This window comes from Bidens hawaiensis, unplaced genomic scaffold (assembly GCF_021521415.1).
Source record: "Bidens hawaiensis isolate Kalapana, Puna unplaced genomic scaffold, B.hawaiensis_p1.1 tig00037140_1, whole genome shotgun sequence".
Lineage (NCBI taxonomy): Eukaryota > Viridiplantae > Streptophyta > Magnoliopsida > Asterales > Asteraceae > Bidens > Bidens hawaiensis.
Window position 1 is genome coordinate 44,941 of NW_027505456.1, and position 72,089 is coordinate 117,029.

At 40.1% G+C, this 72,089-nt stretch overlaps 4 protein-coding genes and 1 pseudogene across 4 annotated transcripts; 1 reads left to right on the top strand and 4 right to left on the bottom strand.

Annotated features, from left to right (window-relative positions):
- The first annotated feature begins 10,060 nt into the window (after positions 1-10,060).
- Positions 10,061-10,447, top strand: LOC143613285 (uncharacterized). Its single transcript, XM_077087036.1, has one exon. It carries the CDS (start codon positions 10,061-10,063, stop codon positions 10,445-10,447), a length of 387 nt encoding a protein of 128 aa, XP_076943151.1.
- Positions 10,448-22,846: 12,399 nt separating this feature from the next.
- On the bottom strand, positions 22,847-24,256 carry LOC143613289 (protein NODULATION SIGNALING PATHWAY 2-like). Its single transcript, XM_077087040.1, has one exon. The coding sequence runs from the start codon at positions 24,254-24,256 to the stop codon at positions 22,847-22,849; it is 1,410 nt and encodes a 469-aa protein (XP_076943155.1).
- Positions 24,257-31,735: 7,479 nt separating this feature from the next.
- Positions 31,736-32,299, bottom strand: LOC143613286 (uncharacterized). The gene is made up of 2 exons (XM_077087037.1): positions 32,215-32,299; positions 31,736-32,166 (listed from the first exon to the last, which is right to left on the bottom strand). Exons 1-2 carry the CDS (start codon positions 32,297-32,299, stop codon positions 31,736-31,738), a joined length of 516 nt encoding a protein of 171 aa, XP_076943152.1.
- Positions 32,300-32,755: 456 nt separating this feature from the next.
- LOC143613287 (uncharacterized) lies at positions 32,756-36,265 on the bottom strand (annotated as a pseudogene).
- A 17,158-nt stretch (positions 36,266-53,423) lies between these two features.
- Positions 53,424-54,912, bottom strand: LOC143613288 (uncharacterized). The gene is made up of 3 exons (XM_077087039.1): positions 54,462-54,912; positions 54,083-54,263; positions 53,424-54,030 (listed from the first exon to the last, which is right to left on the bottom strand). The coding sequence occupies exons 1-3, from the start codon at positions 54,910-54,912 to the stop codon at positions 53,424-53,426; spliced, it is 1,239 nt and encodes a 412-aa protein (XP_076943154.1).
- Positions 54,913-72,089: the final 17,177 nt, after the last annotated feature.

Below are 72,089 nucleotides of genomic sequence, written 5' to 3' on the forward strand. Positions count from 1 at the left end.
ATACGCAAACCCTACACCTGAAGTGGTCACTAGTGGTTTAGCCTTGCCTCTTCATCATGATTAGCTCGATTATGGATTGGAAGGATGAAACCATGGATGATTATGGTGATTGATAGGTGTTAGAATGGTGAAGAATGGCCCCAAAATCACCCAAAAATGTTAGGGTATGAAGCATAGTCGTCCTAGGGTTGACCGGGCTTAAATATGGAAGAAAAAACCTAAAAATCGTGTTTTTCCTCCCAGGCCACCCTAGCCTACGGTCTCCCCACCGTAGGCTACGGTGGGAACGTAGCCTACGGTCATCAGCCACTGCTTTACGGTGACAGCCCCCTCACACTGTTTTGCCCATAACTTCTTCGTTATAGCTCTGTTTTATGCACCGTTTTCAGCCACGTCTTCGTCTTCAAATTCCCTATCATTCCATGCAATAAAATCTTCATTTACACTCCATCTCGTATTCTCAAATTTAGCTCCTTTAAGCTCCGTTCACCTGTGAACATAAAACTACTCAAAGTAATCGTGTTCCCGGTATATAAACACACAAAACACACGAGATAACTCACTTAACACACAATATTTCACCCACACAACACATTCCCACACTTATCCTTTTTCGTCCCAAAAAAGATGTACAATGAAATCAAAACCGGAAACTGTTTTAACTAAATACTCAATTTATTTTTATTATTAATAGATAACACAAAAACCGCGATTGTCGATATTGATATCCACATAAACCCATGCCCTAGTACTTACCGGGACAACTAAGGTGTGACAAATTCATTAGTTCATATGATTAAGTGGAACCCACACATCAATGCCCTAAAGCCGCTTTACCATGCTTCGTTATGGTTTTACCGAGCCAAACCACCCCAAATTGACTTAAACCTTAAAGTTAGATGATCAAAACTATGCATAACCAAGTGTACGATTTTAAGCCCATATTTAATAGCTAAAACCATCAAGGATATTATCGTCCAACCTAAACTTATGCATCAAAGTCTACCAGAATGGCCATTAGATACTATTAAGGTACAGTTAGGCATCTATCTAGCAAATAGCCCCCACTACATGGTATACCCCCGTTATCAAGCAACACACTAAAGCCCATCTCCATAGGTGAGTATGCACGAATTCATCTATAGGGCTTACATATGACGTGTCCCGTGTGGTCCGTTTCTTTATGGCAATGAGACGCGAGCTCGGGGACCCCATTTGACTAACAGCGTGGATGATCAAGTCAGTAATGTAACTGTACTTTAAAAGCACGTAATGATCATGTTTAATGACTTATATTTGGCAGATAAACTATGGGTTTGCTCTTTGAGCTCTTTTACTGTTAAAAATTGAGTGTAGTACAAGAGAACTTAGAAATTTTAACAACCAACGTAAAGGAAAGAGACACATGCACCTGATTCGTATCTCTCTTGTCAAACAGGTCCTACTAATAAGTACTGTTGCAAACTTGACCCGAACTCCTTGAACTTTGATTTTACACTATATGCTCCACCGAATCTTGACTAGACCACCATGAACTTCCCCACACTTAGGGTTTATTATGACTGCAAAACACAAGCAAAAAGTAACACGCAAAAAGAAAAACAAAACAAAATAAAATAAAAGGTCGGGTTGCCTCCCGGTCAAAGCTATAATTTTGTTATGGTCTTCAGCTAGACCATTACCTCATTTGACGTTTATGGTGGCCGAACGAAACATTTGCCTACCGAATTTCCCACGTATGCTCGATAGTTAAGGTGCTAATTCTCTGCTTCCTCCTTCATGACCAGCATGTCTAAGAACCAATATGGGCCAGTGTGAATGCACGTTTACCTTCAGAGTTTCCCACATATGCCCGGTATTTAACACATTGAGCCCACACATTCTTTCTTATTTTCGAAACTTCAAATGTTGATCGGGGGAGAACCGAGCATTTTCCTACCGAGTTTCCCATGTATGCTCAGTAGTTGAGGTGTCGTGTCCACACCTTCTTTCTTGTGGTTGATACGTCTGTAAAACCAATACAGACCCATTTCTTAATACCGTGCCCACTATCCTTCAACTCTACCTTCCTCTTCTTTGAGTTCAAACCAACATACCCATCTTTATCCGTTTGAGGAATATGCAACTGGGGATAATTTGAATAGCTAGGGACTATTTCGATGTCTGATATCTTGAAAGTTACTTTGTCTTCAACTGGGTCCACACATTCAACATTGTCATCCGTAACCATAACCAAGGCATTCATTGCTCTTTAGTAACTAGAGGAATTTGCGTGGTATTATTCTCCACAACCACCTCCTCAAATTCATTCTTCGAAAGATCAAAAGCCTCTCCTTCCGGTTCATCTTCTTTATCACCGGCCACCATTTCACGATCTCGTTTAATTTGGGCCAAATCATCAATGAGTTGGCTCATCAATTCATCTTGAGCAGCATTAACCTTTTCATTAACTTCCATCCTCAGACTGAGGTCCTTAAGCAGTGCCAACACCTCAGAATCTTGATTATTATATTGAGGAATTTCTTCGTACGTTGGCTGAAGGTGCTCATCAGAATAGTAGTCATACTCCTCCTCTTGATAACTTACAAACGTTGGTGTCTCGCACCCATCACTATCATACTCATCTGACTCGTAATATTCCTGATAATTAGGTGGAGGCGGTGAATAATTTTGGTATTGCCTGCTGCAAGTTCCCTTGGTTATAACTATATGACTCGTAATAGCTTTGAGGGGTTTGGTGAAGGTCGTTCATGATGAATATGGATAGTCCAAATCACCATCCTCCACGACCTTTTATCCTTTATGTGGGTCATAGACCCAAATCCCTGTCATTGTGAGTTACCAACACACATGAAACACAAGAATACCCCGCATAATATAAAACAAATAAAAATAAAAACAAAAGAACAAACTGAACTGAGGCAAAAATAACAAAAACTAAAATTAGCACTTTGCGCGTTGATTCCCCAGCAACGACGCCATTTTTATCGATGTCGAAAGGTTAATCAAAAACATTTATAAAAATTACCTTTACTAGCTATGGCAAGTAAGGTGTCGAATCCACAAGGAATCAGCGAAAAGTGCTAATCAAGTTTAAGTCTTTGTTATTAATTATACTAGGGTGGACAAATGATGTCAAGCGGTTTGAATATTGATTTGTTTGTAAAGCAGTTACAGAAGTGAGACACTTCAGGTTCAGGTAATGCAATGAACTGATTGACGATAAATTATAACAATGGGAAATCACATAGACATGATTCGTTTATTAGAATAGATAAATGATTACTAGACACAATAGTTTGGTTATGACGATTCACAAAACTTAATCCGAAAAATTGACACAACTGAACACGGTCTATCTAATTACCAGTTCATTAATACAAAACTAAGCATCCATCAATGATTAATGTAAATGGTTCAATGACGATAAGAACTTAATCCTAAATGTTGATGAACACAAACCAGATAATTGATGATAAACGAAAGTCTCAAAAACAAAACTGTTTAATCAGTTCCAATAAACATAGATTCAAATAACCAAAAGATTAATCAAAACTAAATCCCAATACATGTAACGTTCATAAAAATAATCAGTTCATATGCAAACCCTACACCTAAAGTGGTCGCCAGTGGTTTAGCCTTGCCTCTTCATCATGATTAGCTCGATTATGGATTGGAAGGATGAAACCATGGATGATTAAGATGATTGGTAGGTGTTAGAATGGTGAAGAATGGCCCCAAAATCGCCCAAAAATGTTAGGGTATGAAGCATAGCCGTTCTAGGGTTGTACCGGGCTTAAATATGGAAGAAAAAACCTAAAAATCGTGTTTTTCCGCCTAGGCCCCCGTAGCCTACGGTCGTCAGCCACTGCTTTACGGTGACAGCCCCCTCGCACTATTTTGCCCATAACTTCTTCGTTATAGCTCTGTTTTACGCCGTTTTCGGCCACGTCTTCGTCTTCAAATTCTCTATCATTCCATGCAATAAAATCTTCATTTACACTCCATCTCATATGCTCAAATTTAGCTCCTTTAAGCTCCGTCCACCTGTGAACATAAATCACTCAAAGTAATCGTGTTCCCGGTATATAAACACACAAAACACACGATATAACTCACTTAACACAAAATATTTCACCCACACATCACATTCCCACACTTACCCTTTTTTGTCCCGAAAAAAATGTACCATGAAATCAGAACCGGAAACTGTTTTTACTAAATATTCAATTTATTTTTATTATTATAAGATAACACAAAAACCGCGATTGTCGATATTGCTATCTACTTAAACCCATGCCCTAGTACTTACCAGGACAACTAAGGTGTGACAAATTCATTAGTTCATATGATTAAGTGGAACCCACACATCAATGCCCTAAAGCCGTGTTACCATGCTTCGTTATGGTTTTACCGAGCCAAACCACCCCAAATTGACTTAAACCTTAAAGTTAGATGATCAAAACTATGCACAATCAAGTGTACGATTTTAAGCCCATATTTAATAGCTAAAACAATCAAGGATATTATCGTCCAACCTAAACTTAAGCATCAAAGTTTACCAGAATGGCCATTAGATACTATTAAGGTACAGTTAGGCATCTATCTAGCAAATAGCCCCCACTACATGGTATACCCCCTTATCAAGCAACACACTAAAGTCCATCTCCATAGGTGACTATGCACGAATTCATCTGTAGGGCTTACATATGACGTTTCCCGTGTGGTCCGTTTCTTAATGGTAATGAGACGCGAGCACGGGGACCCCATATGACTAACAGCGTGGATGATCAAGTCAGTAGTGTAATTGTACTTTAAAAGCACGTAATGATCATCTTTAATGACTTATATTTGGCAGATAAATTGCGGGTTTGCTCTTTGAGCTCTTTTAATATTCATAAATCCGCTTAGGAGATATGAATACCTAGATAATATACCGCATAAAAACCCATGGTCGCCGAACCCTAGAGCATTCAATACAGGATTTATGGTTATAAAACCATACATCTATGAAGCGTTAACCACTTAAACTAGAAGCATTTTCGTTATGTTTATATCACAAGCCATCTAGCATACTCTAACGTTAAGCTTATCCAAGCATCGTTCGATAATCTATTCATATTTTAAAATTTTCTTTTGGTGATCAAATCTAACAAAAGGCTTGAGTATGGCCCGGCCTTTCATCCCATTCCTTACACAGACTTAGCTAAACAAACAAAACCCGAAGATGTTTCCCACTAAAATCAAGCAATTAAAAGTTCAATTAAGTCAACAACCAACCCGTCCTTTCTTTCTTAAAGGCTGAGCCTACCGACACATCCCAAATTAAGTGTGTTACGTTATTATTATTATTATTATTTATTTATTTTTATTTTATTTATTTATATAAATCTTTAAACAGTTTCAGTTTTTCTATCATTTTCCATTGTTTTTGCAAAAATTTTAAATTTGGGACATTTTTAACAGTTTCCATCTTTTTAACTTCAATCCCGCATCCCCCACACTTAAACTTTACATTGTCCCCAATGTAATTTACTGTTAAAAATTGAGTGTAGTACACGAGAACTTAAAAATTTTAACAACCAACGTAAAGAAAAGAGACACATGCACCTGATTCGAATCTCTCTTGTTAGGCGGGTCCTGTGGATAAGTACTGTTGCAAACTTGACCCGAACTCATTGAACTTTGATGTTACACCAGATGCTCCACCGAATCTTGACTAGACTACCATGAATTTCCTCACACTTAGGGTTTATTATGACTACAAAACACAAGCAAAAAGAAAAACAAAATTAAAGAAAAACAAAACAAAATAAAATAAAAGGTCGGGTTGCCTCCTGGTCAGCGCTAAGTTTTTGTTATGGTCTTCAGCCAGACCATTACCTCATTTGACGTTTATAGTGGTCGAATGGAACATTTGCCTACCGAATTTCCCACGTAAGCTCGATAGTTAAGGTGCCAATTCTCTGCTTCCTCCTTTATGACCAGCATGTCTAATGAACCAATATGGGCCAGTATGAAGACACCAGTCGCCCACGACCGTCGGTAAATCACACTGACTACTACAGTGACGCAGAGGAGGATTTTACCAAGCCGTACCGACCAGCCGCGTTCGCGGAAAAATCAAAGTTCATTCTGCGGATAGCCACTGCTCCTTTCCCAACAAATATCAAAATTTCAAGTAATCTGGGAAAATACAACGGAAGACAGATCCGAGTGATCATTTGCTGAATTTCACAGCAGTTGGCGGGATAGGCGGATGGACGCTCCCCTATTGGTGTCAAATGTTCGTATTGACACTAACATGGGTAGCAAGGGATTGGTTCGAAAAGCTTCCGGACGGTCAAATCAAAAATTGGGATGATTTAGTTGCCAAGTTCTCACAGCGCTTTAGCCAACAGCGCAAGCATACGCGCGATCCCTTAGAAATCTTGAGCGTTGTTCGCTAGGACAACGAGTCGTTAGAAAATTTTGTCACCATATTCAACAATAAGAGCTTGAATATTGGTGGAATCAACGAGGATATGCTGAGAGGGGCATTCAGGGTAAACACAAAGAGTCCAGAGATGGTTCGCTGTTTAACTGGAAGAGACGGTATGCCTCAGACTTGGGATGGAATCATGTCCGCGGCCAAGGTCTTTGCAGCCACAGAAAAACTATTGGGCGAGAGAAATCAAAACAAAATATGAATTCTGAACCAAGGAACGCCCAACCCAAAAAAAAGAGAAGGGTTCGATCTGGTCCAGAATCCAGCCCCCGGAAAGTTCTTGCAAACAGTTTGATGCCAGGTTGATCGGGCAAAAGCAGAAAGATAGAAAGACGGGTAAGTTTGATCAGCAACACTGGACTCCCCTGAAGAAAACTCCGTCGAAAATCTTAACAGCAGAAAACATAGAGTTCAGGAAACCTCAGCCACTTACTAGGCGGGTGAATCTGAACCCGAACAAACACTGCATGTTTCATGAGGACATCGGGCATGACATAAACAAATGTGTAAGCCTGAAGAACGAAATCAAATCCGCCATCAAATCCGGAAAGCTTGAGCATTTACTCAAAAATGTGCAGCAAGGCCCACGAAAGAACATAACTCTCACAGATAAAGGTCCCCCAAAGAAGCAGATAAAAGACTTAAACGTTCATATGATTCAAGGGGGGCCTACTCGGAAATACAAGCGGATGGAGGCGAAGGAAGATGAATGGAAAAGTGAACCTGTCGTTTTCCCAAGAGTAAAAGAAGGCCCATGTATGAAGCAACCTTTGATCGTCACAGCACTGTTCGGACACTATCGATCCCAATATGTCTTCTTTGACACTGGGAGTACATCCGATATAATGTACGAACTATGCTTTGAGCAGCTGGAGGACGAAGACAATGCGAAATTGAAACCTGTGCACGCCCCAGTTTCCGGGTTTTGATATGAAGTTATGCACCCTAAAGGGGTCATAACAGAAGGATCGAAGCCTGCGAAGGTCCCCAAGAAGGCACTGCGAACAGAACCAGAAAAATGTGTTGTTAACCCAAAGTACCCGGAACAAACTGTCACTATCGGGGCAACCATTTCAGAAACAGTGCGGGTATTTTCGAAAAAATTGCTAGTTAAAAACGCCGATATTTTTGCTTGGACACCGTCAGACATGACAGGGGTTCCAAGGGAAATTTCGGAGCATCAGTTCCGGGTCAACTCAACTTATACGCCGATTGTACAAAAGAAAAGGAAGATGGGACCCGAACAAACCGTAGCCATGAATGAGCAAGTACAAGACTTACTTCATGCGGGGATCATCCGTGAAATTCAATACCAGACTTGGGTTGCTAACCCAGTGATGGTCCCCCAAAGCAATGGCTCGTGGCATATGTGTATCGATTTCAAAGACTTGAACAAGGCTTGCCCCAGAGATTGTTACCCACTTCCGGAAATTGACCTGAAAGTTGACGCGGTAGCACCCTTCAAGTTCAGGTGTCTTTTGGACGCATACAAAGGGTACCACCAGATACGAATGGCCGCCCGCGATGAAAATAAAACAGCTTTCCGTACTGACCAAGGCACATTTTGCTACAAAATGATGCCATTTAGCCTGAAGAAAGCGGGTGCCATGTATCAGCGTCTGATGGACAATACGTTCTGTGACCAAATTGGGAAGAACCTTGAAGTTTACATGGATGACATGGTCATCAAGAGCATTGAGGAAGATCAAATGTTAAGAGACATCGAAGACGTCTTTTCCACATTACGAAAGATCAATATGAAATTGAATCCTTCAAAATGTTCTTTTGGTATGGAAGAGGGCAAGTTCCTTGGTGTAATCGTGACAGGGGAGGGATTCAAGGCGAATCCGGACAAAAAGGAGAACCCCTCACGCAAGTTCCTTGAGGTAAAGAAGTGTCTTATATAGCTTCCAACACTAACTACACCACAAGAAGGAGAACCCTCACGCTGTATCTATCCGCGTCCGATATCGCGGTGGGGGCAGTTCTTTTAACAGATAGGAAAACCCTACAAATGCCAATATATTACGTCAGCAGAACTTTGGCGGATGCCAAAACCAGGTACTCAATGCTAGAAAATCTAGTACTGGCATTAGTATATGCAGCAAAAATGTTGAAACGGTACTTCCAAGGCCATCCCATCAGTGTGCTGACGGATTAGAAGCTAAAAAGCGTGTTGGCAAAGCCTGAATTATCCGGGAGACTGGCTAAGTGGGTAATCAAACTGGCGGAACACTCGATAGAGTATAAAACCAGACCCACGATCAAGGGACAGGTCTTGGCAGATTTTGTTACGGAAATACCGACCGACAAAATCCAGGAATGCCTGTACGAACAACAACCCCCAACCCCGACAGAATAAAGCCAGAAATGGACCATATTCAGGCGCAGGCCTAAAGTTAACCAATCCAGACGGCCAAGAGTTTACTTATGCCATCAAGCTAAACTTCAAGAGTACAAACAACAAAGCAGAGTATGAGGCATTCTTAGCCGGTCTGCGGATCACAAAGAAACTCGGTGTTAAGTTCTTGGAGGCCCGGGTAGATTCTATGCTCATAGCGGGCCAAGTCTCAAGAACGTATGAGGCAAAAAACGACACAATGGCCTCGTATATATCCCAAGCTAAAGACCTCATGCAACAATTCACCTTCTGCAAGGTTGTTCACATAAAGAGAAGCGAGAATCGGCCCGCGGATGCATTGAGCAAGCTAGCATCCACAAGCTTTGAACACAATGATGACACCCATCATTAGTTACTTATCTTCCGGCACTTTACGGGAAGACAAGGCTGAAGCACGGAAAATCCGCCACAAGGCACTGTGGTATCAAGTCCATGATGGCGTGTTATTCTGAAAATCATTCCTTCGCCCATTACTCAGATGTGTGGACGCGGAAGATTCCAACTATGTGATCCGAGAAATCCATGAGGGCATGTGCGGGTTACACGCAGGGCCAAGGATAGTGGTAGCAAAGATAATGAACACTGGATATTATTGGCCAGGCATGCATATGGATGCAGTCAAGGAAATCCGAAAATGCGATGCTTATCAGAGGCATGCGCCACAAACGCTGCGACCTCAAAACAACCTCGTCCTAGTAACCTCAGCATGGCCTTTCCAGAAATGGGCCATTGATATCATGGGACCGTTTCCGGAAGCACCTGGGAGGGTAAAATTCTTGCTTGTGGCAATAGATTATTTTACAAAATGGGTGGAAGCCAAACCATTGGCCCACATCACGGCAGCAAATGTCAAGAAGTTTTTGTGGGAGTATATTATATGCCGTTTCGGTCTTCCCCAAACACTGGTCAGTGACAATGGCACCCAGTTTGCCGATAAAAGTCTCCAAGAATGGCTGTCTGAGTTACACATTAACTAAGTGTTCACATCGGTGGCTCACCCGCAGGCCAATGGGCAAGTGGAAAGGGCCAACCGAAGCATTAAAGAGGGGATCAAAGCTCGATTGGGAACCAAACGAACAGGATAGGTGGACGAATTGCCTCACGTATTATGGGCGCAAAGAACTACCAAGAAAACCAACAACTCTTAAACCCCGTTCAGCCTAACATACGACATGGAAGCAATGATTCCTGCTGAAATCGGTATCCCATCCGCGAGGATACTCCTGGTTGATGATAATGAGAAAAAACTCCGGTTGAACTTAGATCTCTTGGAGGAAAGAAGAAAGTTGGCAGTTATACACGAAAGCAAATACAAAAACCAACTCCAAAAGTACTACGACGCGCAGGTCAAAATTTGTGAGTACAACAAGGGAGACTACGTTTTCCGAAATAATGAGGCATCAAACACCGAGTTACCGGGGAAATTAGCTCCCACATGGGAAGGCCCCAATGAAATTGACAAAGTATTGGGAAAAGGTGCTTATAAGTTAAAGAAGTTAGACGGCACTTCGATCCCCAGGACTTGGAACGTCGCGCAACTTATGCGATGTTATATTTAAAACGTAATTTTGTAGGCCTGCGTGCCTCTCTGTTGGCCTGTATGCCTCGAATTTTGGTATGCGTACCAAAGTGTTTTTCTTGTATTATAGATCAACGTTAATAAAAAATTAGTTAACGCGTCGTTGATTCCAATTTTTCATTTTGTTTCTATACGGACAAGCCTGCGTGCCAACATTTGTCCTAATCCTATATTTTGGATACATGGCGGATTCAGTTTACACACATTTATATTATAGAAAACAAGACAAAATGTAAAATCCATGTCATATATACAGTCAAAAAAGGGATTACAGAAACAAAGGAAAAAATATATATACAACAAATTATTCCTCCTCGCGAAGATAGTTGCGTAGACGCTGGACACCATCCGCTCTCTTAGCAAAGTCCTGGATAGGAAAGTGCAAGTCGTCAAAAGCATCCATTTGAGCATCATACTTCCCATCCACGTCCACAGCATGCAGCTCAAAATCTTCTAAGGAACGACCTTCCTGAACAAAGGTTACCCCTCGAGGAACACGGCCTTGCGCCCAGAATCACTTGATGCGCGAAGGTCGGCAAGACAGTTTCCTAGTGCGTCACCTTCATGTACGCGGGAGATAACCTGCGCCAACAAATGATCAATCAAAATACGATCCATAGAGAAAGAAGAAAAAGAAAACATGTACCTTCTGAAGGCCTTCTTCCATCAGCCACGACCGGTCAGAAGAAGCTTGTTCGGCACTTAGCTTCAGTGCGCCCTGCTCACCGATGTAACGAGTGTTCTCCTTGATCAAATCTTCAATCAGCCGATCCCTTTCAGTAGAGGTAGCACGAAGATTGCTGACTTCTTCTTCTCGAGCGGTAAGGCGGGCTTCAAGAGCCTGCTTCGCCTCTTCCGCATTGGCAAGTTCAGCCTCGCGGGTACGAGCATGAGCGCGTGCGGCTTCAACAGTAGCATTTTGTCGCCAGCACGCCTCTTCCCAATCTTTGGCAGTGAAAGCCTGACGCGCCTTCTCCTGCTCCAGAGCCCATTCAGAATCTCTCAGCGCCCACCTTGCAGTGTTAGCCTCGAGATGATATTTCTCTTTTTCGGCCCGGAGCTCTTCGAGGAGATTATCCTGCATACCCCAGTTCCGGCCCATGAAGTTCCAGTCCCGATATATCTCTTGGGTCGTTGAGACTAGATTGGCCAAATGATACACATGAATTCCCAAGAGATACCCGGGCACATTTTTTCTGGAACTCACGTTCCGCAAGAGGCACGCCCTCGTGAAGGAAGTCAAAACACACCTCCCCCTCAGAAAATTGGGAAGAGGGGGTTAAGATCCAGTCCGAGACATGACGGGTAGCGCCCCCTGCACGGAACGAGCCTCTTCCCTCCGTGCCAAGGAACGAGAATGGGGCGGGGGTCCGGACACTGGCTCCGCTTGTTCTCCGCCCTCCTGCAAGATTGGCGATGACAAAGGCAGAGACTCGGGTATGTATGGCTCCCGATCAACAGACTGGGGCACATCCACCTGTGTCTTCTCCTTGTCAGCAGAAGATAACCTGCTGGGGCCACCCTTGGTAAGAGGCGTGTCCAAAAGTATGACTTTATCTACAACACAATAATAGCAGGAACAAGTCAATCAAAATCCATAAAGCACACCCAAGGGTCTAGAAAAATACCTAGCGAGCCTTGTGTACGGGATACAACCCGATCACGAAGGCGGGTCCTCACTGCCCTCGGGGGAGAGACAGGAGGAGATGGATCCAGATCTTGTCCACTACTCACCACCACAGGGGTGGCGGAGGAAGAAGCCTCAATCCCCTTGCGACCGAACGCTGCGCAAGCAGCATTTGTAAGTACGCGGGTTGCATACAAAGAATCTTAAGAAAACGTTACCTGTCGCGTATAAACCCTCAGACACAAGGGGCTCTTGGCGGGTCCTTTGGGACAACAAGAAGTGATCTTTGGTTTTGTCAAGAACAGGAAGATCCTTCTTGTCTCGAGCAACCAGTTACATCGACCCGAGAACAGCATCGATCAAAATGGATAGAAGTGTGCCCTCCGCTGCACAAAATTAATATAAGATGCCTAGACAAAACACTTAGAACATATCAAGAATACTTACATCCATTTGGCTTCCGAAAATATGGCACTTCATCCGCAAAAGGCCACAAGCGACTCATTCCTGCCCTCACAAGAGCAACACCGAGGATCAGGCGGAGGCGCGTCCAAAGCAACGGCCTTTCTATTGGTGGGTAGGCAAAGGTAGCGTCCACCTTTGCAATGCATACGGTAGAAAACCGCAAACTACTCAATTGTGGGCACAATGCTATGCGCTCTGCAGCAAAATTCGAAATGGCGTATGCACATAATGGCTGAAGCATGAAGCTAGGAAATATGAAGCATGTTCCCAGTAATGATCTTACCCAGAAACCGGGTAATCGGAAATCGAAGATTACCAGAACTAAAAAACTCGGCATATGCGGCCATCTTCCCCACCAGAAGACGATTGGCCGTTGAACCGGCAGCCGGAAATTCTGGATCCCATTCAGAAGCAATGCCATAAGCATTAACTACGGCCTGAAATTCTCTTTCATTCCAGTCAATGATCACACGATCGACAGTCTAGAGAACCGGCCTCGTCGACATCATATAATCTACTACAAATCGATTACAACGAGCTATGGTTACGGGTAGAAGATTGGTAACAGACGAAAAATAAGAAAGGAGTAGCAGCAATCTCAGAAATCCGGTGAACGTGAAATAACTTGCTCAAAACTGATAAAGAAGAAAGTGGAGAGCCAATGGGTATTTATACTAATTGCATTCAATGAGGTGAATAGTGCAAAATAACTATCGGTCAATTAGGTTATGACACGTCAGGCGGGAGATCAAGGGTCCAAAATTCAAAATCCCAAATGTATAGCTGTCACCAACTGTTAGACCTATCACATCCTACTTTCGTGTAGAGCAGGCCTGTCATGTCAGCCACCAAAAATAACCGACGTATTCCTAGTTACACAGTAACGAGACAAACTAAATGTTTAACTGAAATGCCAGACATTATTAAGGTTCGAGTTACAAAAAAGAACAAGGAAAAGACAAATCTTAGAAAGGAAACCACCCACGATTACTAAGCGCGGATGTTTGCATAAGAATAAGCGGATGAATAAGTTAAAAGATACATTTCAACAAGATAAAACTTGAGAAGATAATTTCCATGTCATTGATAACATGATTACAAGTACAAGAAAGATAGAAATATTTACAAAATATTCCTAAGTCTAATCCTCCTTGGACGCATCCGCCTGCGCGATCAAATCATTAACATGAAGCCTTGTAACACCGTGAAAATACCCCATCTAGTTTTGGTCCAAAAATGTCAAGATTAGAAGTTAAAGGGCTAAAAATGCCATATATGAAAGAAGGACTAAAATGAAATTTCTGAAACTTATACATCTTCGCGTATTGCGAAGATGCAAAGAAGGACATCTTCGCGTATCGCGAAGATGCTGGCACACATTTCAACGTTATCCAGTGACGTGGTGACACGTGGCAGCCTGGGGTTGACATGCAGAATTGCGGCGCCGACTTAAGCAACTTCGCGTATCGCGAAGATGCTCACGCAAACATCTTCGCGTATCGCGAAGATGCACAAAAACGGCTATAAATAGGGCAGCCACGAACACAGCCCATTCATCCCATTTTCACCTTCATTTCACACGCTTAACCTGGGTAATCGTGCCAAGGGTGTTCTAGGGTGTCGAGGGTTATTTTCGTGAAGAACCGGGGTGTCGTTACGCTGTTTAACGAACTGTTGATCTCGTAATCAAGATACGAGCTGAACTGCTGCTGAATTTTTCATCTTTTGTTCTCGCCTAGCCGGATAAGGTAGGATTAGGGTTAAGTAAGCCTATTATATATAGTTATTAATACCTGGTTATGGTTATAGTCGTTAAACTATAATTATTTTTCAAGTAATGTTTTATAAAGCAAAGACGTTGCTTCCACTTGAAGCAATGTTATTAAACCTATTATTTTGACGAGCATGTAATAACTGGAAGGGGGTATCAATAGTAGACTCTTCTTGCCTAAGGAAAGCAATTCGTACAAATCCCAATCAACCGCGGGACCCGTTTGCTTACCTGGAGAAGTTTGCCAACGTGATATCCTTTATTAGGCCAAAGCGTGCTATTCCAAACGTCATATGTAAATCCAAAGTATTTTCATAAAACGACTATTGCTATACTAAGGTTAGGTCAGACATTAAGTCTGCTGAACTGAATCAGACATTAAGTCTGCTGATCAGACCTCGAGTCTGCTGAAATGAATCAGACATTAAGTCTGCTCATCAGACATTAAGTCTAGTCTGCTGAACTGAATCAGACTTCAAGTCTGCTAATCAGACCTCGAGTCTGCTGAAACTGTAACAGACTTAAAGTCTGCTGAATTATACCAACTAGGTACTTATGCATACCTATTATGAATATAGGTTAATAGCATGCTGAAGTCAAGGAGGTTGATATTTACTACTGATATACGAGGTGAACACGTTAACCTTTTACTGTCTGAACTGATTTTACTCTTGTAATAAACAGGTTGTTTATTACAAAGAGTCTGATAAATGTTTGCATGAGATATAATCTCTAAAATCGTTATAACACAAAATAGATAATAAAAAGCAACTCAAACCGAATACACATGTGTCTGGATCCAAACATAACTGATAATTGGCAAACAAAACCAAGTCAGTCATAACCGGTTCTCCAACAGGGTCATATAGCCTAGGAAAAGGTTGTCTCCGAACAGGGGCTATATACTCGGGGAACCTTTGAATTGTGTGTGTAGGGCACTGGTACAAATCCCGAGAATGGACAGGCGTTCCTGCTGAGTTTGTGAAACAGAAAACTATGTTTGTATTTAACGACTGTTATAAATGTTTTATCGAGTCAACGTTTCACCAGCATATAGCTGACGTGTTTTTCCCACCTATGCAGGTAACTAGATGACTATAGATGATATACAAGGATGGGAGTCATTAGAAGATCACTACAGATGGCTCGTTTTTGATAAATATAAATCCTTGTATAATTAATATTATGATTTTGTAAAACAGAAACTCGGGTGTTTAATTCCCAAGTAATTTTGATAATGTAAATTAATATTTTAATATTTAAAGTCTTCCGCTAAAATGAACCCGCTACTCTGATATATTTACAAAACAGGTACCAACTTATGGTCACACAACTAGGCCCTGGATCGGGGTGTGACAAGCCTCAACTCGCCGACACAGGTAGGGTCGTGACGATGTTCTTCAATATATTTCAAGATGTCAAAGGAGAGACCTTCAAAAGAGTCCAGATCGGCATCATACTCCTTTTGACAATCTTGAATGAAGCGCAAACTCGATGGGCGGGCGTCCCTCGCGAGCCATGGAATAACCTTCCTCAAAACCAGCTGGACGGCCCGCCCGCGAGGAGCTAACCAGAAGGTTAGCAAGGCATTCCCCAAGTTCAGGCCCTTCCTTAATGAGCCTGACAATCTGAAAACAAGGGAAAGATCAGCATGAAATGCCAAACAAAGGTTGAATCTGAAAGTATTTACCTTGGGGATGCCAAATTTCAGAAGCCAACGCCTCTCATCTGTGGCTCGGTGAGGGTCTTTTGCAGACCCTCATTTTCCTCAGATAAGTAAGCAAGGTGATCGTCCTTCTCTTCACCTCGGCCACGAGCCTTCGGACTTCCTCGTCCCGGGCAGAGATAAACTTGAGTTGCGCAGCTACTTGCTCTTCTAGACGTTTATTCTTATCGTGGACAGTCTGGAATGCAGCAGCCTTCTCCTTAGCCTCTACCCAGGCGGCATCCCTAGCTTCTTCAGCCTCTTCCATGCGGCTAACAGCCCGCACCAAGTCAGTTTCCCCAGCAACCCAACCCTCGAATACCTCGGGGCTGGTTAACAACACATTAGCCAAATGATAGCTAAGTATCTGTGCCAAACTAGCCTGGGTCTGGCAATGCTCAAAAAACTCTTGGACATACGCGGATCTGTGAAGAGCGCGTCCGGACCAAGGTTCCAAGAGGGACGGAAAGTAGAATCCCCCTGAACTTGTGATGATTAAGGTTGGGAGGGTTCCCCTTTCCCGCCCGTGGAAACAGGAGGGTCTTCATGTGTATCTTTGGGAGGCACAACCTCCATTTCCACCACCACCTCTGGGGGTTGCATGCTCGTATCCTCACTACCCTCAGTTTGCAAAACTACTTAAGGTGGGATGGTTGGCGAGGAGCAATGACTGTTGTTGTTCCAAGAACAAAGGAAAGTTAGCAATGATCGCAAAGAAAAGAAAACAAAAAGGATGGAATAATAGAAACTAAGTACATATAGGCTCTAGGGTAGTAGTCTTCTTCTTAACTCGATCCTTAAGCCGAGTTAGTTTTAGTTTATTGGGAGGAGGTTCCTCCCTTCCAACCTTCGACGCCTCCCCACCAGCGGGATCATAGGCTGTCTTAGCTGCCTCCCCGCCAGCAGGATCATCAGCATTCTTGGTACCTCCCCACCAGCGGGATCCTCGGCATCTTCGGTTTCCTCCCCACCAGCGGGATCATCGGCATCAGAATCTCTGATATGGCCGGATACGCCAAAAGTATCCGCCTTCCTATTGTTGCGGCGCACAAGATCTGCAATAGCACGCAATACGCCAGCATGAAAACTTTCTAGGGTACCGGACGGTGATTCCTCACTAGTTGAATCCTCACTAGAAGATTCTTCAATAGAAGAAAGGACAATCGCCCCATCCAGCCGCATAACGGTAAGAGGTTTAGGGTTCAAGATGTACACACCTTGGGCCACCGCAGAATCATTGACTACCGGCTCGGTGCGACCGCGAGTCGGGAAGAGGAAATTCCCCTTGGTATAATCAAGGATAGGCTCCTGATCAATCTCCAGGGCATCCAGAACATGTTCCCATCAACTGTAGGAACGAGAACTTCAAAAAGTGAGTTCCCCCTGAAACAAAGACAAGTTAAAGAAAAATAATATATTTATCTAAGAAGAAAGAGGAAAACAAACACAAAGTGGTGCAAGATTGAAAAACTTACTCCCATCGTCTCGGGAAAAGTATGGATGCTCGGTCGGATACAGCCACAAACGGCTCATCCCCACCTGCACCAACGCAGACTCTGGAATAAGACCCATAGGGGTAGGAATCTGCGTTAGCAAGGCATACCACTTCTGACCTTCCGCATCAGCGGCCGGAAGGTGGGAGAATATCTCGGTAAGCGAACGGCGAGTCATCGCCTTTAGAATCACGTCCGCATTAATCCATAAAAACTTGTTCTTCCACTCGTGAGCGCTCCGTGGAGGCTCAGTTCCTATCGCCTTCCCTTGCACGGCAAAACTGAACCAGCTCCCGCAGACCTAGATCTTGTAGATTGCGAGAAAGCGATCCACAGTAGGCTCCACCCCCAGAGCTCTGCAACATAACTCAAAGTGACGGAGCCTCATGACCCCGAAGGGGTGCATCTGGGATATATAAATCCCAAAAGCGTCAAGGAAATCACCCAAGAACTTTGTAATGGGCAACCGGAAGTTGCCTGTGGTGAAGAACTCACCATACAGAGCAATCTTCCCAGTCGGCGGCTTGTCGGCCGGCGATCCAGGAGAAGGAAGCTCTGGCCCCCACTCTGGTGCCAACCCATATAGGTTGACGATTTCCTGGAAGTCTGTCACCTTCCAGTTGATGCAAATGTTCTCCACTAAACCCTTCGAAGCATCCTTCTTACCTTCTTTACCCTTACCTCCTCCTTTCTTGCCACCAGCCACGGATAATCGGAAAACAGTAGAAGAATATATGCAGAAGATAGATGAAAAACGAGGAGAAGATGAATAGATTTGGAGAAAATTTTTGCAAGTAAAAGGGAAAGAAAAACGTTTTCCTCTATTTATACACATAGCAATTAATGCGAAGGACAAGGGTACAGCTCACATTTCTCAATTATCCAATCAGGATAAGACACGTTAGGAGGGAACTGACAAAACAAATTGATTTTGAATCAGCCGCCTAAAACTTTGTGCAACCACCTTGAGCACCACTCCTGACATGACTCAGATAGGAGACGTCACGTCTGAAACAACAAAACAGTACCTCCAGTTCAAAAGCAACAGAAATTCTTAGGACCAACAAATGCAACCCGCAACAAAGGGCAAGAGCAGAGTCCATAATTCCAGCCGTGACATCGCATCGCGAAAGCAATAATGGACTGGGGACTTATAGAGGTAGGGTAGCAAAGCTACCCGCGGATCCCTACTCTGATCCGCGGATCGTCAAGTGACATCCGCATGAGGAACACATGGACCGACAAAGTCATCCACGGTTCATAAAGGCACGCTTCGCGGGTGTCCATCGTAACTCGCGGATTACCAAATGAGCAACCTTGGAAGGAACCTGCAAGCAACGCAAGGGACTCATCACACGTATGATCCCCACGTGATATAGGAGAGCAGTTGTAATAAATTACTTCTAGAAGATTCCTCCATAATCACCTGATAGCGACATCGACCAATGGAAAGATGACAGCTGGACACGTAATGGACGTCCCACGACGTGCACGGATAACAAACGGGTCCAGGCTGTAACATCCAATAATGACTCGACACGTGTCTATTCAGTTGAGAAAGGAATATGGTTTAAATATGGATCTTTCCAAGCGGTTGATCTTAATCTTTCTTATAAATGCACGACACACGAATACTAGATGAATCTTGAATGTTCCTCTTTGTTTCTATATCCGGCTTTAGACGGAGGATGGAGTGTGTGTGTGTGTGTTTGTGTGTAGACTAGGGGTGAGCTCGGTACCGTACAGGTACCGAAAATTGGAAATTTTTGGTACCGATACCGAAATGTTCGGTTCGGTACCGGTATTTAAGTTAAAATTCGGAAAATACTTGTACCGTACCGTTCCGGTACCATACTGATCCCGAAAACTCAAAACCTTGGTACCAATTCGGTACCGATACCGATTTTGCTCATCCCTAGTGTAGACAAAAGATGAAATGATGAGTTTGTAGGGTTTTAGGGTTTAAGGTGCTTTATAGGCAAAACCCATGGGCCTAAGCCCATAATCACTCCTAAGTTCATGTATTTATCTCTAAGCCCATGACTACTTATTATTTATTTAAACTAAATAAATAATAACACATAGTAATAAAACTCTTTTATTATAATTTTCTAGGAAGATGGATGTTACAATACAACGGTGTGTATTGTACATGTGCAATAGTGTTATATTACATAAAAAATAAAAATTAAATAAATAAAAGTTGATATAGTATATATGTGCAATGGTGGTATATTACATATTTGTAATAGTGTGTATTGCCTATGTGCAATAGTGTTGTATTATATGCAATACACCACTATTGCATATCTGTGATACATATTATTGCACATATGCATTACATAGAGTTTTTTTATATCAATATATAAGAAGGATGAAAGAAAACAAAATTATAAAAAAGATTAAAAAATAATGTTGTATTACTTTTCGAGCTCTCTATTTTGAGTTTTCACTTGAGTACACACACATATTTAAAATATATGTTATACGAGTTGATTGAAATACGTAAAACCCTATTTTGCATGCTTATAATTTTCATATCGTTTTATGACAACTCTAGAGCTAATAACTAGTGTGGCTGGCTCTTTAGGTTAGCAGATATTGCACGATTGGTCTTTAAACGTAACTACTTACAAAATCGATAATAATAGTTGGTAACTTATTACTAAGGTGGTCCAGAGGTGTGAATTTTATAACTATGATGGTAGTTGCCAGCTAACAACGTTAAAATTTTCAGTTAAATGCGTGTAAATGACCAAACTACCATTGATAATAATAATAATAATAATAATAATATAATTTTTCAGCTAAACCCAGCGCTAACCTGCCACAAACATTGGTGACCTTGAATTTCTTCATCCACCACCGTCCGCTGTTCACCACCGCTACCAAAAACCCCGTCACAAACGCCACCTCCTCCTCAACCTCAATGGGCCACCGCCATTACAAACATCCGCCACACCGGAAAGCCCCACTGTTCAGATCTGAAACAACCACCCTCACCACAGCTATTAAGTTCTGACACAACCGCTATCAACCACCTTTGCCACGCTCCCCTGACTCCATGTATCCTGTTTTTGTGGCATTCCAAACTGCCGCACTTGGATTTGATTGAAGGCAAACATTCACAATCAAAGCCCTAGACAAACTTCGATTTGATTAGAGCCGGTGTTGAATAGACTTCAATTTGAGTATCGGTGGAGGCGCTGATAGATGACGATCGTAGCCGGAGAAGTGGTGGCGATGGTGTATGTATATTGAGGTGCTGTTTGTTTTTGCAGACATAAACTGTCTGCAAGCTGATTTCATCTGTTTTCATGTCTGCAACTGAAGATGTGGTCTGAAGATCTGCAAGCTGAAAATATAAGACTGTTTGTTTTTATAAGCTGATACTGTCTGCATAACTGTCAAACTTATCTCACAAGATAGAAGTCATTTATTCAAGTTACATAGAAAATATAATAATAAAATTGTGGCGGCGTACGGTGGGTAGTGGCGATGGATGGTGGTGGTGGACAGTGGGTGGTGGTAATGGACGGTTTTGGTGGGTGGTGGACGGTGGTAGTTGACGGTGATGGCGTCCGACAGTGGGTGGTGGTGGTGATGAACGGTTGTGGTGGGTGGTGGATGGTGGTGATTGGTGGTGGCTGTGATGGATGGTGGTGGTGGTGGTGGTGGCGGACGATGGGTAGTGGTGGTGGATGCTGGTAGTGGCGGCGGACGGTGGGTAGTGGCGGTGGATGGTGGTGGACGGTGGTAGTGGGGGATGGTGGTGGTGGCGTACGGTGGGTGGTGGTGGCGGACGGTGGTGGGAGGAGTGGATGAGAGGGTGGCTTCAAAGGGATAAGAGTATGATTTTTTTGCGAAGATGTTTTAAGCAAGATTTCTTTGCTTTTCTTTTAAGATGAAAGAAGATAACTTAAGATCTGTTTTAAGAAAAAAAACAAACAGTCTTCAAGGGTAATGTCTGCGCGCGTGCAGACATTAGCTCCCTTGAAGATGTTTGAAGAAAAAACAAACACCCCCTGAATGATAAATATTACTTTACACAAGGAATATTATCTCATTGTTCAAGTTTGAAACCAGACCTTACTCTATAAAAATAATATATACTTAACTTTATACAATTAATATTACCGTCAAATATTTATTAAAACAAGTTTATTTTACACATGAAGTTACTAAAATAAATATTTACGAGAAAAAAAGGAGAGAAAATACTCAAGGATATGTTGTTAAGTTGAATAAATATATGGCCGTCGTACATCTTATATATTTTTTATCATTTACAAACTCGCTTTTATTACTTGGGTATATTTGACAAAACTAGCTGAAAGCGGGTAGCTGTTAGCTGTAGTTTTTTAGATATATTTAGTTGTTTGGCAGAGTAGCTGGAGCTTTTTAGATATATTTAGGTATTTGGCAGAGTAGCTGGAGCTTTTAATAAAACTAATTGGGTGTCAGCGCGGTGCGGCAGAGTGCGCGCGTAACCTGAGATCAACCGCATAATCAATGTCGGTACGTGATTCACTTGATATTAGTGCACGCATAACCTGAATGCAGATGTGTACTTCGTTCAAAGGCAACAAGCGTGTAATCGTGGCGAAAATGAAAAAACAAAGCTAAAATATAAAGTAATTTCAAATAGATAGTTTTTTAAACCAACCTCTTCTGATTTGAAACCCTTTTCCGACCCGACACCGTTTTAATCTGAAACATGTTCTGACCTGTCCCCTTTCGACCCAAAACCGTACCGACACGAACCGAACTAAATTAACCCTTTTTTATCGACTCGTTCCAACCCTAATTTGGTCTTACACATAACCCGAGCTCGTCTGACTCGAATCATAACCGGTAAATAAGTATATCAATATCATACTCAAATTAAAGAGAATAAAATGCTCCTTTTTATGATGTAATGTGTTTAAAAAAATATTAACGTGTGAAAAAGTTATGGACTTTTAAAGAGTCATGGGAGTAGTTAGCTTAGAATAAGGGTAAAATATGTAACTATTATATAAATTAACAAAAGTTGATGAAAGTTCAAGTACCAAAATTGTAAATTCAACTGCAAAAGATTGTAGCTTTTTCTCAAACGCTAGTAGTAGTAGCGTTTAGAAAAAGTGTTTTTTCTCCTAATATAAAAGCTTCAAGCCCATTGAACCAAACAAGACTTTTTGTTAGATATGAGTTTTTTCTTAAAAACTTGAAGCTTGGAGCCTTTACAAGCTCCTTGCCAAACATACCCTTATCTTTTTACGACACCTTTTTCATCTTGGATTTTGATATTTCATGTATTTCTACCACCCCTAGCCTGCCTATTCCGAATATGCCCAAATTGAAGCAGAGAGCAAGGGGCGGGATTTCCAAGTCAAAACAAGCTTATTGCTCGCAGCTTCATCCGCCCTGTACCCATCATCATTATCAAACAACCCCAACAACAGTTTGGCCTGACAATGATTCGAGATGCTCATGCTGACCGGCCGGAACCCTGATTCAGACTTCAACCACTCACCCCACGCACCCTCTCCCCGAAACACTCTAGCCATCGAACCCACAATCCGTGGACCCAACAACACCCGTTCCACCAACACTCGAGCCCGACCCTGCATCGGAAACCCGGCTTCCAACGAGTCGTACACGGCCGAATAATGCTGCAAGGTGTCCATGAACCGTCCTGCGAACCCACCTTCAACTTTCGCTCCTTCTTCCTCCATAAGTGTTACCAGTTTCGGGTTTAAGCTCTTCGATCCTGTGAGAAATGATGCCACCGAAGTCGGTGTTCGATGGCTAAAATGGGGAAGGTGCAACATACAGTTGATAATAATAGCTTCCCCTCGTACTAGCTTCAACGGTGATGGGTTGAATGTTTCGTGGGAATCTTGGTTGCATTGATGGAAAGAAAAGGGTTGGCCAATTGAAGCAGCAAAAACGGTTAACCGGTGGCCGGTTTCTTGGACGGTGGAGATGTGTTTCCGGCCTCTTCCGGGCCATGAGAGGGCTGTGATACGGAGGTGGGGGGTGTCTTTCCGGGAGACTAAAGCTTGCATTAGTGAGGCCCATTGGATCCCTTCCACAATATCGTAATCGATGACGTGAACTCGTCGTTCATGAGTCACTGCGTCGATTATGGCTTGATTGGCAGTGAAATGGCCGAACTTTACATACGGAGACATGTCTTGGAAGAGCTGGAATGCCGCCAAGACGCCGGTCCGCTGCTGTTTATAATTATAATGAAACCCTCCAACTCTAGTGCCACGACCCATACCCCTGACGCCTTCAACCAAATTAAGTAAGGCGTCAGTGAAATAGGCTGCGAGTCTTTCCATAGTAGTCCCCTCGTTTGGGGACACTAAATCTTTGAGCCGAACCAGTATCACTCCAGCCAGATCATGGCTTTTATTGCCACTAGATATCGCCTCAGCGACTGCCATCAATAAGTGGACCAGTCTCAGCCCTTTCAAGTCCTCTGAGACATCCGCTTCCGAAGAAGCAAGATTCTCATCTTTGGAGTAGGAAACCGTCCTATCTGTTTCTTCTTCCATTTCATATTCGAATAGGCCTCCAAAGTTCTCTTCAGGATGATCGGAAAGTGCATCCCAATCCACCACCGTGGACCAACCACCCCAGTTATGACAATTATCATCTTCAGGGGTGGTTGTGCTGGTGGTGGGTGTAGTAGTGAAATCGGAAAAATCAATTTTCGGCAGCTGGATAGCCATATTCATCCAACTGATAGATATAATAATATTGGTTTGGTTTGGTTTGGTTTGGTTTGGTTTGGTTGAGCGTAGATTGCAAAGCACTAATTAAGATTGTTAGCATGTACTTCGGTTTATCATCGGTTATATAGAGGATAGGAATCTTTACATATTTAAAAAAATGTGAATTAAAATATTTCAGTAGCAACTACAAAATAAATATTATGAGGTAATTAACTAATAAGTTGTTTTTACTTTTAGCTAATATTTAAAACTAGTTGCACATGTTCCCAGCCATATAATAATTAATGAATATATTTTGAAATTCAACTTTTAATTGTTCATGCTATTGTGGCTTTAAAACCAGACAGAATCCAACTACAAAGTAATCATGTAAAATTCTATTTAGGCTCTGCTTAAATCTTGATTGTTAGTTAGTTTCTACCTCACCGATTAGCTGTTGATTAATTGTTATTCATTTGGTTAAACTCAGTCAAAATTGAAATATATTTGTATATTTTAAAATCTATGTATAAATTCCAATCCGACTAATCCCTACCAGTCCCGATTAATTGCTAATCCCTACCACACCACACAATTAGCGTCTATCAAGTTTTAACACTGCATGTATTGGTATTATAACGTTTTCTTTTTAACAGCCATTTAAATCACTGACAAACAATTGCCCACCCGACCGTTTGCAAGTATATATTAGTATTATAGCGTTTAACCGGTGTTTAAATTCATACATGACTGTAAGGCTTTTAAAAAATGGCATGTTTATTTTATTTTGGTTATAAATAGTATCATTAAGAGGCTTCGTGAACTATTAAAACGAGTTTCTTTTACAAAACAAACACACTTTACACCTGATTGATTTAGAGACAACCTGTTACTAGAATCAGTAAGGCTACCAAGCACCCTCAAAAATGACTTCCATGTGCGTGATTTTACCATGTTACCCCTTGATTACGCAAGAGGAGAATAATTATTTGTTAAATGAACAATTCAGCGCTACTGTGATACTGAATTATTACTTTGGCAACAACTAACAAAAGGTATCTAACAACATTAAATAAAGTTTGTGGATGATTCACGAAAACAAAGCAATTAAGTAGCAATCATAGCCGTACTTATTTAGTTATTTTTATAACCTAGTCATTAGAACTAATTATTAATATTTAAATTCAGATGTATTAACTTTATATGTCCATCTTTTTCATATTGTTAAAGAAGAAAAAGCAAATCTTATGCTTCGTGCCGGTTGCATAGAGGAAGTATGAAACGGTCACAATGACGCGAGGCTTGAATAAAAAAATAATAAAAATAAATAAATAAAAGAAAACTAGTCACAGCAAAGAACTTTATGAGGATGTTAGTGGTGTTTACGGGCAAGTAACGGGCTTTTACCAACATGTATTTATTCCTTTTGTTTTTAACACTTTTGGTTTTCTCGTGCCTGAAACTATGGAGTTACTTATCCGTGTTCAACGGGTCATGCATAGTAATGTTATGACTCCAAGATCAGCAAATGTAGTTTTTAAAATATTGGGTTTTGCAATTCAAAAAGGGGTAGCGGCGCAGCTTGTTGCCCGCTTGCCTTCTGTTTCGATGTAATCTAAACATTTAATACACGTTGGTCATCTCTGGTTAATAGTTTAAAAGTGAAACTATGTAGGCTACTAAGCATATTGAGGTAGTATTTGGAATGCAACAATCACCGGTGGAATAGATATATAGATCGTTGTGAAGGAAGGAAAATAAAGATGTTTTTGGCTTGAAATAAAATCGATATTTTACAAGTAATTTCATGTCCCTTAAATACACCAAATCATTCATTCGCTTCCCTCTTTCTTCTTCTTTTTTTATTCTCTATTTTTTTTCATTCAATTCTTCATCACAACCACCGGCCACCATCGCCACCGTCAACCATCATCAGCACATCTGTATTCCATTTCTTCGTCTTATCCGGGTTACTAAATAATACAAAATGAAAATTCATTGTATTCGCATTAAGTAACCAAATTAGCTAATGAAATAATAATAATCCATTACATTCCTTTTCTATTTCGTCCGGTCCTCCATTACATTACCCGGTACCAACACAAACCCTAAATCTATATTATTATCCAGTCAAAATGAAAAATCCGATTCATAAAAAACCAGCTTAAGACAAACTTTTAAATACCAAAAGCAATTGCGAAAACTTATAAAGATACTTGCAATCATGCACTCCTTATTTAAGATCGCTAACCCAAAACAAAATTGCAATTTATTTAGTTTGAATATAAGATTGGTAAGGTTTAGTAGCTTCACCTTCTAATACCTTATACAAAATTAACCAACGCAACTTTATCGCCAACTATTCCAAAATTTATTTAAGAATGGCTGCCGAACCTTTGTTTATGTTTTAGATTTATGGTTTGTAATTTGTATAGGAGATGGGTCGGTTATACCTCACATCGTCTTACCAAAAACATAGTATTGTGATAATAACGTAGGATGTTTCTTTCTCATAAATATCACCAAAACTTGCCTTTTTCAAAGCCATGTGCCCATGTCTAAACATACATTCTAAAGACCGATGCTTTCATATTAACTGTTTAATATAACAATGACAGCAAGAACTACTGTAGGAGCTTATTGCCTTCATACAAACGGTTATACTTCATGTCATCTTACCCAAATAGATCATGTTTGGCCACAATATGCAGGACAATTCTTTTCATATTTTGGTTATACAACGAAACTTTTAACATTTTTTGTGTATCTAAGTGTTGATATATATATATATATATTGGAAGACGTTGATTACAAAACAATAATAAATTATGGTGAGGAAAACAGAACCAACCTGGTATGGGGTAATGGGATAGATAAAGAAATGAAATAAATCATTACCATTCAATTGAGATAATATGTTATAACCCTTAAGCGGGTAAGACTCTAAGAAGATAGCAGAGAGGAAGACGAGACCTTTTTGATCAATTTTCTACTGCTTTTTCATTACTTAAATTAACCTTAAAGACATCAAAACAATAAACGTGAAGATCCACTAAGTGGAGACATGGAAACGTGAAATTAATGCGTATTTAGAACATGGGAACATGGATAATTAACTAAATAAAAAAGGTAACATGCGTGCATAAAGTAAGGCAACATGTTGGTGATGGCGTGGCTTCAAGGCTTGTGACCCATTGCAATTCCCCCGTCCTCGAAAACGGCCTTGTCCTCAAGACTGGACCATGGTTAAGCATCAGCAGAATGCAACAAAAGGAATTTAGGGGGTTGACAGCGTGACCCAGCTGATACCTCTCGTCACAACTGTAACAGAGACCTTCGGCTCGTCGGGATTGCATTTCCGCGGGTGTTAAGCGTTTGACGGGTAGAGTATAGACTACACTAGCGGAGGTTGCGCGGCATGTTGTGTTTGGGTAGGGTTGTGGGAGGTAAGGCAAGTAGCCTACTGTTGAGCTTGTCTTCTATTAAAGAAGTGAGTCCATAGGCCTCGTGAAGGGTGGTAGGGTGACGGAGTGCCAACTCGGTTTGAATTGCATGTTTAAGACCAGAAATGAAGCAATTTTTCAAGGCCTGTTGAGACAACCTAGTAACCCGATTACTTATCTTCTCAAACTCAGTTTTGAAGTCTTTGACACTGGATGCTTGGACTAGTTTAAAAAGAGTAGCTTCATGGCTCTCAAATGTTGAAGGGCCAAAATGGAGCTTCATTTCTTGTTTGAATTCAGTCTAAGAGCCAAATAGTTAGTTGTTCGCTTGATTTTGGTACCAAGAAAGGGCATTGATGTGCTAAAAGTAGTTTAATAATTATTAACTAAATTAACTAAAAATAAACGCTAACTAATACTCTAGACTCTCTTAAACTCGACTAAACTACTAACCGGCAAGTGAACCGGTCGACTCTAGTAAAGCTAAGTAAGTCCGGATATCGAACCCACGAGACTCTCTAAATTATGTTTATTAGCTAATTAGACTCGAAAACACGACTAATTAATTTATATTTGTTTGGGGGGTTTTATTTAAAATACTAATTTAATACTATAATTAAAAACTAATTAAGAAAACAAGTAATTTAAACAAAAGCAAAGTTTGTTGTGAAAATAAGATGATGATGAGAAAACTACCTAGGCTAGAATCCCTTAAATTTCAGTTATGACTTAACCCGGGAAAATATTTAGTTATGGAATGGGATCGTAAAATAGACACTTAAAAGAAAACCCGAACAGGACCCCTGTCCCTTCTCAAGAGTCACCTATGGGTTTCTAACAAGTTTTAACGCACACCAGTATTAAAAATCAAGTTCCCTTACGGTCACCTAATTAATTATGATCTAGTTCCTTTATACGAAATCCTACCTTACAGCGCGGAAATCAAAGGCAAATTAAAATATTTAATTGATTTAATAAACAATAATAAATAATCAACCCTAGACGGACTCCTTACGAAGAACTAAATCTAGCAAGATTAAATAATAAAGATCTATCAATAACCTAGCACTTTACAGATTTTAGGTTAGCAGCACACATAAGTTTATTTGACAATATTATTCCTATGACCTTATCGCGAAATCAAATCATAAAATAATCAAGAACACAAAGTAATTGATCTAATAGTAACCTATCATATGAAAAACAATAATCAAGGAAAATTATGGAGCAAAACTCATCAAACAATTCTAAGTATCCATATGCATCAATTTAATATAAATAAATCTTTTACTAAAACATAAAAACCATAACGATAAATAATCCCAAGTCAAATCAAAGCATCAAAGTAGGTTCATCATAACCTAGGCAGTATAAGGGTTTAGCCAACAACCATACTCAAGACCAAAAGATAATAAATAGGTTCAAATAATAAATTTATGACGAAAATAATAAATTCAAACCAAATAATAAGGATGTTTGGATGAGTAGGTGTTGAACCCAGATGCGATCTACTCGAACCAACGACTTGCTTTCTCTTTCAAAACTCCTTGCCTTCTGCCTCTCTGAATTCGACTAATAAAACCCAACTTTTCTTTTTAAGCTTCCGTCGTTTGTTCCTTTTAGTTTTTCCTCTTTTACTTCTGCCAATGATTCCCCTATTTATGTTAGTTTATTCTTAACCGACCTATCAATTCTGTATAGCCCACAAAAATAAATCACGGCCCACGTCTTCTATTAATTCTTCCTGCATGAATGTAGCCCAAACTCCAAATTAAATTTTAAATAGCATGTTCACATTTAAAACTCAAGAGTACAAGAATTTCTTTTAAAACATCATATTGATTATTCGAAATAGTTTATTTATATTAGCTTATCTAAATAAATATTAATTTATTTTACGTTATGTAACTGTTAAGCCAAATCAACTTTGTTTCATTTATATATTTTTTTCTTTATTATTAGAATCATGACATATTATTTAGCTTAAGTACACTGTTTTAACTCGTTTTCAATTCAAACCTTTATAATTCAAATACCGACCAATAAGAATATTATTCGAGAAAAACTAACTGAAAACAACTCAAAAGTGTTGGGAATACTTAATTAATTTATATATAATTTAGACCACATCAAAATATCCCCACACTTGAAACTTTGTCGTCCCTGAAAAAGTCTAATTGCAATGGGATCAGAATCGGAGAAATACGGTTTTAAAAACATATAGGTTATCTTAAAATTTAGAACAACGCAAAAAACTGCGATCACCGATATTGTTGTCCACTTAAACCCATGCCTTTGTCTATAATCTAATGGAACCCACAGTCAAGACCCGTTTTATTTTAGATTTTACCGGATCAAACCACCCCAACTTGACTTAAACCTCATAATAGCAGATTAAAAACATTGTTGCATATTTTTCATAAATAGCTAAGACGATCAAGGATATTGTTTATCCACCTAAATTTAAACATCAGAGTATACCAAGCAGCCATTAGATATGATTAAGGTTCAATTATTCAACTAACTAGCAAGTGTTCCCCACTACATGACATACCCCCGTTACCAAGCAATACCTCGGACCCATTACCACACGTGATTTTACAAGTTTCCATCTGTCGGTTTACATACGTCGTGTCTCTAGTTGATCCTGTTCTTAATGGTATGGGACGCAAGTAAGAGGACCACGTATGACCAACAGCGGGATGATCACTGGATCATCAAGATTTTACTTCACTGTAATTAATGTAAGTGAGTGTACTGGCAGTAAACTGCAGGTTTATGCTTAAAAGCTTTTATTTATTTAAATATCCGAAGATACCCAGATGAACAACCGTAAAAAGACCCATGGTTTCCGAACCCGAGGCATCCTATCAATACAGGATTTAAGGCTATAAAACCATACGCCTATGAAGTGTTAACCACTAAAGCTAGAAGTGTAAGTTTTTAAGTTTATATCACAGGCTACATGGTATATTTTAACGTTTAAACCTACCAAAGCATCGTATAATAGCGTATTTATATTTCTTTAAAATTCATAACTTTCTACTATCAAACTAAAAATGAGGCTTGAGTATGGCCGACCTTTCATCTCGTATTTTATACAGGCTTAACATGTTTCCCACTAAAAATCATATTATCATGTTTAAAACCAACTATCAAACTGTCCTTTCATTCTCAAGGCTGTGCCTACCGACACATCCCAAGTTAAGTGCATGTTCTTTAATTATATCTTATTATTAGTAGTTTGAAAAACCGATTCCCGATAAATATCCTTATCTACCATTTATACGCAAAAAGAAACAAAATCAAGGGACATTTTTCAAAACTTTTTTCATTTTTTTTAATAAAGATGACAAAACAAGTTAAAGACTTCATTTTTTTTTAATAAAGATGACAAAACAAGTTAAAGACATGTGTTCCTATCCCCACACTTAAAATTTGCATTGTCCTCAATGCAGGGACGAAAACACGACTCAAAAAAATTTAAAATAAAACAAAACCTAAAAAAAATACAAAAATAAATAAGAACAAAACAAAGCTAAAAATTAAAGACTAAAAACAAAGTAAAAAGGAAAAGACTTAGCTGTTAGTATGCGAATGAAATATGATGCCAAAATCTTTTTCCATAGATGCCATCCATCTCCGAACATGCTCAACAACCAGTATCTCCTTTCTTTCATACACGAACGAAAACGACAACAATACAAACAATATCTAAAAATTCATCTTATCGACCTGATAGATATTAATCTTTCAAAGTATGTAACCAAACCGACCGACCCATCCAATAAACATGAATAAAAGCAGCAAATAAATAAACATAAAAGTATACGGCTCCTGTTGCTCCATCCCCACACTTGAATTTCGCATTAAACTTCAAGGGGATCTTCTCTCTATCTTCCTTCAAAACTTACAAAACTTATAAACAAATAAAAACTACAAAAAGAAAAAACTACGTTAATGACTCAAGGAAAAATATAAAAATAAAATAGAAATAAAAATAGGAAAGAATGTACAAACTCTACACTTGAGTTTTCACTCAAGAATCACGTGTGACAATTCAGTACGACGGATCGAGAGGAGTTTCCTCCACCTCGATAGATTCCTCCGGTCCTCCAAGATAGTGCTTTAAGCGATGACCATTCACCTTCCATGACGTTCCATTATCCGGATTCTCCGACTCCACTACTCCATATGGGAAAACTTCTTTCACCAAGTACGGTCCCGTCCACTTTGATCTCAACTTTCCTGCAAACAACTTCAAACTAGAGTTAAATAATAATACCTTATCGCCTTTCTTGAACTCTTTGCCGCCTTTCAAACCCCAATCATGTAGAGCTTTCGTCTTTTCTTTGATGTTTAACGATCGGGAATATGCTGCATCCCTAAGCTCCTCTAACTCATGAATCTGAAAGCATCTTTTCCTCGCGGCCTCGGTAAGATCGACATTAACCGTCTTCAACGCCCAATAAGCACGATGCTCCAACTCCACTAGAAGATGACAAGACTTACCATAAACAAGCATAAACGGTGTAGTACCCAACGGAGTCTTGTACGCGGTTCGGAATGCCCACAATGCATCGTCTAACTTCTTCGACCAATCCTTTCGATTCGCTCCAACCATCTTTTCCAAAATCCTCTTCACCCCTCGATTTGCATTCTCGACTTGACCATTCGTTTGAGGGTGATAGGCGGTAGAGGTACGATGAGTAACTCCATATCGAGCCAATGCTTTCTTCATAACGGTATTACAAAAATGGGTGCCCCGATCACTAATAATAGCTCATGGGGTACCGAAACGAGTAAACAACTTCTTAAGAAACCTCACAACAACTCGTGCATCGTTCGTGGCCAACGCTTGGGCTTCCACCCACTTCAACACATAATCAATCGCCACCAAAATATACTTATTACCATACGATGTGGGAAACGGTCCCATGAAGTCGATGCCCCAAACATCAAAGATTTCAAGAATTTGTATGGGGTTTTGAGGCATCTCATTCTTGGATGAAATATTACCTGTTCTTTGGCACGTATCACAAAGCTTCACAAACTCTTCAGCATCTTTAACAACCGTCGGTCAATAGAACCCACTATCAAACACCTTCTGCGCGGTAGCATGCGCACCATGATGACCTCCAGTCAACCCTTCATGAACATGCTTAAGAATATCCCAACCTTCTTCCTTTGTCACACATCTCCTCAGAATCCGATCACCACCAATCTTGAACAAGAACGGGTCATCCCACATATACCGATTCACATCTTGAAAGAACTTCCTCTTTTGTTGCGTAGTCATACCCTCTAACACAAAACCATTAGCCAAATAATTTGCAAAATCTGTGAACCAAGGCATACCTTGCTTCTCAGCCACAACAAAATCGATCGACTCATGAGGGAATGTATCTCCAATCTCCTCCTCACGCAACTCTTCTCTCCTCGGGTCCTCTAGACGGGATAAACGATCGGCCGCTACGTTCTCCGCACCCCTCTTATCTTTAATCTCGATGTCAAACTCGGAAATTAGAAGAATTCATCGTATAAGACGAGGCTTCACGTCTTTCTTCTGGAAGAGAAAACGCAAGGCTGCATGATCGGTAAAAACGGTGGTCTTTGAAAGTACGAGATACGAGTGCAACTTGTCAAATGCGAAAACAACGGCTAAAAGCGCCTTCTCGGTGGTGGTGTAATTCTCTTGAGCATCATTCAACGTCTTGCTAGCATAATAAATGGGGTGAAAATGTTTATTTCGCCTTTGCCCCAAAACCGCTCCAACCACATAATCGCTAGCATCACACATGAGCTCGAACGACAAACTCCAATCGGGAGAACAAAGAATGGGAGCACTTACGAGCTTCTCTTTCAAAAACATGAACGCCTTCACACACTCATCATCAAACACAAATGGTACATCTTTCTCGAGGAGTCGGGTCATCGGGCGGGTAATTTTGGAAAAGTCTTTAATAAATCGCCGATAAAAACCCGCATGGACCAAGAAACTCCTAATCGCCTTCATATTTGTCGGTGGAGGAAGTCTACTTATAGTATCAATCTTTGCCCGATCCACCTCATTACCATCTCTCGAGATCTTATGACCCAGCACAATCCCTTCCGTCACCATAAAATGACACTTTTCCCAATTCATAATTAACTTCGTTTCAATGCATCTCTTCAACATCTTCTCAAGATTAGCCAGACACCGATCGAAAGATTTACCGTAAACCAAAAAATCGTCCATAAATACCTCCATAGACGTCTCTATCATATCCTGAAAGATGGCCACCATACAACGCTGAAAGGTAGCCGGAGCGTTACATAGTCCAAATGGCATGCTACGATATGCAAATATGCCATACGGACATGTAAAAGTCGTTTTCTCCTGGTCTTCCGGTGCAATGGGAATTTGAAAATAACCTGAAAAACCGTCAAGAAAACAATAAAATTGCTGACCTGCCAAACGCTCCAACATCTGATCAATAAACAGCAACAGGAAGTGGTCTTTTCGGGTGGCATCATTCAACCGCTGATAGTCAATACACACTCGCCAACCGGTAACCGTACGCTAAGGGATAAGCTCATTCTTCTCATTCATCATAACGGTCATACCTCCCTTCTTTGGAACAACTTGGGTCGGGCTTACCCATGGAGAATCAGAAATCGGGTAGATCATCCCGGCATCCATCAACTTTAACACCTCCTTCTTCACAACTTCTTGCATGTTCGGATTAAGGCGTCTTTGTGGTTGCACCACCGGTTTGTACTCATCCTCCATTAGAATCTGGTGTGTGCAATAAGCGGGGCTAATGCCCTGAATATCGGAAAGTCGCCATGCAATCGCCCCCTTATGTAGCTTCAACACGTCTATCAACTTCGTCTTTTGTTCTTCTGTCAGCTTGGATGACACAATAACGGGCAAGTTCGAGCCCTCATCAAGATACGCATACTCCAAGTGTGACGGGAGTACTTTTAACTCCAACGGAGCGGGTTTCTCCTCGGAACCCGCCTCGCTCTCACAACTAATCTCATTTACCTCAATCATCTCGGGCAACCCCGAAATCTCAGCCAACTCATCACAGACTGAGTCGTCCTCACACGACTCATCCTTACCCAAATCATCACAATCGACCAAACCATTACTTCCCACTATATCCGTATCACAAATGTAGTCAAAGCATTTATCCATACCTGCAATAAAAGAGTTAATAAAATAAACCGAATGGCATGGACCACTGAAATCATCTTGATCACTCGGGTGCTTCATCGACCTTGTGACATCATAAGTAACATTTTCATCACCAACCCGAAGCGTGATCTTCCCATCATACACATCGATAAGTGCCTTTGCGGTTCGTAAAAACGGACGACCAAGAATAATGGGAACCTTCTCGTCAGCCTCCATATCGAGCACCACAAAATCAACCGGGAACATGAACTTATCCACCTTCACTAGCAAATTCTCGATAATACCTCGTAGATATTTAACCGAACGATCGCCCAACGATAAAGACATGCAAGTCGGTGTAAGCTCGCCTAAATCCAACTTCTCGTACAAAGAATACGGCATCAAATTAATACTTGCACTCAAATCCGCCAATGCTTGGCTCATCGCATCACTACCAAACAAAACTGGAATTGTAAACACACCCGGATCCGACAACTTCTCGGGTACGCGGTTCAATACTACCGTAGAACAATCTCCCATGAGCGGAATCGATGATACCTCCCCCAACCTATCCTTCCTCTTCAACAGGTCCTTAAGATACTTTGCATACTTCGGCATGTGTTGGAGGGCTTCAATGAACGGGAGGTTAATTTTCAACTGTCGGAACATATCAAGAAAGTGCCCATACTCCCGCGTATATTTTTGGTGTTTCGCGCGAGCGGGATACGGGATACGAGAGTGATCAATCAAAGGTGATGGCCGGACTTCAACCGGCTTCTTCTCTACTGGCGGTGCTACTGGTGCGGTGTTCTGCACTTTACCCGGTACTTCCATCTCGATTTCTTCATCCATCACCTCCCCATCTTCCGTTTCAGATTCATTCTGACGCACCTCGGGACCTAAAATCCTACCGCTACGAGTAGTAATCGCCTTAATTTGAGTGGCCGGATTTTGCTGAGTAGAACCTGAAAACTGTCCCGAAGGTCTTTCATTCAACTGTCGGGAAATATCGCCAATGGTTCGCTGCATGTCGAGCATAGCTGATTGTTGATTCTTCAAAAGCAAATCATGGTCGGCAAGGGTCTTTTGAGTGACTTGATCTCTATTAAGGATTTGCTGCATCATTTCTTCTAATATTCCCATACCACCACTCGAATCTTTCCCATTACCCGAACTTTGCTCATTAGAACTTCCACTGTTATACTGACCTTGATTTCGGTAATATGGGGCTTGAAAACCTGGTGGCCCACCGGCCGGACGCCAGTTCGAGTTACCTTACCCTTGATTCTGATTCTGATTCTTGTAGCTGTTCCATTTCTGATTGTTGTTGTTGTACGCATTAGGGAACCGGTTCTGACTAGCCACAAAATCAACATCTTGATTGTTCATCAACGGGCACTCCAGCGTACCATCACCATCTCTACACATCTCACACTTATCCACTTTATTCTTTTAACTCTTTTATCTCTCGGGTGAGATTCTCCAAAGCAGCAGCCATACCAGTATCCAGATTAACCTGGTGCACACCTCGAGCTGATGAGGGTGTACTGGTGACGGGATTGGAATTCCCGCCTCGTGGCTTCTTCGCGTATTCAGATTGCGCGAAACTTCAAACATCTCGTTACACTCGGTTACGTTCTTCCTGTCCATCAGATTGCCCCCAGCGGCTGTGTCAAACCTCACTTGAGCCTCATAAGTAAGCCCATTGTAAAACTTCTCAACGAGGGCCCAAGGTGTGAGCCCATGTTGTGAACAACGGGAAAGCAGATTCTGAAAACGCTCCCAAGCTTGGTAATACGCCTCATCCGGTTCCATGTGGAAGGAGTGGATCTGATCACGGAGGCGAGAGGCCTTAGCAGGTGGAAAATACTTCTTGAGAAATGCATCGCGAAGTGCCTCCCATGTGGTGAACGTTCCAGCAGGTTGCGAATCGAGCCAAGTGGCGGCAAGATCCGAAAGTGTAAATGGGAACAGGTGAAGGAAGATCGCATCCCGGGTAGCACCTTGCAGGTTGAACGTTTTGAACACACGGGTCAGACGGTTGATGTGTGCCGGTGCATCTTCATCTTCACGGCCATGGAACTGGTGGTGATTGGTGATGTTGTTCATGACATAGGATGGGATCTGCCACGAGTTAGGTTTGTTAATTTCGGGGGTGACAATGGGTGAGTGGTCTCCATGGAACCCTTCAAAAGCTTGCTGGTACACGGTGTGGTTATTCTCGGCCATTGGAATAGGTCTAGGACTTGGTGGTGGTAAATTTGCTGGTGAATTGGTGGGTGATGATTTCGGTGAAGTATCTATGGTGATTGGTTGCTTTTCAGACGAACTTGCCTCGGACTTCAAAGGAGTAGGTCCAAAATAATCGAACGACGGTCCTTGCGAACGCAGATGTGGCATGTACCTGAAAAACAAACAAAACAAAATTGGTAGACTCTAATAAAGACTCGAAAATAAAATAAAAAAAAACTGAAAATAGATTAAAATAACTAACAATTAAAATTAGTCTCCTACAACTCAAAGCAATAAATAAAACAAATAGCACGTATAAAGCAAGAAAGTCTAATCAAAGCTAATAACGCGATCGCCAAGAGTCCCCGGCAACGGCGCCAAAAACTTGATGTGCTAAAAGTATTTTCATAATTATTAACTAAAAATAAACACTAACTAATACTCTAGACTCTCTTAAACTCGACTAAACTACTAACCGGCAAGTGAACCGGTCGACTCTAGTAAAGCTAAGTAAGTCCGGATATCGAACCCACGAGACTCTCTAAATTATGTTTATTAGCTAATTAGACTCGAAAACACGACTAATTAATTTATATTTGTTTGGGGGGTTTTATTTAAAATACTAATTTAATACTATAATTAAAAACTAATTAAGAAAACAAGTAATTTAAACAAAAGCAAAGTTTGTTGTGAAAATAAGATGATGATGAGAAAACTACCTAGGCTAGAATCCCTTAAATTTCAGTTATGACTTAACCCGGGAAAATATTTAGTTATGGAATGGGATCGTAAAATAGACACTTAAAAAAATACCCGAACAGGACCCCTGTCCCTTCTCAAGAGTCACCTATGGGTTTCTAACAAGTTTTAACGCACACCAGTATTAAAAATCAAGTTCCCTTACGGTCACCTAATTAATTATGATCTAGTTCCTTTATACGAAATCCAACCTTACAGCGCGGAAATCAAAGGCAATTTAAAATATTTAATTGATTTAATAAACAATAATAAATAATCAACCCTAGACGGACTCCTTACGAAGAACTAAATCTAGCAAGATTAAATAATAAAGATCTATCAATAACCTAGCACTTTACAGATTTTAGGTTAGCAGCACACATAAGTTTATTTGACAATATTATTCCTATGACCTTATCGCGAAATCAAATCATAAAATAATCAAGAACACAAAGTAATTGATCTAATAGTAACCTATCATATGAAAAACAATAATCAAGGAAAATTATGGAACAAAACTCATCAAACAATTCTAAGTATCCATATGCATCAATTTAATATAAATAAATCTTTTACTAAAACATAAAAACAATAACGATAAATAATCCCAAGTCAAATCAAAACATCAAAGTAGGTTCATCATAACCTAGGCAGTATAAGGGTTTAGCCAACAACCATACTCAAGACCAAAAGATAATAAATAGGTTCAAATAATAAATTTATGACGAAAATAATAAATTCAAACCAAATAATAAGGATGTTTGGATGAGTAGGTGTTGAACCCAGATGCGATCTACTCGAACCAACGGCTTGCTTTCTCTTTCAAAACTCCTTGCCTTCTGCCTCTCTGAATTCGACTAATAAAACCCAACTTTTCTTTTTAAGCTTCCGTCGTTTGTTCCTTTTTGTTTTTCCTCTTTTACTTCTGCCAATGATTCCCCTATTTATGTTAGTTTATTCTTAACCGACCTATCAATTCTGTATAGCCCACAAAAATAAATCACGGCCCACGTCTTCTATTAATTCTTCCTGCATGAATGTAGCCCAAACTCCAAATTAAAGTTTAAATAGCATGTTCACATTTAAAACTCAAGAGTACAAGAATTTCTTTTAAAACATCATATTGATTATTCGAAATAGTTTATTTATATTAGCTTATCTAAATAAATATTAATTTATTTTACGTTATGTAACTGTTAAGCCAAATCAACTTTGTTTCATTTATATATTTTTTTCTTTATTATTAGAATCATGACATATTATTTAGCTTAAGTACACCGTTTTAACTCGTTTTCAATTCAAACCTTTATAATTCAAATACCGACCAATAAGAATACTATTCGAGAAAAACTAACTGAAAACAACTCAAAAGTGTTGGGAATACTTAATTAATTTATATATAATTTAGACCACATCAGGCATCACCAATGAAGTGACATGCGGTTAAGGAAACACGTTCCCTAGTGGGGCACATTGTAGTATGTAAAGTAGTTATCGGCTTGAAAGATCCATCCGAGAGGGTTGGAACCATCGAATAGAGGGAGGGTGATTTTCAGTTGCTGACGTGGTGTAAGGCCCCGTTCCCGGTAACCCTACTTTGGTGTTGGATTTACTCATAAACATAGTTCTAAAATCAGAGTTAACTATAAACTTTTCACGGAATACATAATATTAAACATTCTTACAAAGCATAAGTACTTGTTTTAACAAAATACATTAAGTCTTAAACAATAACATCAATGACACATGAATCTTCCGTCTTCGACGCCAGTCTTCATCCATTTGTCATGTGTCCCACCTCAAGCAACCTATCTCATTCTACTTACCTGCGTACATACTAAAAGTCAGCTACGCTGAGTGAGTTCTAGTTTAACAAGTTATAGGATTATTCTTACACATTTGTACCCGTAAGTACCATTCTTACCTTTGTCCTGTTCTTGTTTCCTTTCGTCTTACAATCACATTACTTTATTCTTCCATTTACAAGTAATTATTCTTACATATTCTTTTATTTACAAACAAACATTACTTGCATTATTCTTACATTATTCTTACACTTTCTTACAAACATACAGTACTTCTTACATTCTTGCACAGATATTATAAGGGTCTGCCACCCGACCTCTTGCACAGATATTATAAGGGTCTGCCACCCGACCTCTTGCACAGATATTATAAGGGTTTGCCACCCGTCCTCTTGCATCGATATCGTAGAGTCGGCCACTCTATTCTTGCCCATGTATTATAAGGGCCTGTCACCCTGACTCTTACATTAGACTCTTACTATTCTTGCCCAGGACATATTAGAATGGCCTGTCACCCAGACTCTTACATTATATTCGTTCTAGAATCTTACAATCATGTTAAGTTAGACAACTAACACATACAAGTTCTAACATTTTTCTTTCATTCTTGCATTAATCATTCTCATTAATAATATAAGTATATATGTTACTAGCCTTACAAGTATGAACACAGCCCTGAAAACATTTCAAGAGAAATGGGGCTAGAACTCACCTGAAGCCGGTTTCTCTCACCGTTAATGGTAATACCCTTCCTTAGCTGTGTGCGGCTAACTATGCAACACATAACGAGTGTCAATTATTTATCACTACTACCTCATACATCTACATTAATGAAACCCTCAACTAACGGGGGTCCAAGGGCAGCGCCCTTGGTAGCGGGGTCTAGGGGCGGTAGCCCCTAGCAGGGTCCAAGGGGCAGAGCCCCTGGCTGGGGTTCCAAGTCAGCTCGGAAAAATTTTACTTTCGCTGACAAGTCCTTTATCAAAAACGCATCAGAAAATGGATTTCATGAAATTTTCACATGGAATTTCGCTTCGCATTCCATTTCGCTTCTCATAGGAGGATTTCGCTTCGCATGGGAAGGTTTTGCTTCGCATGGGTTATTTCGCTTCGCACGGCGTGCGATGAGAAATTCTTGGATTTCGCATGGCATGCGACGCGAAGCCCTTTCGTGCGAAATAAATCTCCTTTTTGTCATTTTTACCATTTTAAAGCCATTTTCCTCCTAGACCCTTCCTCAGGACTCAATTCTACCGTTTTCATGGGTTTTGGGTTATACCAACTTAGTATACCCGTGTTTTTCATGGTCCAACCATCACCTTTTTGTTCTATGACACACCCGTGAGGTTAAAACTCACCAAGTTTATGTTTTTCTTACATTTCACAACCTGATCTATCATTATATCTGTTTGCATGTCGATTCTACCACAAAACTTAACCTTTTAAATCAAAACCCACCTTTTGCTTGCGGGTTCGAGTTAAGATCTAGACAATACGTAGATCTGGACGTGTTCTTGCTATTGAAGACTCTTGCACACAAAATCTTCCTTAGTTTAACCCGGATTTGGGTTCGGGTCTTGAGAGAGAGTATGTGTGTGTTCTAGGGAGTGCATGTGTGTGTTGTGTGGAGAAATGGTGAAAGGATGGGGGAATGGCCTTATATAGAGGGCTATGGGCCCCACCACCCACTTCCTTTACCAAACCCAATCCTTATCCAAATATAAACACGCACACAATTAAACGAACGACACGCACGTAACAATAAATTCTCTTTTATTTAGTAATCTCATAATAGGATGTTACACGTAGGTGGCGGTTTAAGTTGTTGGCAGGTGGGTCTTGATGATCTGGCTTTTGATATGGACGTTCATTGAAGGAAGTTTTGGTGTTAACGGAATCGGCTAATTCGGTGACATGGTTAACGAGGCGAGCCGTGGTGGTGGATTGGGCATCGAGTTTGGCATGAAGGTTTTCAGTGGCGTTAATCAGCGCGGGCGAATTGCTTGGTGGTGACGGCAATCAATTGAGCAAGTTGGTCGGTGATTGAAGGTGGGAGGTCTTCGGAGGTTGAGGTATCTTTGTGTGGAGGCATGGCGTAAGGTAGAGACGTTAATGAAAGCACCAAATGATATAACCCTTAAGCTGGTAAGACTCTGAGAAGATAGCAAAGAGGAAGAAGAGACCTTTTTGAACAATTTTCTACTAATTTTTCATTACTCAAATTAACCTTAAATACATCAAAACAATAAACGTGCATGTAAGGCCCCATTCCAGGTAACTCTACTTTGGTGTTGGATTTACTCATAAACATAGTTCTAAAATCAGAGTTAATTTAAACTTTCGCGGAATAATTTAAAACTTCAAACATCACATTACAAACATTCATTTTTGTCTTAACATACAAATTGTCTTTTCATAACATAACATAAAATAGTTTTGACACTTCATCATGGATGCCAATCTCTTCCGTCCATGCCATGTGTCCCTCCTCAAGCCAGCTACCTCAATCTATTTGCCTGCATGCATACTAAAAGTCAGCTACACTGAGTGAGTTCTAGTTAATCATTTAACATACAATACATTCATACCCTTACTCATACGCATCCGAAGATACGTATTCATACCTTATTTACTCTTACTTCTTTCATACAAACTTTATATACATGCACACGCGCTTACATACTTTCTTTCATAAGGCCTTATGGTTCTATCTCTACCATCACAGATATTATTAGGGGTCCCTTCTGTCTCAGATATTATCAGGTGATGTGTTGTAAAACACACGTATTTTCCGCACCTTTTATCTACGTTTTTGTATTACATTTTATGTGTTTTAACTTGTTTTAGATAGGTTTTACATAATTTTATTCATATTGTAGGTTTTGGGTGAAAGAAAGAAACCGAGCTTTTGGAGTAGTTTACGAGCCTTTTACGCATACGTTTTCAAGTAAAAACTCAAGGCCCGGACCGTATGCATCATGGAGGCCCAAATCTTACATTATAACATAATATATAAAAAATTAAAGAACCCTAGCTGCTGGACAGCAGCCGATCGCAGCAGGCAGCAGGAAGGAAGCAAGGGAGAAATCTTTTTTCGGCAAGGGTTTGAAGGTTGTGGCGGCTAGGGAAGGAAGAAGACACAAGAACCAAGCCTCGGGATTGAATCCCCATCATTTTTGACAGCAAGAACAGCCCCGGAAACATCCATATCCTTACATCTTTTTCATTGTTCATACACTTTGATTTTCTTGTTTAATTGTTTATTTGTTTTGCAATTGATTGAGAGATTGAATTGTTATTGATTATTGTTGATCATTGGATGATTGTTAAGATGTTTGGTATGGGATTAATGATGTGTTTATTAATTGTTTGCTGCTGTCCAAAAATGATTCTCGGCTAAACTTGTTAGTTCTAAGTAGGAATGATGATTCTTGTTAGTGTTTGATAGGTTTTATGGATTGTTTGATTGATAGACTTAATTTGTTTATGTAAAGTTTGATTTAGACATGAAATAGGTTGTGTTTAAGGGCTGTAAATTTTGGTGAATTATTGCATAAACCCCGTGTGTTGATTGATTAGTTTTGTATTGATTGATCGGTGCATTGTTTGATTCTAGACTTTGTGTTTAGGGTTTGTTTGCGGTAGGTACCACCGTAGGGTTTTGTTGCATGATTTATTGGATTAAGTACAGCGGTTAAACACCTTCTTTGAGACCGAGAGGTGATAGGAAGTTAGGGTTGTCTCATTGCCTTTGCATGCTAGAATAAGGATTGCGCGAGAGCGAGTTCGTTTCTTGTCAGGTTTAGGTGTTTTGAGCGACTAGTTGATCTATTTTAGTTTAAGTTGAATTTTTCCTCTATCCTTGGTTGTGTAGTATTCATTGTCATTAGGGTCGGGTGTTGGTGAGACCGAGAGGTGATCTAGCATTAGAACATGTTAGCAATTGTTTCCCGGTTTGGTCGTTTTAGCCGATTTTGAGTAGTTTAGGCTTGTTGAGTGAGACCGAGAGGTGATACAGTGAGCCGTAGAGATCCTTAGTCGTGTCATCTTTAGGGACCGGTGTCTTGAAGTCATTCAATCCATTAGCTTGTTAGGCCTACAATTTGATTCAGATCTAGGTAGACGTTTTTCTCCATCCTAAGTTAACACAGTTAGTTTGTCGTTAAGTTTTCTATTTTAGGTAACTTTTGTCGGTTAGTCTAGTTAGTTCACTTAAGTTAAAAGAATTCAAAAAATCAATATAATATTATTCTAAGGTAGGTCTTGTTTAGTGTTAGTGATCGTTAGCGTCTTACGTGTCCACGTGTTCGATACTCGGACTTCCTAGGTCTATACTACTTGCGATCGGTACACTTGCCGGTTGTGTGTGGTTTTAGGATTTTCGTTTTATTATTAAAGCTTAGTTGTGAGGGTCATTATTATAGGGTTATTAGACACACATCATCAGGGTCTGGTCCCTTCTGTCTCAGATATTATTAGGGTCTGGTCCCTTCTGTCTCCAATAACCATACCTGTCACGTCACTCGATCATACATTCATTTTCATTCATGCATACTTTACATATCTTATGGTCATGTATATATGTATATATACATATTCATTCGTATAAACATTCCGTAATAACATTAATACTTAGTCATACATATAACATACACATATCATACACTTACCACTTAAGTTAAGTGTATTAACAACTATCACAAAGGAGTATGCACACAGCCCCAAAAACATAACGGATAAAGGGGCTAGAAACTCACCTGAAGTTGGTTTCTATCGCCGTTAATAATAATGCCCTTCTTTAGCTGTGCACGGCTAACTGTATAACGCATTACAAGTGTCAAATATCCATTACTACTACTTCTTACATCTAAGTCCATGACACCCTCAACTAACGGGGGTCCGGGGGCAGCGCCCCTGGTAGCGGGGTCTAAGGGCGGCAGCCCCTAGCAGGGTCTAAGGGGCAGCGCCCCTCACATGGAAGCATTTCGCTTCGCATGAAACTGCTTCGCTTCGCATGGAAGCGTTTCGTTTCGCATGAAACTGCTTCGCTTCGCATGAAACTGTTTTGCTTCGCATGGAAGCGTTTCGCTTCGCATGGCTAAGCAAAGCGAAATGCCTATTTCGCTTCTCAAGGCTGAGCGAAGCGAAATGCCTTCCTTTCTTCGTTTTTTTTACCATTTTAAAGCCATTTTACTTCGTGGCTCTTCCTCAGGACCTGATTTTACTCTTTCCCAACTTTTGACACATTCTGACCCCATGCACCTGATCCTGAACCCATCTCTCAAAGTCTAAACACCACTTTTTTATCACAAAGTGCACCCGAGAGGTTATAACTTACCAAGTTTATATTTTTCTTACATTTCACAACCCGATCTATCATTATATTTGTTTGCATGCCGATTCTAATCATAAAACTTAACCATTTTAAACTAAAACCCACCTTTTGCTTGCGGGTTCGAGTTCAGATCTGGACAACTCGAGGATCTAGACGTGATTCTTGTCAGTTGAAGGCACTTGAATCACCAAACTCTTCCTTAATTTAATCTCAGAATGGATTCGGGTCTTGAGAGAGAGTGGGTGTGTGTTTCTTGAGTGTGTGGGTGTTTGTGTGTTTTGAGAGGAAAGGGAAGAAAGAAAAGAAGTGGTTGGTCTATATATATAGGGGTTTCATGGGTCCCATCACTCACTCCCACTTCCAACTCTCAAATACGTAACACACGATTAATTTAACGACACACAACTATTAACAAAACTTTCTGTTATTAAATGCTTAACAAAAGTTGGACGTTACAGTGCAGATCCACTAAGTGGAGACATGGAAACATGAAACTAATGCATATCTAGAACATGGGAACATGGGTAATAAACTAAATAAAAAAGGTGACATGCATGCATAAAGTAAGGCAACATGGAAATCAAAGTGATGACGTGGCTTCCAGGCTTGTGACCCACATCATAATATAGACATAAACAGAGATAACGTTACTTGTAGCGGATTTTAAACATTCAAACTTACTTTAAACATATACTTGTTTTTAATCATAACTTAACAAAACTTTCAACTATGGATGCCAACCGTTTATCTGGATAGCCATCGATGCTCCCTAGCTCTTTACATCCTCGTGCATTATCCTTTGTGCAAAATAAAAGTCAGTTACATTGAGTGAATTACAATTTAACATAAGCAAACATGTTATATTTATCCATTTGTTAACATTCATATTAGAAGATATACGCACCCTACATAACATGACATATCATTGCCAACTTAACTAATTCACTTAACATACTTAACACATTCACATTCATAACATGCATACTCTAACCATAAGCACGTACATTGTTCGTAGTCTACCCATGTGCTCATGTTTGTGAACATGTACAAGGTTCATAGTCCCTATACCACTACATTCATGATACGTTCGTTCTCACTCCTTCCCTATACAACTACATTCGCATTCACGGTCGGCACGTACATGATTTGCAATCCTTCCCTATACCAACACATACACATTCATTGTTACATCCTGAAATTTTCATGCCAGAATTTCGAAGTTTTAAAGTTGAAGGGCTAAGTTGTAATTAAGCCAAACTTAAAGACCACTTTCTAATATGTAATTAATCAAAACTCGGATTATACGGACGGTTCGTATTAAAGGTGACCTGGATATTAAGCCCGGTGGATAAACCGGTGCACCTTGATTCTTTTGTTTAAATGATTTTTGAATTGAATAAAGTATAACCAGAGACAAAAACATGTTTTGAGGGTCCTAGAATAATTATGGGTTGAGTCTTGGTTTGTTTGAATGGGTTAAACGCGAGTTTGGACCTTAAACAAACAAAATTAATCAACAAAAATAAAATTGTTTCTGCACACTAGTCGCGCAATGTGACCAGCCTTGGAGGTCACCGTCACGCTATGCGACGGGTTGTTTCAACAGAAATTTCATTTGTTGGCAAATTTAGTCCCTGGACTTGTTTAAAATTGATTTTTAGCGCGAAAAAACGAGTTAAGGACCGGTAAGGAATAATAACATGACAAGGGCGAAACATGATTATAATATAAAATTCATTATTTTATTAATATCCAAAGATCCAAAACAAAATGGGTCAGGCTTACATTACAAAAGCAAATACAAAGCGAACCAGAAAATGGAGAATGTCACATGAACAAATGTCATAATCTCACTCTTCAACTAAATTTTGACAAAATTTACAGAAAGTGGAGTATTAACTGGGTTTTTCAAAACTAGCTGAGTTTAGGTCAGTAATTGATGCTACAACAATTAGAAATATCAATTTAAGCTAGAATTTTGTTTCTAAATTGATTGTTAAATCGAATTTAGAGATCCATAGCTCTAATACCAATTGTTGGGATCGGAGTTTTGAATACTTTATCAATGAAACTGCAGACAACGGTTCTACTCCTTTGAACGGATTAGATACACTTTAATTGAGTTCATATTAGATTATAAATCAATTAGTATTATCAAAGTTAATGCGACGGAATAATTCAATCAGATAAAGTTTTAGAAGGATTCATATGGAAAAACAATATTCATATGCAAAAGTTTGTTTATTTCAAATAAGATGGTAATAAGAAAACTACCTAGGCTAGAATCCCCTAAATTTCAGTAATTAATTAACCCGGGAAAATATTTAGTTATGAACTGGGATCGTAAAATAGATACTTAAAAGAAAACCCGAACAGGACCCCTGACCCTTCTCAAGAGACACCTATGGATTTCTAACAAGTTATAACGCACACCAGTATTGAAAATCAAGTTCCCTAACGGTCACCTAATTAATTATAATTTAGTTCCTTTATACGAAATCCTACCTTAGCGGAAATCAAAGGCAATTTACTATATTCAATTGATTTAATAAACAGTAATAAATAATCAACCATAGACGGACTCCTTACAAAGAACTAAATCTAGCAAGATTAAATACTAAAGACTTATCAATAACCTAGCACTTTACAGATTTTAGGTTAGCAGCACACTTAGGTTTATTTGACAATATTATTCCTATGACCTTATCATGACATCAATCATAAAATAATCAAAAACACTAAGTAATTAACCTAATAGCAATCCTATCATATGAAAAACAATAATCAAGGAAAACTATGGAATAAAACTCATCAAACAATCCTAAGTATTCATACGCATCAATTAATTATAAATAAATCTTTTACTAAACCATAAAAACCATAATGATAAACAATCCCAAAGTCAAATCAAAACATCAAAGTAGGTTAATCATGAGCCTAGATAGTTCATGCAATTTAGCCTAACATCTCAAATTTAAGTAAAACAAACAAGAAAGAATTCATGGTGGTAAATAAACAAAAATGAAAGAAATAAATGATAAAATCCGTATTCTTCGTCTTCAACTAATACGGGCACCACCGGATGATTATTCGACTCCAAAGCTGCTAAAAGATGATCTCGTAAGCCCCGGAACTCCCCAAAATCGGCTGGAACTTTCAGGTATGTTTAAGGGTGAGTTTAGGGGTCTTTAAATAGGAAGCAGGTTGCCAAAAATACGAAAGATGGTTGGAAGTTTTTGGAACTGAGCCCACGGCGCTGCGCGGTGGCCCTCACCCCCTTAGTCGCGCGGCGCTCCGGCTAGGGGGGGGGGGGTCACCCGATCTGGTCTGGTCCGGTTCACTCCTGGTTCGGTCAGGTTCGTTTCCTGATGCTCCGGTTCGCCGGTTTAGCTCGTTTTTGATCATTTTTCGCCCTCTTTAACTACGAACAAGTCTTGGGACCCACATTTATTCAAATAAGTTAGTAGTATACAAATCCTAACAAAAACCTAACATAAACTAATAAAATATTAAATAAAATATACACGGGAATTATGTATATTAAACGGTATATCAAATATCCCCACACTTATTCTTTTTTTGTCCCAGTAAAAGTCTCAATGCAATGGGATCAGAATCGGAGAAATACAATATTACAAACATATAGGTTATCTTAAATTTTAAAAATCGCAAGAACCGCGATCACCGATATTGTTGTCCACTTAAACCCATGCCTTTGTCTTTACCGGGACAAGTAACATCCAACTATTATTATTATTTTGCATATAATCTAGTGGAACCCACAGTCAAGACCCGTTTTATTTTAGATTTTACCGGATCAAACCACCCAACTTGACTTAAACCTCATAAATAGCAGATTAAAACATTGTTGAACATTTTTCATGAATAGCTAAGACGATCAAGGATATTGTTTATCCACCTAAATTTAAACATCAAAGTCTACCAAGCAGCCATTAGATACGATTAAGGTTCAATTATTCAACTAACTAGCTAGTGTTCCCCACTACATGACATACCCCCATTATCAAGCAATACCTCGGACCCATTACCACCCGTGATTTTACAAGTTTCCATCTGTCGGTTTACATATGTCGTGTCTCTAGTTGATCCTGTTCTTAATGGTATGGGACGCAAGTAAGAGGACCACGTATGACTAACAGCGGGATGATCACTGGATCATCAAGATTCTACTTCACTGTAATTAATGTAAGTGAGTGTAATGATTGCAGTAAACTGCGGGTTTATGCTTAAAAGCTTTTGTTTATTTAAATATCCGAAGATACCCAGATGAACAACTGTAAAACGACCCGTGGTCTCCGAACCCGAGGCATCCCATCAATACAGGATTTAAGGCTATAAAACCACGTCTATAAAGTGTTAACCACTAAAACTAGAAGTGCAAGTTTTAAGTTTATATCACCGGCTACACAGTATACTTTAACGTTTAAACCTACCCAAGCATCCTATGATAGCGTATCCAAGTTTCTTTAAAAACTCATAATTTTCTACAATCGAACTAAAAATGAGGCTTGAGTATGGCAGACCTTTCATCTCGTATTTTATACAGACTCAACATGTTTCCCACTAAAAATCATATTTTATCTTTTAAAACCAACTATCAAACTGCCCTTTCATTCTTAAGGCTGAGCCTACCAACACATCTCAAGTCAAGAGTGTGTTCTTTAATTATCTTATTATTAGTAGTTTGAAAAACCGGTTCACAATAAGTATCCTCATCTCCCATTTAAACGCAAAAAGAAACAAAATCAAATGACATTTTTCAAAACTTTTTTTTATATAAAAATAAAAATTTAAACGAAAAAAAATAACTTAAAACGAAAAAACATATGTATTCCCATCCCCACACTTAAAATTTGCATTGTCCTCAACGCAGGAACGGAAACACGACTCAAAAAAAATTTAAAAACAAAACCTAAAAATACATAAATAAATAAAACAAAACAAAGCTAAAAATTAAGAACTAAAAACACAAAAACAAAGTAAAAAGGAAACGACTTAGCTGGTAGTATGCGCATGAAATATGACGCTAAAGTCTTCTTCCATAAATGCCCACCATCTCCGAATGTGCTCAACAACCAGTAGCTCCTTTCTCTCGTACACGAACGGATGCGGCAACAATACAAACAATATCTAAAAATTCAACTTATCAACTTGATAGATATTAATCATTCAAAGTATTACCCACACCAACCAACCCAACCAATAAACATGAATAAAAGCAGCAAATAAATAATTATAAGAGTATACGGCTCCTGCTGCTCCATCCCCACACTTGAATTTTTCATTAGACTTCAAGGGGATCTTCTCTATCACACTATCTTCCTTCAAAACTTTCAAAACTAAAAAATAAATAAAAACTACAAAAAAATACGTTAGTGACTCAAATAAAATAAAAATAAAAACAAAATAGAAATAAAAATAGGAAAGAATGCACGAACTCTACACTTGAGTTTTCACTCAAGAACCTCATGTGACAATTCAGTATGATGGATCGAGAGGATTTTCCTCCATCTCGATTGATTCTTCCGGTCCTCCAAGATAATGCTTTAAGCGATGACCGTTCACCTTCCAAGATGTTCCATTATCTGGATTCTCCAATTCTACCACTCCATATGGAAAAACTTCTTTCACCAAGTACGGTCCCGTCCAATTCGATCTTAACTTTCCTGCAAACAACTTCAAACGAGAATTAAATAATAATACCTTATCGCCTTTCTTGATTCCTTTCCGCCTTTCAACCGTCGATCATGTAGAGCTGTTGTCTTTTCTTTGATATTTAATGACCGAGAATATGCTGCATCCCGAAGCTCTTCCAACTCATGAATCTGAAAGTACCTTTTCCTCGCGGCCTTGCTAAGATCGACATTCACCGTCCTTAACGCCCAATAGGCACGATGCTCCAACTCAAGCGGAAGATGACAAGACTTACCGTAAACAAGCATAAACGGTGTAGTACCCAACGGAGTCTTGTATGCGGTTCGAAATGCCCACAATGCATCATCTTCACCCCTCGATTTGCATTCTCGACTTGACCGTTCGTTTGAGGGTGATAGGCAGTAGAGGTACGATGCGTAACCCCATAACGAGCCAACGCTTTCTCCATTACGGTATTACAAAAATGGGTGCCCTGATCACTAATAATAGCTCTCGGAGTACCAAAACGAGTAAATAACTTCTTAAGAAATCTCACAACAACTCGTGCATTGTTCGTAGCCAATGCTTGGGCTTCCACCCACTTTGACACATAATCAATAGCCTCCAAAATATACTTATTACCGTTCGATGTTGGAAATGATCCCATGAAGTCGATGCCCCAAACATCAAAGATTTCAAGAATTTGTATGGGGTTTTGGGGCATCTCATTCTTGGAAGAAATGTTACCTGTTCTTTGGCACGCATCACAAAGCTTCACAAACTCTTCAGCATCTTTAACAACTGTTGGCCAATAGAACCCACTATCAAACACCTTTTGCGCCATAGCAGCGCACCATGATTACCTCTAGTCAACCCTTCATGAACATGCTTGAGAATATCCCAACCTTCTTCTTTCGTCACACATCTCCTCAGAATCCGATCACCACCAATCTTGAACAAGAACGGGTCATCCCACACATACCGATTAACATCCCGGAAGAACTTCCTCTTTTGTTGTGTAGTCATACCCTCCAAAACAAAACCATTAGCCAAATAATTAGCAAAATCAGTGAACCATGGCATACTTTCTTCTTAGCCACAACAAAATCAATCAACTCGTGAGGGAATATGTCACCAATCTCCTCCTCATGCAACTTTTCTCTCCTCGGGTCCTCTAAATGGGATTGATGATCAGCCGCTACATTTTCCACACCCTTCTTATCTTTGATCTCGACGTCAAACTCGGTAAGTAGGAGAATCCACCATATAAGATGAGGCTTCACGTCTTTCTTTTGAAAGAGGAAATGCAAAGCTGCACGATTGGTGAAAACGGTGGTCTTTGAAAGCACGAGATACGAGCAGAATTTGTCTAATGCGAAAACAACGGCTAAAAGTTCCTTCTCGGTGGTGGTGTAGTTCTCTTGAGCATAGTTTAACGTCTTGCTAGCACAATAGATGGGGTGAAAATTTTTATCTCGTCTTTTCCCCAAAACCGCTCCAACCGCATAATCACTAGCATCACACATAAGCTCGAACGGTAAGCTCCAATCGGGAGAACAAAGAATGGGAGCACTTACGAGCTTCTCTTTCAAGAATGTGAACGCCTTCACACTCATCATTAAAAACAAACGGCACGTCTTTCTCGAGGAGTCGGGTCATCGGGCGGGTAATTTTGGAAAAATCTTTGATAAATCACCGATAGAATCCCGCATGACCCAAAAAACTACTAATCGCTTTCACATTCGTTGGCGGGGGAAGTCTACTTATAGTATCAATCTTTGCCCAATCCAACTCAATGCCGTCTCTCGAGATCTTATGACCCAACACAATCCCTTCAGTCACCATAAAATGGCATTTCTCCCAATTTAGCATTAACTTCGTCTCAATACACCTCTTCAACATCTTCTCAAGATTAGCCAAACAATGATCGAAAGAATTATCGTAAACCGAAAAATCGTCCATAAACACCTCCATGGACGTCTCAATCATATCCTGCAAGATGGCCACCATACAACGCTGAAAGGTGTCCGGAGCGTTACATAGTCCAAACGGCATGCGTCGGTACGCAAACGTGCCATAGGGACATGTAAAAGTCGTCTTCTCTTGGTCTTTCGGTGCAATGGGGATTTGAAAATATCCCGAAAAAACAATAAAACTGCTGACCTGCCAAACGCTCCAACATCTGATCAATAAACGGCAACGGGAAGTGGTCCTTCCGGGTGGAATCATTCAATCACCTATAATCAATACACATACGCCAACCGGTAACCGTACGCGAAGGGATAAGCTCATTCTTCTCATTCATCACCACAGTCATACCTCCTTTCTTCGAAACAACTTGGGTTGGGCTCACCCATGGAAAATCGGAAATCGGGTAAATCATCCCGGCATCCATCAACTTCAATACCTCCTTCATCACAACCTTTTGCATATTTGGATTAAGACATCTTTGTGGTTGCACCATCGGTTTGTACTCATCCTCCATTAGAATCCGGTGCGTGCAATAAGCGGGGCTAATACATTAAATATCGGAAAGTCTCTATGCAATCGCCCCCCTTGTGCAACTTCAAAACGTCTATCAACCTCGACTTTTCTTCTTTCGTCAACTTGGATTACACAATAACAGGCAAGTTCGACCATAGAATAATGGGGACCTTCTCGTTGGCCTCCATATCGAGCACAATAACGGGCAACTTGGATTACACAAGAACGGACGACCTAGAATAATGGGGACCTTCTCATTGGCCTCCATATCGAGCACCACAAAATCAACTGGGAACACAAACTTATCCACCTTTACTAGCAAATTCTCAATAATACCTCACGGATACTTAACCGAACGATCGGCCAATGATAAAGACATGCAAGTCGGTGTAAGCTCACCTAACTCCAACTTCTCGTACAAGGAATACGGCATCAAATTTATACTCGCACCCAAATCCGCCAATGCATGGCTCATTGCATAACTACCGAACAAACACGGAATCGTAAACACTCTCGGATCTGACAACTTCTCGGGTACGCGGTTCAACACTACCGCCAAACAATCTCCCATAAGGCGAATCGATGACACCTCCCCCAACCTATCCTTCCTCTTCAACAGGTCTTTTAAGAACTTTGCGTATTTCAGCATGTGTTGAAGGGCTTCAATGAACGAGAGGTTAATCTTCAACTGTCGGAACATGTCAAGAAAATGTCCATACTCCCGCGTGTATTTATGATGTTTTACGCGAGTGGGATATGGTACACGAGAATGATCAATCACAGGTGATGGCCGGATTTCAACCGGCTTCTTCTCTACTGGTGGTGCAACTGGTGTAGTGTTCTGCACTTTTCCCGATACTTCCATCTCGATCTCTTCATCCATCACCTCCTCATCTTCAACTTCAGCCTCATTCCTTCTTACCTCGGGACCCAAAATCCTGCCGCTTCAAGTAGTAATTGCTTTTAGTTGAGCGGCTGGTTTCTGCTGAGTAGAACCTGAAAAATGTCTCGGGGGCTCTCATCCAATCGTCGAACAATATCGCCAATGGACCTTTGCATGTCAAGTAGAGCTGAAGTTGATTCTTAAGAAGCAGGTAATGATCGGCAAGAGTCTTTTGAGTAGCTTGATCTTTAGTAACGATTTGCTGCATCATCTCGTCCAACTTCTTACTCATATCTGGCACATTATTCGAACTTTGACCATTAGAACCTTCATTGTTATACTGCCCCTGATTTCGGTTGTAGGAAGCTTGGAAACCAGGTGGCCCACCGGCCGGACGCCAATTCGAGTTACTTTGCCCTTGATTCTGATTCTGATTCTTGTAGTTGTTCCAGTTCTGATTGTTGTTGTAAGCATTAGGTAACCTGTTTTGACCAGCGACAAAATCAACATCTTGATTGTTCATCAACGGACACTCCAACGTACCATAACCACCCCTACACATCTCACACTTATCCACCTTCTCCTGTAATTTCTTTATCTCTCGGGTAAGATTCTCAATAGCTATACCAGTATCCAGATGAACCTGGTGTACACCTCGAGCAGATGAGGATGTAATGGTGGTGGGATTGGAATTCCTGCCTCGTGGCTTCTTCGCGTACTCAGATTGTGTGAAACTTTCAAACATCTCGTTACACTCAGTCACATTCTTCTTATCCATCAAATTACCCCCAGCAGTTGTGTCAAACCTCGCTTGAGCTTCATAAGTAAGCCCATTGTAAAAATTCTTAACAAGGGCCCAAGGTGTGAGCCTATGTTGTGAACAACGGGAAAGCAGATTCTGAAAGCGCTCCCAAACTTGGTAGTATGGCTTATCTGTCTCCATGTGAAAGGAGTGGATCTGATCACGGAGGTGAGAGGCCTTGGCAGGGGGAAAGTACTTCTTGATGAATGCATTGCGAAGTGCCTCCTAAGTAATGAATGCTCCAGCAGGTTGCGAGTCAAGCCAAGTGGCGGCACGACCCGAAAGTGTAAATGGGAACAAGTGAAGGAAGAAGGCATCCTCATTAACACCTTGCAAATTGAACGTTTTGAACACACGAGTCATACGATTGATGTGTGCCGATGCGTCTTCATCTTCACGGCCATGGAATTGGTGGTGTTAGGTGATGTTGGTCATGGCGTAGGATGGAATCTGCCATGAGTTAGGGTTATCAATCCCGGGAGCGATAATGGGTGAGTGATCTCCATGGAACCCTTTAAAAGCTTGCTGGTACACAGTGCAGTTATTTTCGGCCATTGGGATGGGTCTAGGACTCGGTGGTGGTGAATTGGCGGGTGATGATTTTGGTGAAGTATCTATGGTGATAGGCTGCTTTTCTGATGTTGACGAACTTGCCTCTGACGTCAACGGAGTAGGTCCAAAGCAGTCTAACGGTGGTCCTTGCGAACGCAGATGTGGCATATACCTAGAAAACGCACAAGACCAAGTAAGTAGTTTCTAAAAGAACGATTCTAATACTAAAATTAAATAAACAATTAAAACAAACTAGACTTAATTAGACTCCTGCGACTCAAACAAAACGAAACAAATATCACGTATGTAGCAAGTAGGTCCAATCAAAGCTAATAACGCAATTGCAAAGAGTCCCCGGCAACGGCGCCAAAAACTTGATGTGCTTGAAGTAGTTTAATAATTATTAACTAATTTAACTAAAAATAAACACTAAGTAATACTCTAGACTCTCTAAAACTCAACTAAAGTACTAACCGGCAAGTGAACCGATCGACTCTAGTAAAGCTAAGTAAGTCCGGATATCGAACCCACGAGACTCTCTAAATTACGTTTATTAGCTAATTAGACTTGACTATACACACGACTTATTAATTATATTTGTTCGGGGGGTTTATTTAAAATACTAATTTAATACTATAATTAAAAACTAATTAAGCAAACAAGTAATTTAAACGAAAGCAAAAGTTTGTTTATTTAAAATAAGATGGTAATAAGAAAACTACCTAGGCTAGAATCCCCTAAATTTCAGTAATTAATTAACCTGGGAAAATATTTAGTTATGAACTGGGATCGTAAAATAGATACTTAAAAGAAAACCCGAACAGGACCCTGACCCTTCTCAAGAGACACCTATGGATTTCTAACAAGTTTTAACGCACACCAGTATTGAAAATCAAGTTCCCTTACGGTCACCTAATTAATTATAATTTAGTTCCTTTATACAAAATCCTACCTTACAGCGCGTAAATCAAAGGCAATTTACTATATTTTATTGATTTAATAAACAATAATAAATAACCAACCCTAGACGGACTCCTTACGAAAAACTAAATCTAGCAAGATTAAATACTAAAGACTTATCAACAACCTAGCACTTTACAGATATTAGGTTAGCAGCACACTTAGTTTTATTTGAAAATATTATTCCTATGACCTTATCATGATATCAATCATAAAATAATCAAAAACACAAAGTAGTTGACCTAATAGCAATCCTATCATATGACAAACAATAATCAAAGAAAACTATGGAATAAAACTCATCAAACAATCCTAAGCTTTCATACGTATCAATTAATTATAAATAAATCTTTTACTAAGCCATAAAACCCATAACAATAAACAATCCTAAAGTCAAATCAAAACATCAAAGTAGGTTCATCATAAGCCTAGATAGTTCATGAAATTTAGCCTAACATCTCAAATTTAAGTAAAACAAACAAGTAAGAATTAATGGCGGTAAATAAATGAAAATGAAAGAAATAAAGGAAAAAACCCGCGTTCTTTGTCTTCAACTAATATGCGAAAACCGGATGATTCTTTTACTCCAAAGCTCCCAAAATATGATCCCGTAAGCCCCGTAACTCCCCAAAATTGGCTGGAACTTTCAGGTATGTTTAAGGGTTAGTTTAGAGGTCTTTAAATAGGAAACAGGTTGCCAAAAATACGAAAGACGGTTGGAAGTTTCTGGAACTGAGCCCACGGCGCTGCGCGGTGGCCCTCACCCACTTGGCCGCGCGGCGATCCGGTGGGGGGGGGGGTCACCCAATCTGGTTTGTTCCGGTTCACTCCTGGTTCGGTACGGTTCATTTCCTGATGCTCCAGTTCGCCGGTTTAGCTCGTTTTTGATAGTTTTTCGCCCTCTTTAACCATGAACAAGTCTCGGGACCTACATTTATTTAAATAAGTTAGTAGTATACTGTTGGTGCATTATGCCAGTAGTTCATTTGTCTCGAGTTTATCGTGTCTGTAATCATTACGCTGTTTGGTTTGTCGTGATAAACTAGTTAGTTTGTTTTTGGTTGTGGCGAACTTAGCTTCTGGCGAAGTTAGGGACAACTTCGCCTAAGGTGTTAGGCGAAGTTGTCGTGATATATTAACCTAACTTGCGCCGTCAGTTTGCAAGGCTTTTAGAGTGTTCGTCTTGTAAGCCGCAATAGGTTTTAGTGATTCTAGTATTCACATCTAATAACAAAGTAACCTTTGTTCTACGTGTTACGTGTTTCTTTACGTGTCTCTCGATTAAACACTCGTATCGTATACATAGGGGATTCCGCACCCTCGTGTTACGAGATAATCCTGTGTTGATCCGGCTGGGAACCTACAATTGGTATCAGAGCATTTGCTCGTGATTGTGTGGTTCGGGATTATCACACTTGTGTTAAACGAACTCCGTTAGACTTTTCGCGGAATCGTTTCAAGTAAAACACTGTTCATTCAGTCCATTCCTACAGTACATTGTCCCTGTTGCACTCCATACTACCGTTTAATCATTCGAAACAAGAAAAACACTGCTCAAAATCAGATCTCGCGACCTGCAAAGTTACCGTTACCTGAAGTTAGGGTTTCAGCGAAGTTATAACTGGCAAAGTTGTACGTTGGTGAAGTTAATTGGCGAAGTTATTCTTTGCCGAAGTTATACTTTGGCGAAGTTATACTTTGGCGAAGTTATTCTTTGGTGAAGTTGTACGTTGGTGAAGTTAATTGGCGAAGTTATACTTTGGCGAAGTTATACTTTGGAGAAGTTGTGCGTTGGCGAAGTTACGTGGTGAAGTTATAATCTGGTGAAGTTAACCCAAGGTGAAGTTGTACTTTCTTCACCTTCACGAAAGATCGTTTCACTTTGTTCCAACTCCTGTTTCGGTTTAAAAATGACGTCAATAAACATCACTGAATTGGTGAAAATGGAAGTTGAAGCTGGGTCTGCGACTAAAGCTCCAAAGTTACTTAAAGGCACTGATTTTGTTGCGTGGAAAGACAGATTTGAGCAGTATGTGAAATATCAAGATGCAAAGATGTGGGTATGCATTCAGGATGGTTATATCCCTCCAACAACTGAGTTTGAAGGACGTGAGCAACTGAAAAATTATAATAAGATGGAGGAAGATGAGAAGAAGATGTACGAGGCAGAAAGTAAGGCACTAGCTGCAATCACTATGGCAATCCCTCAGGAAATTCTTCATACTTTCCGAAAGTACAAGACGGCTAGAGAATTGTGGGAAGCATTGGAGAGCCGCTATGAAGGTAACGTCGGAATTCGAAACTCCAAGATAAAGTTACTAAAAACTTAGTTCTCGGTATTCAAGTATTTTAAGAATGAATCGCTTGATGACATCATAACAAGATACTATCACTTGATGACCGAATTGGACAACTACTCCATAAGGTATTCTGAGAGTGAGATTGTGGAAAAACTTCTTGATGCTCTTCCATCAAGATGGGAGATGTACACAGTTCTGATGAAAGAAGATAAAGAATTTGATAGTTTTGATTTAGAGAAGGTGGTTAACAAGTTACATAATTATGAGCTTAACATGTTACGAAAAGAGACGTCTACTGATCAGGTTCAGGATCCGAGAATGTATGGTGCAAAAGGCTCTGCAAACTCAAGCTCTAAAACAGATTCGACCGCCTATTACTCAGGCGGGGAACCAAATTCTATGTAAGATGGTCATGTGATGATGAATATGGAAGGAGATATATGCTTTGTAGCAAGTGGAAGTGGTTCTTCAAAATCTCAATCTTCAGTCAGTAATTCTTCTACTAGTGCTTCAAATGTAAATTACTCAAAGATGCCTATGAGTGTAAAATCTGTTGAACAACAATTTGCCCTTTATGCCTCTTTCATTGCGTCTTATGAAAATTACATCAAGGGAAAGATAGTTGACCCTGCAACCTTGGATGAGGACTATGATCAGATAGATGCTGATGACATGGAAGAAATGGATCTGCAGTGGCAAATGGCGATGATAGTAAGAAGGGTAAAACGGTTTATGAAGAAGACTGGACGAAAGTTCGTGGGAGAGAGACCGGGATTTGACAAGTCAAAAGTTTGTTGCTACAACTGTCAATAGAATGGACACTTTGTGAGAGAGTGCCCAAATGAGAGAGTTGAACGGGGTCAGAACAGGCCTACTCAGCAGAATGTGAATGGAAGTGAAATAAAAGCCATGGTTTCTCAACAGAATGGTGGATATAATTGGAACATCAAAGTTGAGGAGGTGATTGAGCAAGCCCATCTAGTGAATATCGTGAGTGAAAGAAGTGACAAGGAACCAGTGGAGGATCAAGCATACATGGCAGAAGTGAATGATAAGCTCTCAGAGGTATGTTCTGAACCTCAATGTGAACAATGTGAAATACTGTCTGATTAATTAACTGCTTTAACTAATCAGTATGTAAGTTTGGAAAAAGAATTAAAAATTATAAAAGAAGAACATCATTACTCTAAACAAAGGGAAAACAGTTACTCAGTCAAAATTAATGCTGGTGAAAAAGATATAAGATGCCTTAAGGCAACATTAGCTGAGAAAATCCAAGTAATCGATATAAGTTATGAAGTTGTGGAAGAAAAAACCAAACTTATTGCTGAAAAGGACAAACAGATAGCTGATTATCAAGTGAAAGTGGTGGAAATAAACAGAAAACTTGAACAGTTTAGGAATTCTTCAATGATGCTTAATCATGTCCTAAGTGTTCAACGTTCTCCTAACGATAAAGGAGGAATTGGATACAATGAAGTTCCACCACCTTTTAACAATAACTACACTTATAATCCTTGTAATCAGCCACCTGTCTTTGTTAAACCTGATCAGACAGTAACGGGAAATGTTAGCTCCATCGACTCACCCGTTAGAGTTCAATCAAGCAACACCAATGTTGAATTGAGCAATCATGAGAACGTCAGTAAAGATGTTAATGAATCGGTTCAGACAGAATCGTCAGTTATGGATCAAGACTCCACGCATAAGGAGTCTGTGAACATCAGCAAAGTGGATGACGAAGTTGTGTTACTCAAAAGGGGGGGGAGGGAGTGATACTTTTAGCAAACTGAAATCTTCTCTAAACCCACTCGTTCCCCCTTATGTGAAACAAACTGTCAGTGAAGTAACTTCATCCTCTACTGCAACTTCTGAAAAGAATGTTCGGATAGACACAGATTGTCCAAAGAAAATTAATTGTCCGAACAAAAGCTGTTTTCGATGTAACAAGGTAGGTCACTTTGTCAGCAACTGTCCGCTGAAGAGGAAGAAATCTAAAAATTTGAGGCCAACCAAAGCTGAAAATGGAACGAACACTAAAACTGGTACGGGTAAAAATTCTAATGCATCCAACTTTAATCGTTGGACAAATTCAAGATTTCAAAGAAACCAACCACATTTTTTCCCAGTTAATCATAGAATGGGCAACTTCGAATCCATTAACGCTAGAAAATCAAGAATGGTTGGATGGCCTCATAATCAGTTTTCTAGAAATCTTCCATTCAGATCAAATGAAAACTTCCCTCAAGGGAACTTTGGGCAACCAAGGAGTTGGATGCCGTTTGACAGGTTTGACTAACCCAAGACCAGAAGGGCTTGGGTCCCGCACTTTTAATTCGTTTCTTTAATGTGCAGGAACAGTCGAACAGGGCTGTGAACAACATGTGGGTTGTCGACAGCGGCTGTTCCCGGCACATGACTGGTAACAAGAATTTGTTACGTAATTTGAAAGCTGTACAAGGAGGAAGAGTTAGTTTTGCAGAAGAAAGTGGAGGAAGAATTTCTGGATTTTCGGATTTGTGTTTGGTCCTGCTAATCTACTGGATTTTCGGGATAGCCATTTACCCAAAAACTTAGAAGTGATCGGGGCGTCTGAATATAAATTTTTTGGAAAATGATATACTTTTTCAGTCTATAGCTTCTCATGAAGCTTCAAAATTGATGTTCAATTGAAAATTGATCCAACCTATGAAAAATGATAGATGAACTGATTTTGTCTACCTAACAGGTGAAGTTATTAGGCTTAATAGACTTTAGAACAGTCATTGGTTGGTACGGTAGCTTTCCATGGTGCGTAAAAGTAAATGTGATACAAATTAAATCTGCTCGATTTACTGTGGAGAGTCATTTTGAAATGTGCATGTCTCCACATATATCTCTCCGAATGATAGGCAGAAAAGTGATTACCCGGTCATACATGAGCCCGTTAGTGTCTTGATTCCCGCGTATATTGTGTTATCCTTCTGCAATGATCCAGATTCGAGACTAGCATGTGTTTGTTATAGTTCTCAAAAAAAAAAGGGATTATTATGTCTTATTGCCTTTGAAATTCACAAAGTCTAAAACAACATGGATGGGGCAACAACTGAGTCTTGTGCAAGATATACATTGTTTAAATCAGACACTACAGGTCGAAGTCAACTCGGGGTGATCTGGGGAAAGCCAAATACGCCTTGAGAATAGATAGGAGGCATCACAGTTCCATAAGTGATGTCCATCTAAATTTTGAGCCTAATTGAACCTAATCCGTATCACTGAAGCAATGAGAATCATGCTAAGTTTTATACCTGCCTTCAACCTGTTTCTCTATGTCATAATAATGCTGAACATGGATCTGTGTGACAGCCTCTTAATTAGTATGATTCCATGTTCGAATCTTTTCTTAAACATGCTGGGTTCTCTACAGACTGAAATTTGATCCCGTCAATGCTATTTTTCTTATGTTTATTTTATATTATTTTATACGTTTGTCTTCTGTGAATAACATACACTCTTCAACAGCTAGTGGCTGAGAACCAAATTCAGTCATCTCTTCTTATTGAACATGGTAAACTTTTTGATACGCTTAAACAGTTCTTAGCATCTCAGGGGGAGACCAGTTGCAAAGGGGATGAGTTGAGAACCAAGAGGAGAAAGGACAGAGATGATGATCCCAATGCTTCGAAAGATGCAGGTGGTGAGCTGCCAAGAACTGAACAAACTCTTGGAGCTTCCACATCTCAGGGGGAGTCTATTGGTCCATCTGGCAGTGCAAGTGGTGAGACGGTTGTGGTGGATGATGAAGCTACTGATCCATCTGGCCGTACAAGTGGTGAAACTGTTGTGGTGGATGATGAGGAAGATATGGATGAAGATGTGTTGCCTCTTAGTGAGATTGAAAAGCTTGGTGAACAGATTGAGATTGACAGTGGCTTAGAGGAAGGTGAGTTACCTGATGATAGTGTTGAACATGATATTCCAAGTCAAGAACGTGTGGGTCAAGATGATAATATGTCGGGTGATTCTGAGTGGGAGGAACAGCCACGGTGGAAAGAAGAATATGCTCATTGGTTTAACAAAACAAAGAAGCCAGTGGTACCAACGATGTTCAAAAAGAGTTATAATATTAAAGGGTATGCTGAATCGAAAAAAGGTATTATATGTTGGTTGTATGATGATCAACTAAAAGTATTTGTGGTGAAAAGATATGATGGGATTCAGTATTTTGCTAAGAAGTTGAGATCATTCAATACGTTACCTGAGTGTGAGGTGAAGGAATTGGCTCGTTTAAGGCTGATTAATAGGAGTGGGGACAACTTTGCTAGTTGGGTTGGTAAAATAGTGTGGAGTGAAGTTGTTAAGGAGAAAAAGTTTGAGTTGTTGAAGCCGCAAAAAGGGAAGTTGGTTGAAGATACAGATCGAGGAATGCAGGCTGATGGAAAGCCCTGGATGGTGATGAAGTACAAACCGATTCGTTGTATGAAAGAAGTTCCAATGAAGACAATGCCTAAAGATGTGTTAAAAGATCTTAAATGGTGGTATGTTGATTGCCAAACTGCTGAAGCCGTGATGGAAGATCAAGATGAACAGGAGATCTTAAGGGTGTATGATCCTATGCACTTGGTTAATTTGTCTCAAGCTGATTTGCAGGTACTCAACGAAAAGAAGATTTTTTATATTCCTGCCTGGAAAGATGAAGCAAAGAAATATCAAATGGTGGTCTCAGTTTGTGTGAGACAATGTGTACATGCTTGAAGATAGAAGGTATGGCTTTTTGGATTACATGACGAGACGAAGATGTAAGAAAAATGAAGCTACTGCCAAGGGGGAGTCCGTTGGTGCATTATGCTAGTAGTTCATTTGTCTCGAGTTTATCGTGTCTGTAATCATTACGCTGTTTGGTTTGTCGTGATAAACTAGTTAGTTTGTTTTTGGTTGTGGCGAACTTAGCTTCTGGCGAAGTTAGGGACAACTTCGCCTAGGGTGTTAGGCGAAGTTGTCGTGATATATTAACCTAACTTGCGCCGTGAGTTTGCAAGGCTTTTAGAGTGTTCGTCTTGTAAGCCGCAGCAGGTTTTGGTGATTCTAGTATTCACATCTAATAACAAAGTAACCTTTGTTCTACGTGTTACGTGTTTCTTTACGTGTCTCTCGATTAAACACTCGTATCGTATACGTAGGGGATTCCGCACCCTCGTGTTACGAGATAATCCTGTGTTGATCCGGCTGGGAACCTACATATACAAATCCTAACAAAAACCGAACATAAACTAATAAAATAATAAATAAAATGTACGCGGGAATTATGTATATTAAATGGTATATCAATTAGTCAAGATTAATAAGTTTGGATCGTTAAAAAATAAACAAACCAATTTGTACAAAAGAAAAGGAAAAGTAGTTAGGCGAGCAGTTCGGTTTGGTTGGACACAGACCCAAATGTTAAGTCAAGTTCGGTTCCAAAATTTTAAAAGTTCAAAACTTATTTACAATGATGAAGAGCCATATTGTAAACATATTATGGGTTCATTTAGAAAACTCCCCAAATTACATAAACATAAACCCAAAATTGTAGTTATGAGATAACTCAATAAAATTTAATAAGACTTAACCAAGTATGTAGTTCCATTGTTTTAGGACTAACAACACACGTTAAGTGAGTGTTCGATTTTGTCAGTCCAAACTTTGTTATGAGATCAAGTTGGATCCAACTTTTCCAAGTACTTAAGAAAATATTTAAAAATCAATTTGTAACTATTTTTAAAGAAATATACAAGTCTTGATGGCTAAAAAAAACACACTTGTGTGTCTTAAGCGAGTAAGAATCGGTTTGGTTCGGTTTCAATCTCAAAACAAGTTCATAGATGGTTTCTCTATGTCCAAACACTAAAGAACTTTGTAATAATATACAAATAAAATACTTTAAGTTTAATGTTGGTGCATAAATGTCAGTAGTTCATATGTCTAGTGTCTGTAATCGAGTCTGTAATATTGTTTATGTATTTGTTTGTTTAAAGCGAAGTTGTTGACAAGTTCGCCTAGGCGAACTTGTTAACCAAGCGAAGTTAAGGACAACTTCGCCTGAGGCGAAGTTGTCGTGTATTTATATAGGTTACGGCTTATGGTTTGTAAGTAAGTTCAAGTTGTTCGTGTGAGTCAAGTGACGTGAGGTCGAGAGTCTGTAACTGTGATCATATCACGTGTTGAGTTATTAATATAACGTGTGTTTGTTCGTATCGTATTCGTGTGTTCGTGTGTTTGTGTTCTACGTCCGTAACAATCTACACAGGGATTCCGCACCTGTGTATATCGGGATATCTCGTGTGATCCGTCGAGGGAACCTACAATTGGTATCAGAGCGTTTGCTCGATTGTGTGGTTCGGGATATTCACGCGGGTGTAGAATTCGTCCCGTTTCGACTATTCACGAGACGAGTTTTTGGTGTTTTTGCTCATTCTAAGCCTCCTACCAGTGTGTTCAAGCCTTTAAACCGTCAAAAACCTCGTTAAAATCCGATTTTCAGATCTGCAGAAAGTTTGAGTTCGTCAGGCGAAGTTGTTGTTCATCAGGCGAAGTTGCCGTCAGGATACGTAGGGTTTCGGCGAAGATATAAGGAGAAGCGAAGTTATTTACAACTTCGCCTACCTCCTCAACTTCGCCTAACTCAGCGAAGTTCTCATCAAGTTCGCCTAGCTCAGCGAATTTTTCTTCAAGTTCGCCTACTTTCTAAGTTCGCTTACCCTAAGCGAAGTTATTCTCAACTTCGCCCAGTCACGCGAATTTAAGAAAGATCCAGCGAAGTTATTACTTAAGCGAAGTTATCCTTAACTTCGCCTACAGTACTGTTCAGAGGAAATTTTTTAACTTCGCCTACTCAGAATTTTTCGGGTTTCTTAGTCTTCAAGAAGGATGTCGTCGATCAACATTTCGGAGCTTGTAAAGATGGAAGTTAAAGCGGGGTCAGCTACAAAGGCCCCAAGGTTGCTGAAGGGAACCGACTTTGTCGCGTGGAAGGATCGGTTCATATAATACGTTAAGTACCAGGATGTGAAAATGTGGGTATGCATCCAAGATGGATATATTCCACCAGTCATGGAGTATGAGGGTCGAGACCAAATCAAGAAATACAGTAAAACGGAAGAGGAGGAGAAAAAGATGTATGAAGCCGAAAGCAAGGCTCATGCTGCAATCACAATGGCTCTTCCACAGGAGATCCTCCATACGTTCAGAAAGTATACATCAGCTAGAGAGCTTTGGGAAGCTCTTGAGAACAGATTTGAAGGGAATGTAGGTATTCGGGCTTCAAAGATAAAGTTGCTCAAAACTCAATTTTCAGTCTTTAAGTACTTGAAGAACGAATCTCTTGATGATATTATCACTCGATATTATCATCTAATGACTGAATTGAGTAACTACTCCATTTCCTACCGAGAAGAAGAGATTGTGGAAAAGCTTCTCGATGCTCTCCCACTAAAATGGGAGATGTATACTGTGCTGATGAGGGAAGACAAGGACTTCCCTACTTATGATCTTGAAACCACTGTCAACAAGCTCAGAACTTTTGAGCTTAATATGGTCAGAAAAGAGACATCTATGGATCAGGTTCAAGATCCAGGCATGTACGGTGCTAAAGTAAACTCAAATTCAAGTTCAAAGACTGATTCTGCCGCCTACTACTCGAAGGGCGAGTCGTGTGCCAAGTCTTCACAGGAGGGGCTTGTGTCAGTAAACTCAAATGGGGATGTTTGCTTTGTAGCCGGTGGATCAAGTGGTACTCAACAGACAGCAAGCAAGATTAGTGGATCTTCAAGTTCCTCAAGCAATAATTACTCTAAGATGCCAATGAGCGTCAAATCTGCTGAAGAGCAGTTTAGCCTCTATGCTTCGTTTATTGCTTCATATGAAAACTATATTCAAGGAAAGGTTGTTGATCCAGCGATGCTGGATGAAGACTATGACCAGATCGATGCTGATGATCTGGAGGAAATGGATTTACAATGGCAGATGGCCATGATAGTGAGGAGAGTGAAGAAGTTTATGAGAAAGACGGGGAGAAAGTTTGTTGGTGGCAGGCCAGGGTTCGACAAGTCTAAGGTGAGGTGCTATAACTGTCAACAAAACGGGCACTTTGCCAAAGAGTACAGAAACGAGCGAGTTGAACGTGGTCATGGCCGGTCTGCACAGCACACTGGGAATAGTAAAGTAATCAATGCCATGATGTCCAGAGAAGCAGGTGAATACAACTGGAACCTGCATTCGAATGAAACTAGTGAGCAGGCGAATATGGCTAAGGTTGAGAATGAAGACTGTGAGAAGATTACCGAAGAAGAGAAAGCTACTGGTAAGGAAAAAGCTTTCATGGCAGATAACAAGGATCAACTCTCCGAGGTAAGTTCTAAACCTATTTGTACTAAATGTGAGAATTTGTCTGAGCAACTTGCTACCATAACTGATCAGTATGTTCGTTTAGATGCTGAATTTAAAACTCTTAAAGAAGATCATCACTTTATGAAAGCAAGAGAAAACAGTTACAAAGTTAAAATAAAAGCGTGTGAAAAAGATGTTAAAAGCTTAAAAACAAAACTTGCTGAAAAAATTGAAGTAATTGATCTAAGTTATGAGGTTTTAGAAGAAAAGACTAAACTGATTGCTGAACGAGAAAAGCAGATTGCTGACCACCAGGTGAAAGTGGTGGAACTGAACCGAAAACTTGAGCAGTTCAGAAATTCCTCAGCTATTCGTGATCACCTTGTTAGTGGTCAAGATTCCTCTGCGAAGAGGGGAGGAATTGGTTATCACGAGGTTCCACCACCTTATAACCACAATTACACTTTTAACCCTAGTGTTCAGAAATCTGTTGATTTTGAAGTTCCTCAGACAGTTCCAATCAAGGTTACGAGTAAAGAACCAAGTGTTAGTAGTGGCAAAACGAGTTCTCCTGTTTCAAGTGTGAAAATTTCTGTTACGAGTCCAGTCTCATCAGATTCGGATAAGTTGTCCGAATCGGGTAAGACAAAAGAGAAGGTAGTGTTACCCACTGGTGGAGAAAAAGATAAAACTTATAAAAAGAGTACTCCACTCAACCCGTACGTCCCACCTTATGTGAGACGAACGGCCGGTAACACAGCCTCGACATCCAAAACAACCTTTGAAAAGAAATTGGAGCATAGGTGTTGTTTTAGGTGTAATAAGTTAGGACATCTTGTTGCAGATTGCCCTCTGACGCCGAAATTCAGAGGTGTGAGGCCTATTAAAACTGAGCATAAGCCTAATGGTAATTTTAATACTGCTAAAAATGAAAACCCTTCAAAGTTCCGAAATGTAACTAATTCAGGTTTTCACAGAAACAAACCTTAGTTTAACAATGCTAATAACCAAACCGCAAGATATAATACTTCCAATACACATAGGTTTGGAAGGCCTCACACTCAATTTCCAAGGAGACTTACTAATAGGACTGACAGGAATTATCCAGATGCTAACTTTGGAAAGCAGAAGTACGGGATGTATAGATCCAAGACCAATTGGTCTTGGGTCCCTAGATTCTAATCCTTTGCTTTATTGTGCAGGAACAGTTGAACAGGGCTGCCCACAGTCTTTGGATTGTAGATAGCGGCTGTTCCCAGCACATGACGGGTAACAAATACTTGTTGCACGACTTAAAACCTGTTCAAGGAGCGAGAGTTAACTTGCCGGTGAAAGTGGAGGCAAAATTACTGGAAGAGGAACGGTGTCCAATGGAAAAATGACTCTTGAGAATGTGAACTTTGTAGAAGAGTTGAAGCACAATCTGCTGAGTGTGTCGCAGATTTGTGATAAGGAGTACACTGTTCATTTCACGAAGAATGAGGCGATCGTGTTGAAGCCTGGTTTTCAGATACCAGACGAGTGGATAGTGATGAAAGCTCCACGTGATACAAATACTTATGTGATGGATATGAGGTCTACTGAAATGGCTACGGAAGAATCATGTTTAATGACGAAAGCAAGCGAATCGGAATCCGAACTGTGGCACAGGAGGATGGGGCACATTCATCTTCGGAAGATGAACCACATTGTCAGGAATGGACTTGTGATGGGCGTTCCCTTGAAAAGTTTTAACTTTGAAGACAAATGTATAGCATGCAAGAAGGGAAAGCAGCACAAGAAATCCCATCTCACCAAGAAGGTCAACTCTATTGCCAGTACTCTAGAATTGCTTCACATGGATCTCTTCGGTCCCGTATATGCAAAAAGTCTAGGAGGTACTTCTTACTGCTTGGTGATCACTGATGACTACTCGCGATATTCGTGGGTATATTTTCTGAAATCGAAAGATGAGACGGCTCAAATGGTGAAGAATTTGATTACCAAAGTTGAGAACGTCATGGGTAAAACAGTTAAGTTCATCAGGAGTGACAATGGAACGGAGTTCAAGAATTTTGAGATGGAGATCTTCTGCCTTCAGAGAGGGATTGAACACCAATACAGCGCTCTGTATACACCGCAACAGAATGGAGTGGCTGAAAGGAAGAATCGAACGTTAATTGAAGGAGCCAGAACTATGCTGGCTGATTCAAAGCTTCCTGTGGTGTTCTGGGCTGAAGCTGTTGCTACAGCCTGTTATGTCCTGAACAGAGTCTTAACGGTTAAGAGGCTAAATAAAACGTGTTACGAGCTTATGCATGGGAGAAAGCCCAATTTGAGTGGTCTTGAACCATTCGGGTCCCCTTGTTCGATTTTGAAGACAAATTCTAAATTTGGTGAAGTAGCCGATGAAGGAATCTTAGTCGGTTATGTTGTTGGGACTCCTAACAGACGTGTCTTCAATACATCGACCAGCAAGGTTGAGGTGGTGTGTAACACCGACATCACAAGTTACCAACTGCCAAAACCAAGCAACGGACCTGCTGAGTTTTTCGACTATGTTAAACTCTTCAAGTCTTTTAACGTACCGTTTTTGGATACTGCTGAAGAAGAAGAGAGAGTTGCAACGAAGATGATCCTTGATGAGGAAGACATTCTATTACAAAGACAGCTGATTGATAAATGTCAACCTTCCTCATCAAATACTATCGGTACCCCTGCTGCCTCGACTGAAGAAGAATTTTTCAATCCATTTCACTCTCAGCATGAAACAACCATTGACGAGCTCTCTTCTAACTTGGAAGACAATTTGCATGTCAGTTCTGTTCCGACCACGAGAATTCATAAAGATCACCCTTTGGAGAATGTGATTGGTGATGTGTCCTCCGGTGTACAAACTAGAAGTAGCTTGAATGAGCACACCTGTGTTTATACAAGCATTAAGGAGACAGGAATAATCAATGAATGCCTGTACACCTGCTTTATAAGCCAGATTGAACCGAAGAATTATCAAATGGCTTTAAAGGACAGCTCGTGGGTCGAAGCCATGCAAGAAGAGTTCGCTCAATTCGAGAAGATGGAAGTTTGGACTTTGGTTGAAAAAACAAAGAATGTGCATGCGATAGGCACAAAATGGGTGTTTAAGTGCAAGAGAGATGATAAGGGGATTATTATAAGAAACAAGGCGAGGCTAGTCGTTAAGGGTTTTAATCAACAAGAGGGGATTGATTATAACGAAGTGTTCGCTCCTGTCGCCAGGTTGGAAGCCATAAGATTGTTTTTGGCGTTTGCTGCTTATGAAAAGATGAAGGTGTTTCAGCTAGATGTGAAGAGTGCGTTTTTGAATGGGAAAGTTGATGAAGTTGTGTATGTTGAGCAACCTCCGGGTTTTCCTGACCCAGACTTTCCAGATCACGTGTACAGGTTGAGCAAGGCGTTGTATGGATTACATCAGGCACCTCGTGCCTGGTATTCAACTTTATCGGATTACTTGCTCGAGAATGGTTTTGAAAGAGGGAAAATTGATAGCACGTTGTTCTTCAAAAGGGATGGAAGCGACTTCCTGCTGGTACAAGTCTACGTGGATGACATTATATTTGCTGCGTCAAAAGTCTCCATGTGTCAGGAGTTTGAAGCCGTCATGAAGAAAAGGTTTGAAATGAGTGCTATGGGTGAACTAACTTTCTTTCTAGGATTGCAGGTTGATCAGAAGAAGGACGGGATGTTCATTCATCAGACGAAGTATGTTCATGATGTGCTCAAACGATTCAAGATGGAGGACAGTTCTCCATATGATACTCCAATCTGCGTCAATCACAAATTGGGTGCTGAATTAGACGGTGATGCAGATGTGGACCCAACTCAATATCGGGCAATAATAGGTTCTTTAATGTACTTAACTGCATCTAGGCCTGATATAATGTTTGCTGTTTGTCTTTGTGCACGTTTTCAGGCAAATCCAAAAGAATCTCATTTGAAAGGTGCAAAGAGGATACTGCGGTATCTCAAGGGCAAGCCGAAGCTGGGGTTGTGGTACCCGAGAGGAGGAGACTTGGAGCTGGTCGCTTACACAGATTCTGATTATGGAGGTTGCAATCAGAGTCGGAAGTCAACAACTGGAGGATGTCAGTTTCTTGGTGGCAGATTGGTGTCGTGGCAATGCAAGAAGCAGACTTCAGTCGCAATTTCAACCTGTGAGGCAGAATACATGGCAGCATCCAACTGCTGCTCTCAGGTTCTTTGGATTCAACAATAGTTGCGCGACTATGGTCTGAATTTCTTACTTACTCCTATTTGCATTGATAACACAGCTGCTATCTCAGTAACTAACAATCCCATGAAACATAGTAAAACTAAACATATTGACATACGTCATCATTTTATACGGGATTGTGCTGAGAAGAAATTGATTGTGCTTGAAAAGGTGGATACGCTTGATAATTTCGCTGATTTATATACTAAAGCGTTTGACAAATCCAGATTTCAAAACCTTATTGAACTGAATGGGATGATCAATCCCGAGTAACCATGCTTTTCTTGTATTTAAAAAAAAAAAAAAAAAACGTCACTAATCGCTTAAAATTATGTCGGTTACCTCAGTTTGAAGGACATGTCTTATGATATGTTTGGTCCTTATAGAATATGAGGATAGCCATTAACCAGATGACTGAAAGTTACCGGGGCGGTTATGATGAGTTTTTATTCTTTCGCTGAAAATTAGTCGATCATAATTAGTTAGAAGGACACATACTAGTATGTGGTCGGTCCAGCTGATTCATTGGATCTTCGGGATAGCCGTTTACCTGAAGACTTTGAATCGATCGGGGCGATAGAATTCAAAAATTTTCTGGGAAATGAAATTACTTTACAAGTCTGTTACTTCGTAAGAAGTTCGTTAGCCATGTTTAACAGAAAATTGATCCAACCATGGAAAATGATAGATATACTAATTCTGTGTGCTTAACTAGTAAAGTTATTAGGCTTAAAAGGCTTTAGGACAGTCATTGTATGCCATGGTAACTTTTTATGGTGCGTAAAAGTAGACGTGATACAAACTAAATCTACTTGATTTTACGTGGAAACTCCTTAAGAGTTTTGCATGTCTTCATATATATCTTTCCGAATGATAGGCAGAAAGGTGATTACCCAGTCATACACGAGCCCGTAAGTGTTCTGATTCCC

Bases quoted from the DNA above. Each gene is read 5' to 3' on its own strand.
- LOC143613286 (XM_077087037.1), bottom strand. From the start codon at position 32,299: ATGGTTGGAGCGAATCGAAAGGATTGGTCGAAGAAGTTAGACGATGCA. The intron at 32,167-32,214 runs GTACTACACCGT...GTCATCTTCTAG, and splicing joins CGCGTACAAGACTCCGTTGG to TGGAGTTGGAGCATCGTGCT.
- LOC143613289 (XM_077087040.1), bottom strand. From the start codon at position 24,256: ATGAATATGGCTATCCAGCTGCCGAAAATTGATTTTTCCGATTTCACT.
- LOC143613285 (XM_077087036.1), top strand. From the start codon at position 10,061: ATGGAAGCAATGATTCCTGCTGAAATCGGTATCCCATCCGCGAGGATA.
- LOC143613288 (XM_077087039.1), bottom strand. From the start codon at position 54,912: ATGGAGACAGATAAGCCATACTACCAAGTTTGGGAGCGCTTTCAGAAT. The intron at 54,264-54,461 runs GTCAAAACAGGT...ATAATGTGCCAG, and splicing joins AGATGTTGATTTTGTCGCTG to ATATGAGTAAGAAGTTGGAC. The intron at 54,031-54,082 runs GTTCTACTCAGC...TACTACTTGAAG, and splicing joins GCCCCCGAGACATTTTTCAG to CGGCAGGATTTTGGGTCCCG.